This window comes from Boleophthalmus pectinirostris, unplaced genomic scaffold, assembly GCF_026225935.1.
Source record: "Boleophthalmus pectinirostris isolate CB_2022bp ecotype Guang Dong unplaced genomic scaffold, ASM2622593v1 HiC_scaffold_21, whole genome shotgun sequence".
Lineage (NCBI taxonomy): Eukaryota > Metazoa > Chordata > Actinopteri > Gobiiformes > Gobiidae > Boleophthalmus > Boleophthalmus pectinirostris.
The window spans coordinates 11,758,484-11,830,572 of record NW_026571175.1 but is presented as its reverse complement, the minus strand read 5'-3'; the positions used below and the strand labels follow the sequence as shown (position 1 = coordinate 11,830,572).

The following is a 72,089-nucleotide window of genomic DNA, read 5'->3' as shown; positions in this document are numbered from 1 at the left end:
TTCTCATGCAGAGCCGATTAGCTGCTGCAGAGGAGAGAGAGCAGGTGTGTGGAGGTGTTAAGAACAGACAAAACATGTACCCAGGTAATTGACATCCACTGGCCCCTTGTCACTACTGTTAATACTTCACCAATCAAGTCCCTGACGCTGCATCCTGATCATTTCTTCCTTTTGCATTAGTTTAATCAATATATTGGTCAGCAAAGTGCAACAAGCCAGATTGTCCAGATTAGTTGCTTGTGCTATGATGTGGTGGACTAATAAACAATCTGCATTCAAGTCATGTAAGCAAAACAATATATAATTCGCACAGATACAGAAGTTTTGGGGTGCAAAGATACTGTTCCAACTCCATCTGAAGCAGTTATTAACTATATAAAAGTGATAACAATACAGTATGCACAGAACTAAAAAAAAATCTATCTATTCATTTTAGTTTCATCCATTATAAGCAAACATTTTGAGGAAGTTTTTCCATTCCAAATAAATAATATTCTCTTTGAAAATAGTTTTACTCACTTTGTTCACCTATTTTATTTTCTTCCTCGGTGATACACACAAGATTTGGAAAAAAAATAAAATTATAATAATAAAGAAACGCTGCTTGTTAGCGTGATCTATAGATGGGTTTCCTGTTTACAAACAGGATGCACATTCAGCCGAGGAGCAAGAGATGCTAAGTGGCAGAGTGGTTAACATCACAGGTCCTATTGGAGCTCTGAATGATTAAAACTGTTTTTTTTTAGTCGGCTGGATATTGTAGATTTTTGCTTGGTTTGTGTACTCTTGCTGTCCCTATAGAATAACATCATGTCGTGTTTAGATCTTAATTGTTGAATCTACTCTCATGATTATATGATGTAGCCGCAGGGAGGCTAGCCACTTACGTCTCAGGCTGCACCAGCACCTTGTTTTATCAAAGTCACTGTTGTTTATTCACCCGGTCAAAATTATCCACTCATACAGAGTTTAATAATATTTTGTCTCTGAGTTTTTTGTCTGCTTTTCATTTGCATCATTGTAGCAGCTTGACCTAATGAGCCTATGCTAGCTGGTGATCAATCGGTTCATCAACAGAATTATCAAATGTGTGAACAGAAAAGTTCAAAACCAATGAGCTATCTGAATGGTTAACACTTTATAGGAAGCTGACATCAAGTCTAACTAATTTGTGAAAACTGCAGTGCAGTAGTATGTTTTTATTGAGCTTCTTTGTCATCTTATTAACATGAGCTGGTAAAGAAGCTAAAATATTTATAACTTAATTTACGACCTGTCATAATTGGCTACTGTACTGTCCTGTACTGTACTGTACTGTACTGTACTGTACTGTCCTGTACTGTCTGTACTGTACTGTACTGTACTGTACTGTACTGTACTGTACTGTACTGTACTGTACTGTACTGTACTGTACTGTACTGTACTGTACTGTACTGTACTGTACTGTCCTGTACTGTACTGTACTGTACTGTCCTGTACTGTACTGTACTGTACTGTACTGTACTGTCTGTACTGTACTGTACTGTACTGTACTGTACTGTCCTGTACTGTCCTGTACTGTCCTGTACTTTACTGTACTGTACTGTACTGTCCTGTACTGTCCTGTACTGTACTGTACTGTACTGTACTGTCCTGTACTGTCCTGTACTGTCCTGTACTTTACTGTACTGTACTGTACTGTCCTGTACTGTCCTGTACTGTCCTGTCCTGTACTGTACTGTCCTGTACTAGTCTAAACGTTCTATGATTATACTGTACACAGTACAAGAGGCTAGGTTTGCTTCTTTAGGATGACTAACATCACAACAAATTACAAAGAAACCCTGAATAGTTCCGATCGTGCCAGCTACCTAACTAAATTGGTCCTCAGCAGTGGGCACCAGTTGCTTGATCCATGTGCCATTCTCACTTCTGTTTGTGCAATTAACAAAACAACAATTTCTCATTGGAACCTGGGGAATGCTGCTGTGTGTATCTGTCTGTGTTTCTGTCTGTGTATCTTTTGCTCCTCAGCTGCCTGCTCATTTTGTCTGTGATGTCGCTCAGAAATCCACCTATAGATGTGGCTGAAACCATGCAGCACCTTTTGCTGTGATGACGTTTGTGGCAACGTGCAATAAAGGGGCAAGCAAGAATTGGCTTCTAATGCCTCACTGGGCACTGCAGTATTCCAACCTGACAGTTAGACCTTTTTCTTTTATCAAGTAATATTAAATCAATATTTAAAGAAAATATAACATCCAAAATATCCAAAATATAACAATGATCCATGGATGTCACAGATTATAACTATATCACAGACAAAAGAATAATATGTTTTCTCTAAACCGTGGGGGTACTCATCCTGAGCTTTTCCTCACTCAAACTGTGTCAAGTATAAACAGAAGTATGTTAGTATGCTGGCCATGTTACTAAATCAGTGTTTTCATTTGTTTTTTATTGTTCATTCCCACGTCTGCATCCCTCACATATTAAACAGTGTCTATTATCTCCCTTCAAAGCTACTAAAACGGACCCCCACTTTACACCAGAAAACTTGTCTATATTTAAATTCTCCTGAGAAACTTTATGGAAGATAACTTTCATTGCCCTTAAAGCGACTGTAGCTATAAGACTACTAATAGAGTGGCTTTAGATGCTCATAGGACAAGAAGCTATAAACAAGTGCCCTTATAAACCTTAATACAAGTTCACCTTTCATGTCTTCTGTATTGTTGTCCACTAACTAACTATCTGGTGTATGTAAGAACAACTCACTGTCGAGCATTTGTTTTCATGAGGTGAACTCTTTGTTCCCATATGTTTTGGGTAGTAAGTAGGGTTATGATTATGGTTTTATGAGCTTGTAGCTTTGTTGCAATGATGTTCCCTTATTGTTATTTTACACAGAGTTGTGTTTTGATTGATTTATGCATGTTTACGTAATCCTGTATTGTTCTGCTTCTGTGACTTCAGGGGGTAGAAAATGTCTGTTACCCACCCTTTATAATAGATCAAAACATGGAGTAATGTAGACCATTTATGATTATGAAATTATGTTTAAAGGTGCATTGTGTAACGTTTCTGGTAGAGGCTCTGTCAACTGCTTGTTTCTATGGAAATTACATTTTTGCCTGCTTTGTCTGGAATGTTCCACAGTATGACATTAAACAGCTCTACCTTACATTTCCTCAGTCACAGGTGGTGTTATTGCTCAAAAATACCTCGAAAACAGGCATTCCAACTGGGAGCTGGTTACCTCTCCACAGATCTGGCCTGTAAACTTGGTGTGTTTTAGTCTCCATGAAAATAGAAAGGTTTAATGACATGTGATATATTCCAGACAAAGCAATAACATTTCCATGGATAAAAGTGTTTGACGGTAGCCAGGCTGGTGCCACCTAGTGCCTCTGCTCAATTTCATTTCTCTCCAGCAACTAGTCACGAATCAGAATACACTAGACGAGAACCCTGGAAGTGTGAGTCTGGGCACCAGCCAATCAACAAAGAGACATACATTCTCTGTTGGCAATGATTCCTGAGATGGAGGATTTAAAGCTGGAACAAAGAGAATGTTTGGTGAATTTTACCAAGGGGAAAGACGTTATTGCCCTTCTTCCTACGGGATTTTGGAAACGCTTAATATACCAGTTAGCGCCGTTAGTGGTGCATTACATACGCCACGACCAAATTGCAGAGATTGGTTAAATAAAAAAAAGTACCCACCTACTGTCGAGCAAATGAATTGTAATGCTACGTGGTCAGGTGGTTTCCACTAAGTGAAACCAGTTGATGAATCAGGCTAGTAAAATCCATGGCAAAAGGAGAAATTCTATTTGTCAACTGGACAAAAGTTAGCCCCATTAGCGGCGCATTACATATATCACAGATAAATAGCAGCGATTGGTTAAATAAAAAAAAAAGTCCGCCTACCATCGAGTGAATGAATTCTAATGCTGCGATGAATCAGGCTAATTTGACGGACCCTCCACCAAAAAAGTTACACAATACACCTTTAAGGTTAGGGCTTGGATGAGGCAGGATATTTTGGGTTTACTGAAGAAATAAACTCTTTTAAATGTAAGAAAAGAGGCCTGAGGGAACAAAGAACTCCTGGTAAATACGTACGCTCCTCCTTTTCATTTTAGTTCATTTCATTTAACACCTAATGTAAAACAGAAGGCACCGGGCTCTCCACTTCATTAGCAGAAAGTCCCTGTCATTATCGTGAATCGGCGAAAAGCAGGCGGAAAGGATTCAAAGCCTTTTCATCTTGCAGCAGCCGGTATGCTAAAAGGAATTTCAAACCGTATTGGACAACGCCGTTTATCCCCACTTACTGCACACAAAAAAATCAGCAATGTCTTCTAATGGGCAGTTGTCGAAAGCACCACGCTGTATTAAAGGGATTTGTAAGTAGCTAGATGGATTCAGTGAGCCGTTTAAACTGCAGATGTACAGTGAGGCCAGAGATAATGGAAAAATGCTATTCTTTTGCCAGTAATTGCGTGACGATCCGACTCCCCCAAGCTAACTCTCCTGGTCTGTTTAAAATCGCATCAACCACGCATTGATTTTTCGGCAACTTGGCGCAAAATAGTCTTCCATTAATCTTCCGATGAGGTATGATAAACAAAGGAGTTGTATAGCGAAGAGAGAAGCCATTTGGGGCTGGAGTTTTGCATGGTTGGTGATTCAGCAATAGTGTTTGAGCATAATGAAACTATCACAGCGTAAGGATACCCACGGGAGTTGTCAAGAAGGCTGTAAGGTTCATTTGCTGTGAACATAGAAATATTATGTGGATATTGCCTTGGTGTGTGAGGGCTCTTGTGTAGTAGAGAACTGTGAGGGGTAAGAGGTGATTGTTTTACCAGCGGGAGTCCAATCTGAACTCCACGTGCTCTCTTGTGTTGTTCTTTTGCTCCCATAGGGCTGAGAGATAGCTTCATCGTAACCAAGCAACTGTAAATTGCATAATGCCATAATGATTCTCAAAGTTTTGAACCAACAATATGAGTCTAGTTTAGAATTTCCTTAAAGACAGAGTATCTGATTTTCAAACCATGAAAAGATAAAGGTTCCATGTTATATTATTTTCTCACCTGTTACACTGTTATTTTCTTACCAAAAACATACAAACAATCACACATGTTTAACACACAGACTCTGCACAGGCTCTTCTTCTACCAAACAGAAAACACTCCATTCCACCTTGTGATGTCATGTTTTAATACTGGAAGTGCAGCATTGTGTTTTAAAGGGCCCATCTCATGCAAAATCAACTTTTCAGAGCTTTCTACCTTCTAAGAGTGATTTGTGGGCCTTGTATATGTAGCCGAAGTGGTTTTTAGATTGATTTGGTGTTTTTTTTTTTTAACAAATTGCAGCGTATTTCTGCCACCCTCTCACGTGACAACGAACTAAAGCCTGCTACAACGATGACGTGGCCAGCTATACCTATGACGCATTTGACATAGCAGAAAGCGCTTCGCACCCGCCTCCCTCCCCTGCTCCACTGCCTCTGCCCCGCCTCCACCCCACATCGGCTGACAATTCCCTCATGAACACCTAAACAAATGCAACAGCATAAGCTAATTGTTCTACACTGCAGTGTACACGATATAATAAGTTTATCTATTAGTGTTTATTAATACTTTACCAATCAGTAATGTTCAGCTGATGCCGACGCAGTGCTTTGGCTTTGTGCACCTCAAAGTCCTCATCCGATTCTGAGTCCAACGTGACTAAAAGCTCACATAAGTCAACTTTGCGTAATACATGACCTTTAATTCTATCTAACTAGTTTCAGAAGTGAAAATGGGTTTGACTGCAAATGCACAACCAATCAGCACTCATAGTGACACACAATATGTTGCTTGAACAATATAAAAGAGGTGGAAACAAATGCACTTATTTACAAGAGCAAAGCGGAGTAATGAACCAGACAAGTGCCAGAAGATATGGATTATTATAATGGTAAATGTTCATATTTCAAATAGCACTTTCCCTCCTTCAGGGCACTCATAGTGCTTTAAATCAAGGAACCATTCAACTATACACACTCATACACCAATGTACGCAGACACTGGGGGCGAAATGGGTTAAGTGTCTTCCCCAAGGTCACAGTGACACTATCCATCTGTAGGAGCTGGAATCGCATCATCAACCTGAGTCAGACAATCAGCGGACAAACACTCTGCCAACCGAGCTACTGTCTATCTAACATTAGCCTAGTTAATTGTGCTAAATCAGACTGATGAGCTCTGGCGAAGCTCTTGTGTTTCTGCATTAGGACGTCAGCTCTCAGCTGAGAGGGACCCCAATGCAGAAATATAAGGAAGAAAAGGAAGATGTCATTGGGGTTCATTTTAATGTAGCAGAAAAATACTGCAGAGAGACAAAGACATACTGCAGTCTCTGTGCAGCTGTAGATCACCATGAGCTCACTTTTTAGTTTTTATTTCCAAATCAATGGATGAAAATCACTTAAAACAAGGAGCTGGGCATGGGGAGATGTGTCCTTAAAGTGCAGGAAAAGGTTAGGATCAATGAGCACAAATGCAGCCAGGAGTCAAGCTTTTTCAAAGTGGACATCTGACTGCTCCATCATAATATCACAGCACTGGGTGTCTCAATTCGTGTCAAGTGGTCGCTGTATTACGAGTGTACCTGTATTGCCACAGCCCTGTGTTCCTTAACCACACTCTCAAAACTAAGCCCTAACCTTAACCACTACCCTACAACCCAGCAAATGTGGGAGCATGAAGCTGTGTGTCTGTGATCCAGTTTTGTAAATGTACAAAATATCAACATGCATTAGGGCAGTAGGAAAAAAGATCAAAAGAATAGAATTGTGGAAAGCAAAGCAGAGCTCATGAGCTTGCTGTGTTACCACACTGGAAAACATTGTCTTAAATTACTGTGTTGCTCAAAGAACTGTAGTTCTAGATGAACAGGCTTGCTGCATTATTAAACTGAACTTGTGGGCATAACAGTGGACAAAGAGCAGGTGTGGAAATGTCTCCTTTAGTCTCACCTGCAAGCCAGAAGACACATCTCTCATTAGAGCAACCCCACCATATGTTTGTGCAATCGGTTTTTCCAATCCCTCTGCCGTCCTGTTCATTAACAGATAAAAAGGCAAAAATCACTCCACCACAGCACACTTGTTTGTTTGTTTGTTTGATGTATCTGAGCACATACAAATGCAATGTGACTGACAGGGATGGGGGTGTTGATATGGAATACAAATGTGAGTATGGATACTGCAAAAATCAATATTAATTACCATGCAAATTTTAAGGTTTGACAAAAGTTTTACATATGTTAGTTCATTTCATTCATGTCAAAACAGCTCCAGCAGCAGTATTTTGGACTGACCTATCTGTCAGGTGTTCTGTTTTCTAGCAACTAGTGATCTGCTAATTGGCTGTCCATAAAGGAGATAATAAGGTGATAGTCCAGAAACAAGAAACACATCCTGCTGAAGCAGAGACACAGATCATCAGACCCCTTCAGGGATAGTTCATGTGAACACAGAATTTATATATTTTCTCATAAATTCATTGTGTCTTTGCACTCCATCTCCATGCCCCTCGTCATTCTGGTAATGATTACTTTGTCCAATGTGGTTATACAACTAAGAGCAAAACATACAAACACCCTCATAATGGAAAAAAACACTTAAGATACATGGTGTTATCACTTGTAACACTCCATTTGTTGTTTATTTGATCAGATGTCCCTGTGGTCTTGCTTATGTTGAATGCACGTCCTCTGCACATCACGATCAGCGAAAACAGAAGTAACATCAGGTGCAGTGATGAATGCAACCTCGTGGTGGCACATTTCAAAAAGGCTGGCCATAATCTTTGCTACTTTCAATACACTGGTATAGAAAAAGTAGACAAACCCCCTAAAGGCGGTAATCACAAACGTTTATTACTGCAGCGTGTAACTTCAACTTAAACAAAGAGTTAGATATAAAACAATTTTTGTAGATTTATATTTCTTGATATGGTCTTTGATACCTATGTCATGATTGTATATTCTTGTCAGTGGACTCTCTTCAAGCTCATAATGTTTCCTTGTGATGTATAATCTTTACTGAACAAGTGTATGATAGTCTTTTAGTCAAATAGGTTTTTACTACTCCTGACTGTTTGGTTTTTTGTAGATAATGTTTGGATAAAGATGCCCCCTTGTGCCCACTTGTATTATCCCCCATTCACGTGTGACCCCCCCTCCATATATACACCCCACCCCCTACACCTGTTCTTCATTGCACTCTGATGAAGGACTTGTAGACCAAAATGTTGTGCTAATAAATTTCACTTTAGCGTTGAAACAGTGTGCGGACCTTTATTATTTCTGTTTTATCTAATCTTGTTGGTCTTGTTGGTTTGAGTGCTTACTTTGCAAACATTGATCGTTTTACCAGTTCTCAATGTGAGTGCATTAATGTCTAGTTATTACTATTTTTTATCCTTTATCCTTTGTTGAGTCCAAGCCTCACAAAAAGCAGCAAGCAAGTAAACAAGAAAGTGATTTTTTATCTACACTTGCGGATAGACTGTCTTGTCTTTCAAACTGAGAATGTACTGTTTTTATTTGGACATTTTTGGTGGTCCACCTAGCCCACTAGCCATCCCTGTGCAGTATAAAAAAGTTATACTGCTGGAGCTGATGACATCCTCAGGACAATTCATGCAATGGTTTTGTTTGCAGTTGCTTCACTAAAACCTTTATCTTATTTCTATTCTGCTCAGGATTTCAGAATTTATACCCTCTGTGACAATGGGGGCCATTCAGTGTTTGTTAACGCTCCATTTGCATATGGACCATGAGTCTGCAGGCAAAGGAAAACAAATGTGTCCATGCATGTGGCATAAGCCGGCCATATGTGGCCAGTAGCTATATGTGCTGTGCTCCCCATGTGCTCCTGTGAGGGGATGATAAGGAAGTGCTGCTGTAAGCTCCAGGTAAGCCCCTTCTCATGCACACATCTATCTACATTAGATCCACAGCTCCTGGATTAAAGCCATCTCTACTTCTCTCCTCACTGATGGAGTCTTCTGTAGTTCTGACAGTCAAAGCCGATTCCAGGTGCAAGTATGTACCGATAAAGATGGTATGTCCTTACGTATGCCGTATGAAGAGGTGCTTGCTGGGATTTTTATGCCCACCTGTAAATGAATCCATGGGTTTCAAACGCGAGTCAAGGCTCAGACCAAAAACATGTGATAACCTGTATTAGCATAAACCACTTCAGCTCCAGCATCCATGCGGCCTTGATTGGTTTGGAAGATAATCACTCACATTTCACAATCTTTTGTCCACCGATATGCAACCATCTGAGCAGCTCATACAAAAAATTAAGCATTTCTTGCTGCCTTGCTTGTCGACCACCTCCTCTCTGTCATGTGTGATCAAAGGTGTTAGCCAAAATGCTAGAACTGAAACATTTCTGACATAAACATGCTGACATACCCATGAATACTAGCTTTTCAAAAAAATTCCTACAAATATAATAATTTGTGGTTAAAGGTCATACAAACAAGTTAGCATCTTTTCCTAACAAAATCGTTTCAGGAAACCATTCTAAAATAACAGCAGTTCAGTAGCTGACAGTATAAACAATCTCACCTCACAGCACAGAGGTCACATGTTTGACTTCCAGGAACACGAGGCTTTTTTGATTCGTTTCTTATCGATAGTGTCCTCTGATTTACTCGCTCTACTTGCAGAATAATCCACCATCTAGGAACTCTGGATCAAAGTCATTTCTCAGAAGTTCTTGTTCCAACTGTTCCAGAGACAATTTTAGTGTCTTTAAACATAACAGATTTTTACCACCAGTCCAAATAAATGATTCTCTTTCCTTTAACATGCTTATTATAACTCTTTAATTCTGGGCTTGGAATGGATAAAAACACTTTATTAACCCTCAGGGGTCCTTTTAAAAAAGTCACTTTCAGGACCCTATAGGATAGGATATAAATGTCCACTGACTAAAACATCTGTAAAATCATCATAAATTAACATTTTTTTTCTTTATCTTTCTTTCTTGCTTTATCTAGGGGTAATAATGGACTCAAACTTGAACTTTAACAGCCACATCAAATCAATAACATCTGCAGCCTTTTACCATCTAAAAAACATGGCAAAAATCAAAGGTTTACTGTCTAAAGCAGACTTGGAGAAACTTATCCATGCATTTGTCTCCAGTAGGTTAGACTACTGTAATGGTCTGCTTACTGGTCTCTCCAAAAGAGCTGTGAGACGCTGCAGTACATCCAGAATGCTGCAGCTCAGGTCCTGACTCGAACTAGGATGTATGAGCACATAAGTCCTGTGCTCAGGTCTCTGCACTGGCTTCTTGTGGCTCAGAGAATAGACTTTAAAGCAGCTCTGCTTGTGTACAAGTCTCTCCATGGCCGAGCACCAAAGTACATATGAGACATGTTAGTGACATATGAACCATCTCACACTCTGAGGACCTCACGGACCGGCCTCCTGCTGGTGCCCAGAGTCACGACTAAACACAGGGAGTCAGCGTTTCAGATTCATGCAGCTAAAACCTGGAACAGTTTTCCTGTGAGACAGACTCTACTTTAACACTGTTTAAACCCAGGCTCAAAACAGTTCTGTTTAAATGTGCGTATGACTGAAAGATTTTTATTCTGCAGTCTTCACTCTCTCTCTTTTTTTAAATTTTAATCTTTAATTTTAGGATAATTATTTATGTTTTGATTAGTTTTTATTGTGATTTTAATGTATTTCTTATTCTGTAAAGCACTTTGAATTACTTTGTGTACGAATTGTGCTATACAAATAAACTTGCCTTGCCTTTATTTATTTATGTATTTATTTATTTATTAAAGCAGGGATAGATCTTTGGATTTATCTGAGAGTATGAAACTAAATTAATCTATGATGATTTGTAAGTTAGTTTGTTTGTAAGTGGACCTTTATGTCCTTAGGGTCCTAAGTGTGAAACTGATTGTGTTCTCATTGTTCTCAGACTGAAAGTTTTTGGAAGGTAATGCTTACTTTGTGTGATGTCTTAAGCATGAACCAAATGGAAATAATGGGCCAAATAAGTTTGAAAAAATGGCAAAATAGACAAAAATGTCCATAGGGAAGACTGAGGCTTAATGTGTGTGTGGTCTCACACACATTTTACTCTTATCTTGTATCTTGTTGGTGTTGAGTTTGCCATCAGCAATCCTGCTCATTGAGTCAGCACTTCCACCATGTTACTGATGATTTCCCTGTAGATTTATTTGGCATTAAAGAGGGTTTTTTATGCTAAATCAACCACTATGTTTAAACGTTATTCTCTCATTGATCATAGACATGCCTGGACTGATTTTATATGTCATCCATGCATGTTTGAGTAATATTGTGATCTCTCCTGGGCACTATTTGAACCTGCTTATGGTTACCTACATCACCCACTCTCCCACATTGCAATTTCTCATAAATATACAAAGCATGATACAAAACAATACATTACAACTTCACAAACCTGATGTGATGTGCAGTAGTTTCATTAGGGGAATGCACGCCGATTGTGTTGTGATTGCACTCTGAAGGGGAAGTGAGCACAGAGAGCTAAAGGAGGGGGTACTCAGAGTGTCAAGAAAACAAAACTGAAACTTAAACATGTTAATATGTTGTTTTCAGCGAATACAGCATTTCCAAAACGATAAAAGCTAAAATGGCGATGTGTTTGTGTATTTTTGAAGTAATTTGGTTTGGAGGAAAAATAAGGACTCAAAACTTAGCTCTCAACATTCATTGCCATCGTTATTGCTATATATGTCAGCATTCATTCTATGAGATCTAACCATCGCATCACAACTACTATTTAAATACATATAGGAGGCAATATGAAGGAGGCTATATGAGCAGCCATTTTCTTATTCTATGCACACACCACACATTCAACATGTTTTATTCATTACCTTTACCCTCCCTAATCCTCCACCATTCTATTCTTACATACTTATCTTTCTTCTCTGTCCTCCCCTTTATAATTCCTAATACACCCTGTAGGAACATGACCCATTTGCACCACACCGTATTGATCTCTGTTGACAATAGAAGCACATGTTATTGTCTGCAGGGTCATACCAGCTAGCTCCAGTAGCTAATGCTTCTGAAAGCCATTTAAACTCACGGTCGCTCTTTTCTCGCCTCGTTCCGTTAACCGCCTCTGCTGACATTTTTGTCCTACTCCAATTTCAGACAATATGCCAGTGGCCGATTGACTCGCGGCAATCTCTTCAGCCATTCGGAAAGCATTTAGGATTTAAGGAGCAGGGAACGGACAAAGTGGACACTAAAAAGGCCTATGTGATCGGACTTATTGTTGAGATCATTACAGTGAAATGGATTATAGGGCTACAGCTGTTTTAAAGTGGAACTAAACACTAAATGAACTTGTTTTTACTCCTAAAATGTACAAATGTTTTAATAGCCTTATATTTACTAGTCATTTAACTTAAGTACAAACCAGGTCAATTTGCTTGCCTGACCAGTCTGTCTGTTCTTCATTCTGTTCAAATCCAGAAAGGACTGGACCAAAGAGCATGAAAAACCTCTGTCCTAACTTGAGACGGTCCAACCACAGCTGCTAATTTGTATCACGTCTCTCAAATGCAGAAAACATCTCCTCTTGTATCATATATACGTATACGTATATTTTCTTAGATAAGATTTAGTTTGGTGCTTTAATTGTTGTTTCTGAGAAAATTCATGCTGTTTCTCAGTCCTTTTTCTTCCCTTACAGTATAATAATTTATATGTGTAATTTACATGTTAGCAGCCATGTTTGGTTTAGCTGGAGAAATGTTTTTAAAGGGACAGGAATTTTGGACATAGGGCCTCCTTTCCTAGTGACCCAGAGCACTGGAGACGTGTGGAGACACTTAAAATATTCCTTCCAGTCCTTGTATTTGGAGAGGTTGCTGGTGCTAGGCTAGTGCATGTCAATGGCCATAGTTAGCCTGCCACTAAAAACAGTCTTACCCACTCCACAAAACACCCGAAGCAAATCTATTATTACGCCAGACTGTCGATGTGAATATATGTGCCAATAGAATAATTTTAGAAATAAAACAAACCTTGTATTTGAAGGATTTATGTCTGAGCAGCAGCAGCGAGTTGTACTTCCTGATTGAAAGCTTACCGGCAAAGTAAAATTCCTTGAGATGCAAGGTTAGTTTTATTTCAAACATTATTCTACCAGCACAGACATTTATGTCGACAGTCTGGTTTAATAATACATTTGTTTTGGGTGGTTTGTGGAGTGGGTAAAACGTTTTTAGTGGCAGGCTAAATAGCCATTGACATGCACTAGCCTAGCACCAGCGACCTCTGCAAATACAAGGACTGGATGGAATATTTAAAAAAAGGCTCTCCAACACTCTGGCTCACTAGGAAATGAGGTACAAAATTCCAGACTGTCAATTTAATTAAATACCCATATATGAAAAACTATTTTTAAAAAAGAGAAATCTAAAATAACAATGTGCAATATCAGTTTATTAAATGTATCCAGTTGTAAATAGTGCAATAATAGGTTTTGTCATTTTTCTTTTTCATTATTTGACTCCTCGGATGCTACGGCGTTCGTGGGCTAAGAGGCCAAGTTACATCTATAATCTTACATGAAGTAAACAGAGCATGTGTGTCTTATTGGTTTATCGTCAATCATGCCCTGTGAAATCTGGGAGGCAGGATACAGCTACAGATCCACTCATCTTTGTCAAGTTTTGTCAGTTTTTTGCTTTTTAGTCAAAAATCCAGTAGTTGGTGACATCACGTAAGACTGCACTGATTATATCCATTAGACCTGTTAGACCAAATACACTGTTCCTTATATGTCCAGACCGTGCTCTCCTTCCCCCTCACTCTCTTCGTTTGTCCTCCAGGCCCTGCCAAATTTAGCAGCTCTATTTGAAATGTGGTTGAAATCTAATCAAAATAAACTAATTAGACGATTAATATCAGTTCTGGTTGACTAAGACACTATTGACTGATTAATAGACGAAATGACTGCAACCCTAATGGATAGAGTTTTGGACGGAAAAAAGCAGAAAGAAATCTAAGAAAAATGTCCAATTTTGCCTCTGGTTGATTAGGCGAAAGTGGCTAAAGTGTTTACTTACCAAGCAGACTCCAGACCAGAGATGAGGCTTTATCGATTGAAACTCTGCTTCAAATGCGAACTCCAGGGCAAATTGACCTTGTTCATTACCTTGTTCACTGGCTGGTTGATGACTGGGGATCTGTCAGAACACTGTGTGGTTGACTGTGGCACTGTGATTAAAAAATGTAGTTCAAGTCCCTGTACCAAATTTTTGTGTATTTAATGTATTTAAGCAAACTAGGTCTTTCCCCAGTACATTACAGTACACTGTATTAGCCCTTGAGGACAAAATGTGCCTGCTGCGTGCTTTCTGCATCTAATTATAGTATATTAAGTGTTTTATTGTCCTATAAATCAAGAGTTACACATTAGCATGCTAGTTGCTAGCTTAGTCTCTGAAAATGTTTTACTGTTCAGTCATCAAGAATTGTGAGGTATGCATGCTTATATAGCTTTACTGTCACTGCAAAACTCTGCAATGGCCCCTGAAAGTTGTGAAAAGTGCTGATGAGGTAAGTAAGGAACAACTTCGGACCACTGCAAACATGTTTTTAAAGGGACAGTCCGGAATTTTGGACATAGGATCTCCTAGTGATCCAGAGTGTTGGAGATGTGTGGAGACACTTTTTAAAATATTCCATCCAGTCCTTGTATTTACAGAGGTCACTGGTGCTAGGCTAGTGCATGTCAATGGCCATAGTTAGCCTGTCACTAAAGACACCCACTTACACTTACCCACACCACAAAGCACCTGAAGCAAATCTATTATTACACCAGACTGTCGATGTAAATGTCTGTGTTGATAGAATAATGTTTGAAATAAAACTAACCTTGCATCCCATGAATCGTCGCATGTTGAGGGACTATTTTCTTAGCAGCAGTGAAATTTTACTTTGCTGGTAAGGTAGGTGGTAGGTGATATCAGTCCGCCGCTGCCAAGTTTTTACAACAAGTACAACTTGCTGCTGCTGTGCAGCAGGTTGGTGCAAGGTTGGTTTTACTTCTAAAATTATTCTATTGACACAGACATTCACATCGATAGTCTGGAGTAATAACAGTTTTGCTTCGGGTGTTTTGTGGAGTGGGTAAGACTGTTTTTAGTGGCAGGCTAACTATGGCCATTGACATGTGCTAGCCTAGCACCAGTGACCTCTGCAAATACAAGGACTGAATGGAGTATTTTAAAAAGTGTCTCCACACATCTCCTACACTCTGGCGAACTAGGAAATGAGGTCCTATGTTCAAAATTCCAAACTGTCCCTTCAAGAAACCAAAATCAGGTACAGTGCCTTTAAAGATGCACTATTTAACTTCTCTAGCTGAGGATCCTCCATCTGCCTTGTCTTTGTGAAGATGTTACTTTGCCTGGAATGTTCCAGAGTGACACTGAAATGGTCTTTCTTCATGGACACAAGCAAGGCAGAGACAGATGGGTCAAGCAATTCTATGTGGAAGAAAACTGATTCATTTTCAAAGTATAATTAAATATGTGACACGATGTAGGCTATAAAAAGACAAAAGTTGATCCTCATAAAGTAATATGAGCAGAACTGTTGAACATCTGACTGGAGTAAAGTACGAGTTATATTGGCCAGCCTGGTTCATTAGCGGCCTGGCTTTTCTGTTGTTGTGAACTGAGCAATCGGGATAATTGATAAGTGGCTGCTGGAGAGGCTTCCTAATTAAACCTAACTTCTTCAGCTTGTCGTCGGAGTAATCGCCATCTTGCGGTGTTGCTTGTCTCCATGGCGACAGTCGGATGCAGTCGTGTGAATTTGCAGAGGACTTGCTTGTTTAATTTTCTGATGTTGGTGGATAGCACTGAGACTGCCTTGGGACATCACTTGTGTGGTTATGAGTTCGTCTCTGTTAAATGGCACCGCGCAGTCCGATGTCACGACCAATCCTGACGCGCCGCACTCCAAAACCAAATTATTCGGCTATGAAGATGGATGGTCCCATTACGAGACCAATCATTTTCAAAAGCAAAAAAAAAAAAAATACTTGAACATTACGTTTTGCTGTTTCCTAGTAACCAAAGAGAGCAAAGATGTATAAAGAGAGGTTGAAATCCAGCAGCCATTTCCATTAAAACGTTAATTATTTAATTGTTTTCAATCTAATATTATGCCATTTCAGTAATTTGAAACAGTTACTCATGTTTTTTTTGTTTTTTTTTATGCGGAAACCTAACGTAATTTCAGAAGTAGCCAAAAATGTGCTCAATTAAAGTGGCTTTAACAGATTATGTTCGTGTGTAGTTTTACACAACTACTACTTTTAAGGTAGAAATGAGGCTGTGTGCTGTTGGCGTCTAATTATGAAGTGTTTCATGAAGTGTTAGCATGCTATTTGGCATGACTAATTTGAATGCTAGAACAACTTGGACCTCTACAAACTGTTTTTAATGAACTAGTTGTGTTTTTCACACTTTTCCAGTAAAAATCAGACAGTTCCTGCAAAATAGTATTGCTTGAGTAAAAAAGTAATTATTAAAGAGTAAAAAAGTATTTGGGGACACTACTATTCAAGTAAGACTAATTAACTGATTGAAAGTAAGATACAAAAAACACAAAAGCTAAAAACATAATATGTAATTCACTTGAAGCTTTTGCCATTTGTAGGCTGGGATATTACTCGAGTAGGAGTGAAGGTCTAGTCTCTGACAAGTATTGAAAGAAATACAACTTAATCAAAAAGTTGTACATGTAAATGTTAAAAGTGTTTCATTTTAACTGCCCACGTCTGTATCCTGTAGTATAAATTTGCATAATGTGACCTAAATATTTTGGCAGTAGCTATGCCTTCTCCTGTGAATTTAATCCCAAACAGTGCAGTGACAGTCAGACCAAACAGCTCAAAATAAATAGTACAAATGACATCAAGGTTATGCAAAAATAGCTACAATCTCAAAATTGATTTAACTTATAATTTCAATTGCTAGCAAAAGGTCACCGCAATATGAAAGTGTGAGAAGACTAAAGCGAAGTGAATGAGTGCAGTAATCAGAGATGGTACGTGCTGTGTGCCTGTCTGTAATCAATAGGATGTGTGTTGGGTGAACGTGAGCTCTCATTTAAAGGGTAATCTACACAGGGCATCCTCACATGATCATTACTAACTTGAAACATTTGTTACTGTCAGACCACCTAAGAATCCTGCTGACGCACCAATGCACAGCTGAGCTGCTTTTGTTCTGCCTTGTACATATGATATCATGCATCTCTGTTTCTGTATTAGAAAGGAAGTGAGAACCACAAAGTCGTTTTCTGAACTGTGACTCTACTGCCTGCATGCAACAACAGTCTCGGTAACTCAGGCGTTTTTATACACTGGTGGTTGACAACAGGTATAAGGCAGCATAACATAACAGCATATGGTCTATTGGGCTCCACCAACATAAATCTTTAACATGAGGCTTGCTTGTCCTTCAGCTAACACAAAATAGAGGCTATCAGCAGAATACAAAGTCATGCCAAACATAGTGTAGATCCCAGGTTCTGAATCATCTCTCATTGTACAATTATGTGTTTAGTGGTGGACCAAAGAAAGGTTTTAGGTACACGTAAAAGACACATAGCTGAATTTGAACCATGAGTGAAGAACATGTTTCAGAAGCCCGGCCCATGCAGTCCCTTTTTCCACTCTTATGTTGAACTATGACAGGGAAAGAACTGTAGGGAAGAGTCCATTAGTAACCTGGCTCATGACAGCTTGATATATGTACATCAATCTGGGTTGGCTCTTGCTGAAAACTGAAAAGGACAAATGACAAGGATTCTGATTGGTCAACCCACCACAGCAGTGGAACAAACAAAGAAATCAATCTTTAGTTTAATCCAGTTGAGAGAAAAGTACTGACATCTTTCCCATCCACAAGTGCACAAAGTGCTTTCTTCTGCATGTTTTTCACAAACAAAGTAGTCTGTATTTCTCCTACAATAGGCTCGAGTACATCCATCTGCAGCTCTATGTTTGTTTTAGTTTGTGTGGGAGCTTTGCCTTTGACTTCTACCAAATGCACACTGCTGCTCTGTGATTGGACTGAACTTTTCGTTGACTGTGCACACAACAATGGGAGCCAGGCCAGGTGGATTCTTGGGAGTTTGTGAACTCACAAATATCACAAGAATTCATCTCGCTGGCCATTGATTCTTTCCTAATTATTTCCTGCCCATATTGGGGATGGGGAAGATGGAAATGAAATAGTTGATAGCTACAAACTCTCTGGACGTGTAAGAGGAAATAAGCAAATCAGAAACTAATCCTATTGTAAAGAGTTCTGTTAGCAAACTTTGGCAGCATTATTGGAATATTGAAAATTGTGATACTGCTCTGCATTTCTACCAGACACAAAGTCATATTGTTTTTTACAGATCCCTGAGTAGGAACGCAAGGGAAGGGGGGGCTGCTCCCAGAATAGGTCACACAGGACTCCATGATTCATAACAGAGAATAACCAAACACCCTACTGTTTTATGCAATCACTGTCTAGAGCCTGAAACTGTTGTGCATATATTCATGAAAGAGAGAACTGAGCTAGTTTTATGGTTTTGAAATAAAGAGGAATGTACTTTAACAGATCTTGAAGACTCACCACAAAATTCACGTCACCTCACTGCTATTTTTTATTTTTATTAAATGGATTAATTAAGGTTGTATGATCAGAATAATAATTTTTGTGTACCACTACTCTTCCTGTCCACACTCCAGGGTTTTTGAGATCTGAGGAAGAGTTATGCTTCTGTGCTGCTCTTCCAATTCTATATAAATATATTTCCTTGCTGCAGTGTCGTAGTATATTACTCTTCAAGGTAATCTTTTTCACAGTCAGTTCTGTTAAAGACAAGACAAGTTTGGCTTTTTCTAACTCCAAATGTTCCAGAATCATTAGACAAATACAGATGGTAAAAAACTGAATTGAAATTGAAAAATGTCTGAATGTCTAAAAAAGTAATGGATAAAACAGATTTGAAATTCAGACTCACATGCTACAACAACATTCATTTTTCTCCAATCACACCTTTTGTCACTGCTGATTTAAGGGCTCATTATTATGTTAAAACTAAGTCCCTCTCAGTTCTTTGAACAAGTTATCTTGATTTTGATTATGAAGTAAATCAATAATGCACTGTAAAATATTTAGATCACCAAGTTGTTACCTTTTATTGTAACTATTTATTAAAATGTTAAATGAGTTTCAATTTAGTTTTTGGTGCTCTGAATCTCTCCTTTTGCTCCCTGACACTATCATTTCTGAGCTCTATCACAAGACAGTCAACATGCATTTTACTAATGAAATCACTGCTCATTGCATTTGGTTTGAGATTGGGGTTGAATGTACAGTATGAATGAACAGGATTTGAATAGTGCCCAGGACAGATCACAAGATTACTCAAACATGCATAGATGACATATAAAACCACATCAGGCATGTTTCTGATTAGGGAACAACACTATCACATGGTAGAAAGCTCCAAAAAGTACATTTTGCATAATATCCCCCTTTTAAGTTAAATTATGTTAACTTTATTTTAGTGCTAACTTGTTATTTGCACTTTTAAATATCTTGAAGACTATATTTAAAGACCTACCACTATTTTACATCCTTATTTCTTATGTTAGTTTAAACTCTTTCCTTCTGTGCCTCTGTAGTTCTGATAGAAAACCACCTGTTCTTGTACATGATGCAATGTGACATTTAGGCTCCGTCGTGGAAGAGCTGTGAAGCGTGCTGCCAGAGTCGATGTATTTTGTCTGATGATCGGGGAGGCAGGTCGGACATGACGATTTGTTCTGGATAAGATGAGTGCAGATCACTGAGGGCTTCACAGTGAGTTGGATTTGTGAGTCTCTGGGGGAAGGGGGACACAGGTTTGTTCGGCAAAGTCCCTGCAGCAGCCATTAGCAGGATGTCAGTGCACAACCAGCATTTGTCAGTCACACTTCAATGGATCAGTCACTTCAGAAACGAGCTGGAGATAGATTACCCACTGCTCCATTCAACCACAACAGGATTTACTGAAGGAATTGCATTGCTGATGGAAAATTGCTTCTGTCGTTTGGAATATGTTAAATAGTCTGAATTAATTGCAGGCCGCGGTACTGTGAAATCGTCACATCAGTACTCATTACTCACTGTTACTGTTAATATTTTGATAAATGAATCTATGTAAAATCTGTATCTTAATCATGAAATAAATACATTTAAAAAAGACTGAAGAACATGGATAAATAGTTGCCTTGATTATTATTATTATTATTATTATTATTATTATTATTATTATTATTACTATTTTTTTATTATTGGAACAAGCATATAATATTTGGTGCTACTTCATTATACACAATTTTTTTGCCCCAGTATGTACTGTACATACTGAATACGTAACTTTGGAGCTCAGAATAAGTTTGCTGTGTGCTGTCTGCAATCAATTATAAAGCATTTTAAACTCAGTAAGTGCCATTAGCATGCCATTTGTTGTTATGGCAATACACTGCAGTGATCTTTGAGAGTTGTGAAAAGTGGTTGTAAATTAGGATGCTCTGAATGCATGTAAGTGAAGAATATCTTTGTGCCACTGCAAACCATTTAAAACAAACTACTTCTGTTTTTGTATGTTTTTAAGACAGTAAAAATCAGTGCCTTTAATTTAGGGGGTAAGTGTTAAGTAGTCATTAAAGGGATAGTCTGAAATTTTGGACATAGGACCTCATTTCCTAGTTAGCCAGAGTGTTGGAGACACTTTCTTTTAAATATTCCATCCAGTCCTTGTATTTGCAGAGGTCACTGGTGCTAGGTTAGCGCACGTCAATGGCCATAGTTATCCTGCCACTAAAAACAGTCTTACCCACTTCAATTTATTATTACGACATAAATCCTTCAAATGCAAGGTTGGTTTTACTTCTAAAATTATTCTATCAACACAGACATTTACATAGAAAGTCTGGCGTAATAACAGATTTGCTTCGGGTGTTTTGTGGAGTTGGTAAGACTGTTTTTAGTGGCAGGCTAACTATGGCCATTGACATGCACTAGCCCAGCACCAGCGAAATACAAAGACTGGGTGGAATATTTTAAAAAGTGTCTCCACACATCTCCAACACTCTGGCTCACTAGGAAATGAAGTCCTATGTCCAAAACTCGGAAATGTCCCTTTAAATCATCATTCTTAATGGTTTAATTCTTTAAGTCTTTATGCCTGCTTTACTAAGGCTGATTAAGGTGTAGTTATAATAAAGTTTTGCAAATTATTTAAAATGCAAAATTCACTCATACTGCAATGTTTCATACTCACTGAAATGTTTCTATAACTCTGTATTGTTGTTTTGTTAGTTCTGTTCACAGTAGAAATGTATGCATGAAACAGTAAAGAAACCAGCCAAAATACAGTTTTGCTTTATTCCACAAATTTTTAGAAAAGTATGTATTATATACTGTACATTAAAGGTGCACTGAGTCACATTTCTGATAGTGGATACGCCACCTGGTTGTCTCCATAAAGATGTTATTGCTTTGCTTTAAATGTTCCACAGTATTGTATTAAACATAATTATCTAGTATTTAATTAAATACTGCTCAAAATTACCTTGAAAAACATGGATTTTTACAGTGAACTGGGTCACCTCTCAACCTGCATGAGCCATGAGAGTGCCATCATTTTGCTATATGATGGAACATTCTAGTAAAGTAATAATATCTCCATGGAGACGAGCAGACGGCATGCCCTCAAACAGAAAAGTTACACATTGTGCCTTTAAATGTATACCTTTTAATGCAATGTATATCCTTACAGCCAAATCCATATATATTTTCTATTACACATGCTTGTTTGTAAAAATATTAATAATGAAATAGACCTACACCGGTAAATCAGAGTAATCAAACTGTCAATATACTATAGTGGTATGAACTATGGCACATCACTACAATGGTAAAGCAACACTATGCAACTTTAGAGTAAAAAATATTCAATTACACCTTGTGACATCGAGTAATCAAGAAATTCCTAATTGTCCTCTATACATGTACATGGGTTTGATTTGTAAAACATATAATGCTACAGCTAAAATGTCCAATAAGAACTTAAAATAAAAACACAGGATCGATTTAGGAGAACTGAGATGTTTTCCGGTGGGGTGCTTCATGTAAGTGTGCTTATTTGTGTTTCACCCCAATGCTGCCAGCATATGTGTAAAACTTATGTCAAAGTTATACATTATTTGTCATGTGATTTCTCATTCGAGCTATAAAGTGTGCATTGTGTTGCTTTTTCCTGTGGATCCTGAATGACTACAAAAGCGAAAGCCAAATTTACATATAAAGCATGTAGCTACCTGTAGCTAGCCATAGAGAATACACGATACAGTACGTTTTAAATAACAACTGCTGCCGTCGAAAAGAAAGGCGAACATTTTCTGTGACTTTAGGATACACACATTGTATATTCATCAATGTATATTTTCCAGAAAATAATCAAGACACAAATCCATTTTAAGTGTCCAAATGTTCTTGGTTGTCAAAGTACGACATTGGAAAAGTCTTAATACACAGGCACGCCATGAAATCTTTGCATCTATAAAAATGCAAATCTTCTTTATATTTGCAAAAGCTGTATATTCTTTAACTGTACAATATACATTCATGTAAACAATCCATCATACCTTCAAAGTTTCAAGGTTTTTTTTCTCGCTTTCCGACTCAATTCAATTCAACAAGATCAAAACTTTCATTTTTGAAGTGACATCAACACGTATTTGGTCGTCATCACCTTGCGTGCTTTCTGAGATTCGTCAGATCCGGTATGCAAAGTTCGAATGGTCACTATTTCAGTCCAGGAATCGATGTCCTCCATTGGATTTTCGTCAACATCTGTTACAGTTAATCAATGACTTAACATGAAAGTCCTGCAGGTTTTTTTCATTCTCCTTTGAAACGCAGATCAATACTGTCCTTGGAGTGTTTGTATGTTTTGTATCTAGACAAAGATTTATTACGTTGTTAAGTTCAGAAGGTTTGGCAATTTGTCTTACAAGGTGCCAACATGTGTGAGAAACCTATGTGACAAGAAAACAATGAAATCCAATATGCAATGCTCTCCGTGTGACGCTTGATGCTTTTTTTCACTCTAAAGGTTTTCTGAGGGTTTCTTTCAGTTATTTGCAGAATCCATCCTTGAGCTCACAATTGGAGAACGTCACTATCTTTCTTTCAACTTGAGCGTGGGTGAGACAACAGTAAGTCCTTTATCATTGGCTGTCGGTGAGACGGTTGTGAGGTTTAGCTGTGTAAGGCATATTTTTTCCATACAAAGCACATGGATTATATGAGATACTGCAATGCGATGTCTTTTTGAAGACGTGGTGAATATGAAATCAGTGTTTTACCTTTACTGCATTTCTCAACTCTTAGGGGCCTCTAACTGCAACATGGTGGATTTTCCTCTTCGCAGTCTTCTGGACCTTTATCATAATCTTTCCCTCAGGATCAATAAAATATCTGTCTCTCTCTTTTAAATTTTTTGGGTGACAGTTCAGATATTTCATTTTCACCTTAATAGTAAGAGCGTTTTCAGAAAATACTGTGTAGTTAAGATCAGTTTCCAAGATCCCAAGTCCTAGTCATGTCAGCTTCCTCCCTGATTCTAATATTTGCAAATGTCTTTTGAGCATATGCTGTGGAAATGAAAAGTAATTATCTTACATCAAAACTTCAGCTCCTTGAAAGTTTCACAACATCATCCATCCGTTTTTTTTTTTTTAGTTTTGTTAAAGTTCAGTTCTTGTTTTGAAATTTCGAAAGGTTCTAACTTCTCCTATTTGGCAAAAAGTACGCAGTCCTCTTAATGGCTAAAACTCTGTGGTGGAAATTTGTGTGATTTCCGATTGTAAATCTTGCTGGATCCTCCGAGACCTTGAACCACGGGGGACCTTATCCAGGCCTAGTCATGCCGGCTTTCTCCCCGCTTCTGTTGGACCGCACACGGACACTGGCTCCCTGGTGGTATTCCTTGTCCTGTTCAGACTATTCTCATCCCCGCGAGTTCGGCACGGAAGGCAGAAATCCCGGAAGCAGCGTTTGAAGTTCTCATCCAGGAAGGCATAGAGAACCGGGTTGAGGCTGCTGTTGGTGTACCCCAGGGCGATGCAGAGGTGCCAGCTAGCGATCACGAAGGGGTTCGTTTTCTCAATCTTCACCATGGTTTTGACGATGATGAAGATGTGGATGGGGGTCCAGCAGATGATGAAGGCAGCAACCACCACCAGGACCATGCGGGTGATGCGCCTCATGTTGCGGTCCTTCTCCTTAGAGCCGGAGAGCAGACGGACACTTCGCAGGCGCAGGATCATCAGGCCATAGCAGATCGTGATGACCATGACTGGGACCACGAAAGCAAAGATGAAAACGCAGATCTTGGTGACAGTGTCCCAGTACCAGTGTGGATCAGGGAACTTCAGCATGCACAATGTTCGACCTGGAAAACAAAGCAATGAAAGTGTTTTTAGAACATTTTTGTGAACCATTTTTGTCTCCATGATAATTAAATGAGATGTGTGGTGTCTCTTTCTCTCTGCATCTCTTTCATTGCAGTAGCTGAACCAAAACAACACGCTAGATTCAGCATTATCTGTTGCCAGAAATATATTTTTACTGTTACAAAGAGAGCGAAACAAAGGTCAAAATGCCAAAGGAACAAAATAGATTTGTCGTCTTAGCTTACCTGGTTCAACCTGGAAAGCAGAAGTAGAAAAGTGTATTTTCACTTAAAAATGTCACGTTTTTAGGACATTTTATGAGATAGACTGATGGGATGATAACTTTTTAATGCATATATTAATTATGCAAAAAGGGCACAAGATTTGCACTGCTCTCTTACAGGTTTGTAGCAAAACAGGGCTGTGGGTGTCCAAAAAGGATTCCAATAGCTAAAGTTTTTACTTATTAGACTGTTGCTATAGTTTGTAGCTATAGTTTGTAGTTTGTGGTAATTTCAAATCAAGTATTAGGCAGTACTGGCATCATTAAAACTCATATCGGTCAATCTAACATTTTTATGAACCAGTTTTGTTCTTATAAAGATTAAATGAGCTGAGACGTTATCTTCTATTACTCATTTTGGATCAAAACAACACATTAGACATACTATTTGTATCCAGAAATACATTTGTACTGTAACAAAGAGGAGGAAACAAAAGTAAAAATGGCAAGAGATACATGACAAATTGCAGAGTGTCACCATACGTTATGCTACTAGGTAATTTATTTGAGTGTTTTATAGTCTGATAATCAGGAAGTGCACGAAAGTCCTCTGGTTTCTGAAAGTGTGAAAAGTTCTGGTGAATAATTATGACTTTCAGAATATATAAGGTGAGTGAGGACCCCTGCAAACTGTTCACGTTTTTGAGACAGTAGAATTAAGAGACAGCACCTTTGAATTCCAACATTAAAGATTCTCCAACCTTTTGTGTTTAAAAATACAATACAGCTGAGCAGGATCAGTGGTTACAGTGCTGTGTGCATGTTTGGGGTAAAATGAGGGGGAGTTCTGGATATAGAAATCTTGTTGGATGCCAAAAAACACAGGATTAGTCAAACAAACGTGAATGAAAAAAAGCTCTAGCCGGAGACAGCGTACATTTTAACTAGTGATGGGACTTTTGGCTCTTTTATGGGATCCAAATCTTTTGCATCTGTTAATTTCAAAGAGCTGTTCCAAAGACTGGCTCTTTTATTATTTATTTATGTGACAGACGTCGAAGTCATTTTAATAACAAACTAATCACAGAAAAAAATAACCAAGGCCAAGATTAAAATGGTTCAAACTGAGAGTGGGACTGTGTCTGATGCAAATCTAAATAAAACATTGCACTACAATAATAACAATAATAATAATAATAATTCAAAACCTATTTATTATGATGTCAAATATGTTTACTGTCTGGACAAAGCTCCCACTTGCATTGTCTACTCTCCTTTTGTGATATTTATTGTGTTGGTTAAGTGTTAATCAGTATAAAAATGCATAAAAATTTGAAAGAAAAAGATTCAGGTCTTTAAATAAATGAGATTCACATCAAGGAACTGTTCAGAAGATCCCACTTGTTCACAAATGCCACTAATAAAAACTCACCTTGCCTATTTCCTGGTTGGTATGCAGTTTTTTCTAATACTGATAAATTTAACTCAAAATGACAGTTGAACATTTCTTTTAGCAAAATTAATCTAGACATATTCTAGCTGAGTTTGTAGATTCTCATGATGCTCCATCTCGAGAAGTGAACAGCAGATGCAGTACCTGTTTAGCCGTTTGACTGTCCACTGCATCCATGTGCGTCAGCAAGGCAATCCTGTTGATTTATGGGAAATCTCACAGGAAAAATCGTTTCAGTAGTCTAATCATATCTCTCTCACACAAATTATCAGGGAAAGCACTGAAAAATGACAAACCAGTATTTCTCTAATGTTGATAGTAATAGGGTTGCCAAAAGCGTTGAAAATCAGACATTAATTGATACTAAAACTAATACTGAAACTAGATACTCATTTGAGCTAGTAGCAGTACTAAAGAACACATTCACAGGACAGAAATGAACCTTTCCTCAGTAGTTTTAGAATGATTTTGAGCTGTATCAGAACCTGGACGACTGAGGGATGACACAGATATAAGGTAACATGGCAATATAAAAGAAAGTACTACAGTTTAAAACATTATATTCTTTGTTTTTATTATCTGTGGTATCAGAATCACAGTATAATGTCCATTCCATAGTATAGAAATCGTGTTTGAAATTTTTGTTTTGTGACAACACTAGGTACTACTGGGATTGTTTGTGGCCTTAGTGGTCTATTGCAATTCCAGTCGATTTTCGTGACTTTTTTATAATCCATGTTTTATAGTCTGGCACTGAATTTGGAGATCGTAATATGGAAGAGCAGATTAGAACAGGCTTCACGGTGAGTCGGATTTGTGAGTCTCCAGAGGGAGGAGGACACACGCTTGTTCAGCAAAGTCCCAGCAGCAGCCATTAGCAAGACGTCAGTGCACGACCAGCATTCGTCAGTCGCACTTTAATGGATCAGTCACTTCAGAAACGAGCTGAAGATAGATTACCCACTGCTCCATTCAACCACAAAAGACCGAGGAATTTACATTGCTGATAGATGATTTTGTTCTTCACTAACATCACAATTGCTCATGTGTTGAAATATGCCAGTTTTAATTAATTGAAGAGGATGGAACTGTGACATAGTCTGTTGTACATAGAATAATAATGACATATACTGTTACTCTGTTTGCACACTTTTGGAATAAAATATTTTCATACATGTTTAAAGCTATCATCTGTAATTAGACTGACCGAACTGCCCCAGTTGCTTTCTCACATATCACCACTAGATGATATCTATGTTGCTACAGTCTGATAATATCCCAGCTTTGGCCTGACAGAAGAAGATCTAAGAGCAGAGGTAAGTCTGAACAAACACCAGGGGAAGGAGTAGGGGAGAATAGGCTTCACATCTGTCATCTACAGGTGCAGATGGTAGCTTTAAAGGGACAGTTGGGAATTTTCATTTCCCAGTGAGCTAGAGTGTTGGAGACGTGTGGAGACACTTTTTAAAATATTCCATCCAGTCCTTGTATTTGCAGAGGTCGCTGGGGCTAGGCTAGTGCAGGTCAATGGGCATAGTTAGCCTGCCACTAAAAAAGTCTTACCCACTCCACAAAACACCCAAGGCAAAACAATTATAACGCCAGACTGAATGTCTGTGTCGATAGAATAATTTTAGAAGTAAAGCCAACCTTGCATTTGAAGGATTTATGTGTGAGCAGCAACAGCGAGTTGTACTTCTGATAGAACGATTAGCAGCGACAAACTGATATATGAGAAAATAGTCCCTGAACATGCAACAATTCATGTGATGCAAGGTTAGTTTTATTTCAAACATTATTCTATCAACACATTTACATCGACAGTCTGGCGTAATTTACTTTGGGTGCTTTGTGGAGTGGGTTAGACTGTTTTTAGTGGCAGACTAACTATGGTCATTGACATGAAAACACAAGGACTGGATGGAATTTTTAAAAAAGTGTCTCCAACACTCTGGCTCACTAGGAAATGAGGTCCTATGTCCAAAATTCCAAACTGTCCCTTTAAAGACCTGTGTCTGGCATTCATTTCTTATAGTTCAGGGAATTGCTACAGTACAGTGAATAGTAAAGCATTTATATGGAATATATTGCTTGTACATTTAAAACACATTTTTTGATGAGAACCATGAACTATGAACTATACACATTCCAAATCCCATTTACCATTTTGGCTTCCCCCAGTACAGATATATTGTATAAGCAGTCCTCAAGGTCAAAATAAGTTTGCTGTGTACTGTTTGCATCTAATTATGAGCTTTTTAATGTACAATAATCAAGAAGTGCACGCTAGCATGCTAGTTGTTGTTAGTTTACTCTCTGAGAGCTGTAAAAAGCATTTACAGTATAAACTCATTGCAGACAATAATTCAGATGTTTGGAACATGTAATGTAAGTGAGGAATAATTTTGGATCGCTGCAAACCATTTAAAATGAAGTAATTTAGTTTGACACGTGTTTAAAAATGAGGAGCAGTGTCTTCAAAAGTTTACTTATATTTTTCAGGTTTTCAAGACAGGAAAAGTCAGCTACAACACCATGATGAGAGAAAAAATCAAACGGGTGGGCTCATTCAGTTCATTCTGGAACATGTGATTCAATCATGGTTTGGAATTAGGTACACGCCTGGAACTTTTGACCCAAACTATTTCATTTGGAAAACAAATGAAGTGGGAACTATTGTGAATCACTGAAAATCACTGGTGCAAATTATCCTGCTGCTGCTCCTGTGCTGTCCCCACTCGAACCTGAAGCCTTTATGTGACAGTAACAACACATTTTACATTCAAAGTGCTTTTAAAATTGCGAGAACAATCTAACAACAATGAGGCCGACCTTATTTTAATAGAAGTAGAAGCAAACCAGGCCCTGCATTGTGTTCCCTTACTGTGCTTTGATTGTGTTTAAAAGAAGTATTTGTAGACTCATGATAGCGGAGGGTCTGTCAGGGTCAAAGTAATGATTAAAGCCACTCCACAGCGATCCTTGTAAGCTGCTGTGTAAGCGGTGAGAGTGAAGCATTGAACAGATCAAAGAGGCTCCCAGATCTCGCATTTGTGTGATCTAGCATTAGTACAGAGAAAATGTGCTGACCATTTGTATTGCGCCAGTGTCATATTGAGTTAGTGTATTACAAGATTGTGGAGTGGATTCTTAATCTGCAAGGAAGATGTTAAATTCTGCATAGTCTTGTCAAACGTGATATACCTTGCATTCATTTCAGATTTAAAGCAACACTATGCAACTTTGTGGAGGTGGTACGTCAACTGCATGATTCTATGGAAAAAGAAAGTTAAATCCATACTTCCGAATGTTTTCCATGGAGATTGATATGTTTTGTTTGCCTGATTCATCAGCCGGTCTCACTTCATAGAAACTGTATGACCTCGCAGCGTTAGGATTCGTTCGATCGACGGTAGGCGGGTACTTTTATTATTTAACCAATCTCTGCTATTTGGTCGTGACGTATGTAATGCGCCACAAATGTGGTTAACTGGTATATTAAGCTTTTCCAAATCCTGTAGGAAGAAGGGCAATAACGTCATTCCCTTTGATAAAATTCACCGGACATTCTCTTTGTTCCGGCTTTAAATCCTTGATCTCAGGAATCGTTGACAAAACAGAATGTATGGCTCTTTGTTGATTGACCAGTGCCCGAACTCGCACTTCCAGCGTTTTTGCAAACCGTCTACTCTAGTGTATTCCGATTCCTGACCTAGTCGCAGGAGAGAAATTAAATCAAGAAGAGGCACTAGGTGGGGCCAGCCTAGCTAATGTTTTCTTCCACGGAAACAAGTGGGAAGTCAAGTTTTCAGTGCAATAAAAGCTACCAAAATACCTTTATTTTACTAATTTTCTGTCTACTTTTTATCGAAAAAAGTTATGTACTGGACCTTGTTCTACATAACCTAAATGACCTAATCTAATGAGTTGTATTTTCATTTTTGCAGGGAACATGTAACGAGTAATTGGACAACCGAAGAAAAGGTTATATCGAAGTAATTACAATTTAATCTCAAGTCATGAAAAAAAAAAAAAAACTCCTCTCAATACATGGCACTTTTTGTAATCTGTTTATACTCCAGATTACATTAACACCTCATTGACATTTCAACAGTGCCCTAAGGAACCTTCTCAGAAATATTACAGAGGTGGCATAGGCAAGACTAGTAAAACCCCACTATGCAAGATTTAAGTTGAATAGAGAAGCCATCCAGGGAAATATACTAATTCCACAAAAGACACAAAAAACACCCACCACTGCTATTCACTTCGGTCACCGCCATCACCATTATGGGCACTCCAATGGCTGAAGACAACACCCATATGAGAACGTTGATCATTTTGGCCTTCACCGGTGTTCTGAACTCCAGAGCCCTGACTGGATGGCACACGGCGATGTAGCGGTCCACACTCATCATGGTGAGGGTGAAGATACTGGTGAACATGTTATAGTAGTCGATGGCGATGATGACCTTGCACAGGATTTCTCCAAATGCCCAGGTACTCATCAGGTAATTGGCACTTTGGAAAGGCAGTGTACTTGTGGCCAGGGCATCCGCTAAAGCCAGGTTGAAGATGTAGATGTTAGTTGCTGTCTTCATCTTGGTGTATCTAAAAGGAGCATAGGAAAAACAGATTAGTCACATTTTAGGCACAATTTGTATTTTTTATCATGATTCATGTGCTTAAGTCTGCCATAGCCACACAATAAAAAAGTTTTTAGAAAATGTGTTACACTGTGTGAAGCACAGACCACAGACTGAAGAAGTAGGGCTGCAAGACTAATCACAATATAACTGAAATTACACTTTGAATGGGCCCAATTAGCAAACTGCAGCACTATAATTTACTCCACAAAATCGTTTTCTGCATAAAAACTGCTAACCCTTAGTTAAGATTTGTCAAAACATGTTCTGAAATGTGTCTCTTTTGTCAATTCTTCAGGACGTGTCTGAAAAACACAATCGCAATGCTTTGTCAAAAAAAAACTAAATGAGATCTTTTTCTCATGTCATTCAGTCCTAATAGGAAAATTTACAAGATTTAAAATCTCTGAGCACAAAGATTACAGAGAAAAAAGGGAGCACTATAAGATCAAATTTGTGAGATAACAAAGTTAGCACATTCAGCTGTTTCCTGGCGCTTTGAGAACCACAAAGCTCAAAACGTTCAGAGCATTGTACTAGTTTAGAAGCAAGTGAAAATCTATAGCTATCATTTATGAAATGTGGTCCAATAGTGCAGTTCCATGTTACAGAAAACAGGCATTAGGCTGCACAGAGTGTTATGTTCACTCTCTAATATGCAACAGCTTCACTAATCCTCACATCTTGGATTTATATAAACATGGCACACAAGTATCCAAGTATCGCATCACATATTTATTTATTTTTTTTAATCTTTTTGAAAACTGCTTTAGACTGCAGGAATAGTGTTGACATGAGGACTGGTCCTCATTATTTGCAGAGAAAAAAAGACTAATGCCTCCCCAAAATCAGAAGAAGTAAATCGTAGCCTAAAACAACAGTATTCTGTAGTCTGTAGTGGCATGTATGTCACCTTAAGACATAACTAAAGTATCCGCTTCTTCTGACCCTCCACACTTCACCTTGATTGGTTAATACGCCTGTCAGTCAATGAAAGCAAAGTGGAGGCCAATAAGATGAGTGGGTGGGGCAAAATCTAGGACATGAAAATCTCCGAGCATACCTCCATGTTAAACAGCAAAGTCCAGGTGTTCAACATTTTTGAAAACACTGAAATATTAATATCAGCACAGATGAAATAATAAAAGCCATTTCATGTTAATTCCCCTATGCATTTGCACGTGTGTGAGCCTGTTAATGTAATGTGTGAGTCATACTCTCCATAGTTTAGATTAGAAGATTACAAGATGCTTCCGCTGAAATGAATGATTTAACATAATGGTTCCAATTGCCTTCTGGGCCTCACTGATAAAACAGCCTACTTACAGTTAAAGCGTATGGCGCTGCAAAGAGGAAGCTACATGCAAACTTTCAGTACATATATATTATACATATGTTTCTCTCAGCTCTCAGCGTGGGATTTGCATGTAACTTTGAGGCGACAAGATGCCATTGCACATGTTAAATTAAAAATAATGGCCCTGCTGATGCTATGGCTGTGGCTGATTCAGGTCAGAACATTTCTTGTGGGGTTTTCATGTTTACGGTACGATGCAACTGTCATCTGGAGTCTTTCCTTGTTAAATCCATAGTCGCTTTCAAAACACAAGGCCAGAGTACAATTTCACATTAATATATTGATTGTGTGCTTTTTTTTCAGACATTAGAGGCTGCCAGGCTATGTGGCGAATTGTTACGCAACAAGAAAAAAAATGATGTTTATTTTGCCTGAGGCTACTTAACATATACTCTGTGGAGCTACTACCCATTGATCTGGTACAGCAGTGTTTATGCTAGTGTGTCCTACATTCCAGTCAACAAAGTAGTATGTCATTAACTTGTGGAGGAAAAATAGATTCATATTTTTTTTATTTATTTGTTTTTCTTAGATTCTCTGTTGAATTCTGAATGTCATTATCCTCAGCACAGTTCAATTAGGGTAGAATGGCTCTTTTATTGCACCTATTAACCAAATGACAACAATAAAAATTTGTCATAATTGTATATAAATAAATGTCTATTCTCATAAAAAAAAATATAGCAGTAGAAAATAATCCATGTAAATGACAGTGGTTGACAGTTTTATAATTACTTATGGTCAATGTTCATTTCCAACAACAGCGTAATTAACTGGAACTAAATTTCGAAAAAGCAAATTGAATTATTTTAAATGGAATATGAAACAGCGCACATGCAATTAGTGGATAACAATGAGGAGTGTAAAGAACCTCTCTGAACCCTTTTGAAGCCCATTGCCCTTTGTAGCATAATCACTAATTAATATGTACTGTACAGGAAAAAATCTAAATACTCATTTATGTTTTTTAATCACCACTATTGAATATCAAGTAGAGAGGTCCTCACAGCTGACTGAACTAAAAGGCACAAATGCAAATTGAGTGTTTCATAAAGCCTACTTATGTAACATTAATATAAAAATTCATATATGAAATTAAATGTCAACCTTAATCATTAAAACACACTTAAAAAAACAAAACAAAAAACAACTACTGAAAATACAAATTGACCACACAATCCCATCAGCTGCAATTAACCATTTTGTAATTTGTTTAGTTTTATATACACATACTTGGAGAATATGAAAAGTGAAAAAAGCTAAAAAAAAAAAAAAAAAAAAGGGTCTTAAAATTATTTGAATTCCTTTTAATAAATGTATTTTATATAGCTCTGTGTCATGGGTCTTTCAGTGTCTTTAAAAATTAACCAATGAATTGCCAAAGAGTCTTGAATGTATTTACCCATCTTGTTTTTCTTTGCCTTTCTCTAAAACCACAGTATCAAACTTTTTTATCAAAAATTTTTCAAACTTTAAATTTTCAATTCGATTCACAAACCAAATTCGTGTTTGGCCTGGAGGAAATCTTGTTTCCATGGCCTGCAATCTTCCACAGTATGACTAACTTTCTATTTCCATGGAAATCATGCTAGAGATGTGCAACCTCTACTGTAGAATGTTCTGTGTATTTAAATGTCTTAAAGGTCCTATATTACACAAAATTGACAATTAAGAGCTTTAAGTCATGTTACAAGTGTTGTTACCTCCTAAAAACATACCTGGAGTTGTGTTTTGTTTCATTCACACGTATTGAGTAACCCTTTATTAATAGTCTATCTACATCTCCCAAACTCAATATGCTCTGTTCCACCTTGTGATGTCATGAAGTGGTAGTTTTCAAGTTAACAGCTACCTTTTACCTTGATGTTAGTTGTATGACGGTTACACAGTGGAGCACTTCCTGTATTACCACATGACGTCACAAGATGAAGAGAGAAAAATTCAGCCTAATTAATTGTGTGGGAACGAAACAAAGCACAACTCCAGGTATGTTTGTGATGAAGAAACAACATTATAACACAAATCAGAAAATAGTGTAATATTGACCCTTTAAAGACTTTGACACTGCAGGAACCTCTTCAGTGCTTATTGGCAATGCTGTGGTCTACCTGCTCAGCATTTGTCAGGGGTCACGCTTCTTAATGCCTGTTGAAAAGGTCATTTTCTAGCACCACGGCGGCTGTCACTTTGAATTGGTGCCCTTGACTTAAAAATGACAGGCCACATGTTGCCCAGTTGCTTGATAGTGGATCGATCACAAGTTGGCAGGCTAATGGAAATGTCTTGTCTAAATTGGTTTGTGGAGAATGTCATGGTCAAGTGAAGTAATCGATTTTTGATAAACCTCCTGGGATACAAATCATTCTCTTTGTCGCCAACTGTTGGATTTAACATTTATATCTGTGACAGAGTGCAGCCAATTAACATCTATATCAAAGTAATGGACGTTAGCAGCTCAGTAAAAGATGTGTAAGGAAAAGGCGGGTTGTACAGAATGGAATGGGCAAAATGGTGTAAAAGTTACAGATGATCATTAGTAGAGTTGTCAAGAAAGCTGCGATATCAATTTCAGTCAAATAAAAAAAAATCAAAATGGATACAATTCGTAAAAGTAAGCTTTTTTTTTTTTTGACCATCAATTTTTGCACAAAAAAAAAAAAGTCCTGTATTATTCTACATTAAAAAAAAACTGCTAACCCTGTAGTTTAGTTCTGTACAAACATGTTCTGAAATGTAATTCTTGTATCAGTTCATATTTCAGTCTTTGTAAATTCTTTAACACTATCCTATTATTAAAACATTAAAAACAACTCTAATCATAGTGTTAGAAAAATCGACATTGGATATTTAGATTATTTTTTACAAATCATTTCAGATAGAGCTGTCATCTTGTAAAAAACATGTAGCTGACAGTTCCAGTGCAACTCTATCTTGTCTATACTGCAATTGTATCATAGGGCAAGACACTTTGCCTGCCTTAAACTACTACTATATAAGTTTTCTGGTGAATGTATACAATGTACTGAATGCACTTGAGTTAAATATGTTTAATACCATATTGTGGAATATAGCAGGCAAAGCAATAACATATCCACAGAGACCAGCACACTGTGGACCCTGAACCAGAAAAAGTGCATTTCCATCTGTATGAATGTGTTAGCATGTTTGCTAGTAATTGGTGGTGGGTAAACAAAATGAGTAAATGTGACATCACATTATAAAAAAAAAAAAAGACTAATTAAATACCTTGGCTCATGCAATGTGTTTCAGGGCATAGGGTGTTTTAAAAATGATTTTTTCTTTTTTCATGTGGTTGTAAAAAGCATTAATATAAAACTAGTTGAGAGGCAGATGGCCTCTTGATCATTTCATCCAATGGCTGTGTTTGTTTTCACCAAGGGAGTCCTCTTAGATGTCCTTGTTATATAAGAGGCCCTATGGAAAAGGGCCACAGTAATAATGTTGTTTTCAAAGGAGGCAGCTGTGTAACTTAGATTAGAAACTAAAGATGAAAATTTAGCAAGAAATACCATTAACAAACATGCTGTTTAATGGCTCTAGTGATAAAATTCTCTCTTAGAATATGTACTTTGGTAACTTGGTTTGTAACTTTTGTCCTCAAGAAGTTTGAGTGAGACTGAGTCCGTGTTCAATAGCTGAAAAAGACGAATGTCAATAGGCTTCAATTTTAAGAAATTCTAATTTGCATTTGAATTTTTAAGGAAATAACCAACCACTAACTAAAGGAATTCTTTTAACACATTTGGTTTTATAACACATCTTGTGCTAGTTTATTGATATACTGAATAGCAAAAATCAAGAAAACAACTGGGGAGTTATGGAAACAGGTCAGACCAACTGGGAATCAAACCAAAAGGGCTATGGCACTTGGTAAGCTTTTGAGTGTCCAAAATACCTTGAGATTGTATTTGTGAAAGGAATGAATGGTGAAAGCAATTAAATAAACATGAATGGCCCAAGGATTGGTCCTTGAGGAACACTGCACAAAACAGGACTGTCAAGTCCACAAGATTCTGCAGTTGTCTTCTATAATGTAAACAAACAAACAAAGAAAAAAATTAAAGCAAATTTTACTATTTCTGTTTTAACTGTTTGTTTTTAAGAAAATGGTGCTATTTTACTCTTTTACTCTATGTGGCTTTCTTTTTGACTGCACATCTTTTAGTGCGTAACACCCAAGACTTGCAGTGATAGATGGGATATCCTGGTACTTTTCCTCCAAAATAAATGGTGATTTATTGTGGGCGTAGGTGGACATTGAGCTGCTGACCTCTGCTACTTGTACCTACGTTAATTTAAATGGGTTCAGTTGCCTTGTCAGTTGAAGCCGGAATAGAATTGATCTTAAGTCTTTCACTACTACTTTATTATTCAGCTGGCCACAAATCAATACATGCATATGTCCTATGTATGCATATGTAAATCAGTGCATTCTGGGTACGCTAGCTGTTGTGGCCATTCAAACACAGCAAACGTCAACAATATTTGTCATGTATTCAAACAGGCTGCAAGCATTACCAAAAATTAATTCTAAAACATGATGGATTGCATAAGAGACCACTTAAAAGGCCTATCAGTCTTGAATATTTACACTCCTCTCCATCCAGCCATTTAAAGCCCCATTATTACATGGTGGTGAGACCCCTCTATACAAAGTAATGGCATTTTAATTTTTGACTTATGTTAATGGGAGTAGGAAAGGAAAATCAATAATTTGCTTATCTCTCTGTACTCTACAGCCAAGGTAGTGTCTTCACCAAAGATACCGTAGCAGCATGCATAGACTAGCCTGATTCATCAGTCAGTTTCCACGAAGTGACCTCGCAGCATTAGGATTCGTTCGCTCAACAGTAGGCGGGTATTTTTTTAATTTAACCAATCACTGCTATTTGGTCGTGATGTATGTAATGCGCCGCTAACGGGGCTAACTGGTATATTAAGCTTTTCCCAAATCCCATAGGAAGAAAAGCAATAACATCTTTCTTTGATAAAATTCACCATTTTACATTCTTTTTGTTCCAGCTTTAAATCCTCGATCTTGGGAATCGTTGCCAACACAGAATGTATGGTTTCATCTACATCCATCGGGGTGTTGTTGTTGTGATGTGGCAGGTAAAAGGCTGTGGTCAGCTCTGGTATCTGGCAAAAATGAACTCCCAAAGGAAAGAATCCAGAGAGCTGTGGTACCTCTGCCGACAGTGGATTACATGGCGTGCTTTAAATGATTGTGAATTCATGCAGGTGCTGTTCTGGAGCTGCAGTGGGTGCAGTCTGAGCCCGGGGTTCTTTGGCAAGTTAGATACTGCGAGGTTTAGTTAAAACTCACTTATCTAACTCTAAGAGATCTGTTTGGGTCTGAAATGTTCATTGTTATTTTCAAAGTGTTTAATTCAACTCCTTCTTGAACCGTCACCTTATCGTGGTGAAGGGGTTTGAGTAGGGGTGGGCGATATATCGATATTTTAAATATATCGAGATAGTTTTTAAACTCGATATGAATTCTGACATATCGTATATATCGATATAATGCTTATATTCAATTCTGATTTCACCGCTTCGCTTGTTTAGCTTCTCTCTCGTCGCCTCCGCGCGCTCCCGCCTCCCTGAGTTTGTTCGCTCGTGTCTCATTCACTCCTCATTGTCGCCGTGAACGCCGAAAGTTGGTGCCAGTGAAAAACTTCAAGCACCACGAACCTTTTCCACCATTTACAGACAAGAACATCAGCAGCACATCCTCATATTCCACCGAGTCGCGTCCTTTAGCCCGAAAGAAGCTAAACGAGCTGAGCTGCATGAGAAGTGTGCTGTTTATGCAAATGAGCCATGATCTTAAGTTTCGTTTCTGTAAAATGTAAACACACATGCGCAAAACTGCATTAAACACATTATTATTGATGATGTGGCTCTAGAGTCGTTATGCTTTATATATTGTAAAGTTTAGCAATGTAAAAGTTTATTTATGCAGAATATTTTAATTAATAATCTGCTGCAGTGTCACTTGTACAATAGTGTTTGGAAACGTTTGATTTGATCTGCAGTGGATTGTGGGATTAAACCTCAGAGCTCCTTACTGCTGGATAGGAACATGGATCTATTGAAATAAGGAACATCCTGAGCTTCTTCTGCTAAATGAGCTCATGGTTATGATTATGGTCTGGATAACAGAGTTAATGCAAAGATGAACTTGTGTTGAGTTGTTTTATTTATGAATGAAAAGAAGAAAATATGTATTATTTCTTTTATTTTACAGTTAAATTATTATTTATGTAATTAGGGTTTTTTGTAATCTTAAATGTTCCTATATGAACTGCTGACTTCTTACACTTCAATTTTAAAAAAAAAGGACCTTGTGGAATTTGGCAGATTTGTTTTTGCAGTTTTCAGTTTTAGGGGGTTATTTTTTCTTGAACATATATCGAGATATATATCGTATATCGAGATATAGCAAAATATATCGAGATATATTTTTTGACCCATATCGCCCAGCCCTAGGTTTGAGTGCCCGAATGATCCTGGGAGCTATGTTGTCGGGGGCTTCATGCCCCTGGTAGGGTCACCCAAGGCAAACAGGTCCGGGGGGACGGGCCAGATGAAGAACGGTTCAGAAGCCCTATATGATGAGTACACCAGCAAGGCCAGTTACGTCGCCCGGATTGGCGTCACCGGGACCTCACCCTGGAGCCAGGCCTGGGGTGGGTGCTCGCCAGCGAGCGCCTGGTGGCCGAGCCTCCCCCCACGGGGCCCGGCCGGGCTCAGCCCGAAGGAGCGACGTGGGGCCGTCCTCACGTGGGCCCACCACCCGCGGGAGGATCCATATGGGGCCGGTGCAGAGAGATCTGGGCAGCAGTCGAAGGCGGGGGCCTCGGCGACCGGATCTCCGGACATGGAGACTAGCTCTGTGGACATGGAATGTCACCTCACTGGGGGGGGAAGGAGCCTGAGCTTGTGCGGGAGGTTGAGCGTTACCGACTAGATATAATCGGCCTCACCTCCAGCACAGTTTGGGCTCTGGAACCTCAACTCCTTAAGAGGGGCTGGACTCTCCATTTCTCTGGCGTTGGCGCGGGGAGCGGCGGCGGGCTGGTGTGGGCCTGCTCATTGCCCCACAGCTTAGCCGCTGTTTGTTGGAGTTCACCCCGGTGAACGAGAGGGTCGCGTCCCTGCGCCTTCGGGTTGGGGACAGGTCTCTCACAGTGGTGTCGGCCTACGGGCCGAACAGCAGTGCAGAGTACCCGGCCTTCTTGGAGTCCTTGGGAGGGGTACTAGACAGTGCACCTACTGGGGACTCCGTTGTTCTCCATGGGGGACTTAAACGCCCACGTGTGGGCAACGACAGTGACACTTGGAGAGGGGTGATTGGGAGGAACGGCCTCCCTGATCTGAACCCGAGCGGTGTTTTGTTATTGGACTTCTGTGCTACTCACGGTTTGTCCATAACGAACACCATGTTCGAGCACAAGGGTGTCCATAAGTGCACGTGGCACCAGGAAACCCTAGGCCGGAGGTTGATGATCGACTTTGTAGTCGTGTCATCTGATCTCTGGCTGCGTGTCTTGGACACTCGGGTGAAGAAAGGGGCTGAGCTGTCAACTGATCACCACCTGGTTGTGAGTTGGGTTCGCTGGCGGAGGAGGAAGCCGGAAAGACCTGGCAGGCCCAAGCGTGTAGTGAGGGTCTGTTGGGAACGTCTGGCGGAGCCCTCTGTCAGAGGGACTTTCAACTCGCACCTCCGGGAGGACTTCTCCCGGATTCCAGGGGAGGCTGGAGATATGGAGTCTGAGTGGGCTTCATTCTCGGCCTCTATTGTCGATGCGGCTGCTCGTAGCTGTGGGCGTAAAGTCTGTGGTGCCTGTCGCGGCGGCAACCCCAGAACCCGGTGGTGGACACCGGAAGTAAGGGATGCTGTCAAGCTGAAGAAGGAGTCCTATCGGGCCTTGCTGGCTCAGGGGACTCCTGAAGGCAGCTGACGGGTACCGGCGGGCCAAGCGTGCTGCAGCCCCGTGTGGTCGCGGAGGCAAAAACTCTGAGCTGGGAGGAGTTCGGGGAGGCCATGGAGAAGGACTATCGGACGGCCTCAAAGAGATTCTGGCAAACCGTCCGGCGCCTCAGGAGGGGAAAGCAGTTCTTCACCAACACTGTTTACAGTGCGGGGGGAGGGCTGCTGACCTCGACTGGGGACGTTGTCCGGCGGTGGAAGGAGTACTTTGAGGATCTCCTCAATCCCACCGTCACGTCTTCCGAGGAGGAGGCCGAGGCTGGGGACTCGGAGGCGGACTCATCCATCACCCTGGCCGAAGTCACTGAGGTGGTTGGCAAGCTCCTTGGTGGCAAGGCTCCGGGGTTGGATGAGATCCGTCCTGAGTACCTTAAGTCTCTGGATGTTGTGGGGCTGTCTTGGCTGACACGCCTCTTCAACATCGTGTGGCAGTCGGGAACAGTACCTCTGGACTGGCAAACTGGGGTGGTGGTCCCTCTGTATAAGAAGGGGGACCGGAGGGTGTGCTCCAACTCTAGGGGGATCACACTCCTCAGCCGTCCCGGTAAGGTCTATGCCAGGGTACTGGAGAGGAGAATCCGGCCGATAGTCGAACCTCAGATCCAGGAAGAGCAATGTGGTTTTCGTCCTGGCCGTGGAACACTGGACCAGCTCTACACTCTCCATAGGGTGGTCGAGGGTTCATGGGAGTTTGCCCAACCAGTCCACATGTGTTTTGTGGATCTGGAGAAGGCATTCGACCGTGTCCCTCGTGGTGTCCTGTGGGGGGTGCTCTGGGAGTATGGGGTCCGGGGCCCTTTGCTAAGGGCTGTCCGGTCCCTGTATGACCGGAGCAGGAGCTGTGTTCGCATTGCCGGCAGTAAGTCAGACCTGTTCCCAGTGCATGTTGGACTCCGCCAGGGCTGCCCTTTGTCACCGGTTCTGTTCATTGTATTTATGGACAGAATTTCTAGGCGCAGTCAGGGGCCGGAGGGGGTCCGGTTTGGGGACCACAGGATTTCATCTCTGCTGTTTGCGGACGATGTTGTTCTGTTGGCTTCATCGAACCAGGACCTACAATGTGCACTACGGCGGTTTGCAGCCGAGTGTGAAGCGGCTGGGATGAAGATCAGCTCTTCTAAGTCCGAGGCCATGGTTCTTCGACCGGAAAAAGGTGGCTTGCCCTCTCCGGGTGGGTGGGGAGTCTTTGCCTCAAGTGGAGGAGTTCAAGTATCTCGGGGTCTTGTTCACGAGTGAGGGAAGGACGGAGCGTGAGATTGACAGGCGGATCGGTGCAGCTTCGGCAGTGATGCGGTCGCTGTATCGGACCGTTGTGGTGAAGAGGGAGCTGAGTCGAAAGGCGAAGCTCTCGATTTACCGGTCAGTCTTCGTTCCTACTCTCACCTATGGTCATGAGCTCTGGGTAGTGACTGAAAGGACGAGATCGCGGATACAAGCGCTCGAAATGAGTTTTCCTCCGCAGGGTGGCTGGGCGCTCCCTTAGAGATAGGGTGAGGAGCTCAGTCACACGGGAGGAGCTCGGAGTAGAGCCGCTGCTCCTTCATGTCGAGAGGAGCAGTTGAGGTGGCTCGGGCATCTGTTCCGGATGCCTCCTGGGCGCCTCCCTCGGGAGGTGTTCCGGGCATGTCCCACCGGGAGGAGGCCACGGGGAAGACCCAGGACACGCTGGAGGGACTATGTCTCTCGGCTGGCCTGGGAACGCCTCGGGGTCCCACCGGAGGAGCTGGAGGACGTGTCTGGGGTGAAGGAAGTCTGGGAGTCCCTGCTTAGGCTGCTGCCCCCGCGACCCGTCCCCGGATAAGCGGACGAAAATGGATGGATGGATAATTCAACTTTGGTGATAGAATAGCTTGAAGTTACCAGACTTTGCAAATAACCAATCAATGGAAAAAACTGCATTCTTCATTTGTCATTCTTGTGCACTGTTGTATACTCACCTTGATTTTCTGCATTTATTTGTTTTTCCCTCAAGGAGATGAGACTGAAATCAGCATGCACTGCACATATTTGATAAAGCAACAGAATGCATCTATTAAATCACCGGTGAGAAACTTTGCAGACAATATCAATAGAATTTCTTTTTAATGATTCGCCTTGGGAAACTCTGCTGCAATACTTTGTTCTGACCCAATGTTTTGAAATGAAACCTGTGTTTTCTTGAGGTCATTTGAATTGTATTTGGATAAAAGCAACTACAATGGCCATGTAAAGGGCTAGATGCTGCACATGACCTACAGGCTTTAAATATACATGTATATTTGGAGTACAATACAAATTAGGCTCCGGTATCACGTGCACGAGTATTTTTTTTAAAACAGAGACATTTCCCTTCATTTGTACCGATCTTTTACACGCAAACAGCAAATTTGCTTCTGAAAACAAATCTTTCTAAAAACTCCGGCTAGAGTGGAGTTTCTGGAAAACTACGGTTTCGCATTTGCGTGTAAAGTGAGAGTTTTAGGAGCTGACACGCCAAAAGTGCGACCTGTGTTTACCTTTTGCTCAGTCGCATTTCTTCTGGTGCAAACACTTTTCATGTGTTTACATTTACACACACAGCTGATGTATCATATCGATGACCAGTGACGAATCAGGGCTCGGAGGTCAGAAATTTCTTCACCTCTTTAACATATCTCTGGAGAGGCAACCCTGCTCAGTAATGCACGTTTTTCAAGGTATTTTTGAGCAATACTTAATGAAACTGTAATGAAATCTCGGGTCGAGATTGTAACGGTGAATGCACTCTCTGTCCGCCCTCCTCATGAGAAAACGATTCTATTCTCTTGTCTTTCTTCTTGTTTTTACAATGTTTAGGTGGGTTTAAACCTGACAATGCTCCAAGTTTGAATCTAATCCAGGTGCCACCATAAGCTTGGCGTAGTATTGTGTATTCACTCGGGGTGATGAAACGAAAACTTTTTTTGAAAACGATACTATGTGCACGATGTTATTTTGGAAAACGGAGGGAAATATTTGTTTCTCAACATAGTCGGCTATGTGTAAACGTAAATGGTCACATTTTTCTATAGCGCTTTTCCACCTTCAAGGCACTCAAAGCGCTTTACAACAAGGAACCATTCACCCATTCACTCGCACATTCATACACCAGTGTACACAGACACTGTGGGCAAGGTGGGTTAAGTGTCTTGCCCAAGGACACAATGACAGCATTCATCTGTGGGAGCTGGAATCACACCAGCCAACCTGTGGGTCAGTGGATCTGACCACTCAACCTGTGATGTTTATGTTGAGAGCTGGATTCAAACCGCCAACCTTTAGATCAGTGGGCAAATGCTCTACCAACTGAGCTACTGCTTTATTTATTGCTTTGCCTGGATTTATCCACAGTAAACCCATAAAACTTGTATCTCCCTGGAAACAAGTTGTCCAAGTTACAGGTCATATCTGTAGAAAAGCAACTCACGTCAGAAAGTATGATTTTCTGCGTATTTCTCTAGTAATAAAAAATGTATGTTGAAGAATGTCAAGGTAGGTGAATGCCATACTGGGGAACATTCCAGGCAAAGCAATTACATCTCCATGGAGACAAGCACATGGCACCATGAAAGTTACATGATGCATCTTTAAATCTGCAATAACTCAAATAATTAAGATCGAAAAGAGAATAGATTTTACAAACTTTACTGTGTGCTGTAATCCAACACCTTGCAGTCACATTATCTTTTGTCTTAAATAAACCATAAATGGATATTAGATGCAAGACCAAGGCAATCCATTTCAGTAGAAGAGAATTCACAATGGATTTTGAATGAAAATCTTCAGCTGTAGAGAGCTTTCTGATTTTGCGTGGAAGCCCTTTTGATAATACATGGAAAACGCAGCAGAGGCAGAACTAATCTCAGGTGTAGCAGAATGGAAGATATGAGGAAGGCAAGTTCTGAGATAAAACAAAAACACAACCACGGTCAAAACGAGACCTACTATAATCGTCAATGTCACCTTAGCCGTCGTAATAACACGCATTTTAAATTTGGAGGCCCAGATGGAAGCAGCCAGGCATAAAATAATGGGGGGGGGGAGGGAAACATTCAAATTGTATGAGTTTTGCTATTTTTAAGATGCTTTCAAAGACTTGGCAGGAGGAGCAGGAAGAAGGAACACAAATGTATCTGCAGTGTTGGGAAGGTTACTTTTAAAATGTATTTCCCTACAGATTACAGATTACATAGCCCAAAATGTAGTTTGTAACGTAATCCATTAATTTACTTAAAGCGAGTAACGTAATCTGAATACTGGATTACTTGATATTGTCATGCTTTTTAAAACGACATGAATATAGCGACCACATCCTGCAAATTATTGTTTGTTCTCTTCAAATTGGATGTTGAGACCAAGTCTCCATGAACAGTCAGTTGTTTGCTGTAGAGAAGCAAAGACTAGGATATCTTAACATAAGATTTTTTTGACTGCTAAAAGACAGTAAAAAGCCCAGTCTTTCCTTAACCACATTAAAAAGATTATTGATAGAGAAATGCTTTTTATATGAGATCACTACTGCCTTAAATTATGTCCACCCTACTGTTAGGTGTCATATTGTTTATTTAAAACAAACAAACAAACAAACAAAAACAAAAAACAACCTCACTTTCAATACAAACATAAAGGTGCCAGCCCAGTAAAAATCAATAATATTGGGTGTCTTTTACTCAAAATGATGCGGAATCAGATTATTAACAACAATTATTAATGACATCATCCATTGTGTGACTGATGCCACCAACATTAACAAGACCTTTACGTAGCTCTTCTGTTTGGGTTTCCGGCAATGAGTGGAATTACCTAAATAAAATAGCCCAAAATGTAAAAACAGGAAAGTACTGCTATGTAATCCATTTATTTCCACAAAGTAACTGTAATCCAATTACCACTCACTGAACCAGTAACTGTAACCGAATACAGTTACTCATAATTTGTATTCTGATTATGTAACGCCGGTACATGTAATCTGTTACTCCCCAACACAAATATATCTGTACTCGTGCAAGATTTTGCTCATATACATGGTAAAAATAACTATTAAACTTGACTTGATTAAGCTTGACAACTTGACAAACATTCTTGCAACTTCTAGGATTTTGTGTCTGTTGTTATTGTAGAAATGGACAATATCTCCTATGCCCTTTCTGTATGTTCTGCTTTAATAGGTCTACAGAGCATGTTATGTTTCCTGTAAGCTACGCTGAGGTTTATCGCCTGGGCCTGTTGTATATAGCCTGGGTTTTATAAGGTCTATACTGTGAACTGTTTCAGCAGCTTAAAGGATAGAGAAGATTGCTAACAGCAGACATGCTCTTTCTGACACAGGTCACACTTGAATAGTTGTGTTTTTATGCTATTGCTTATCACAAAGAAGGCAGCACTGCACTTGTTAGCAGCTATAGACTGAAAAATGTTTATTCATGACCACAGTGGAGAATAAGGAAAAGTAGGGTCATAGTTTGTATTCCTTTGCAGAGATTTGTTAAAGGGCCTGATTTCAAACCATGCGTCAGGAATATATTTTAGTTTGAACTTTAGCCCCACCTACTGTTTATTTATGCTAATGTGATACTCAACCACGACATAAAAGCAACTGCTCTAATCTCTGCCTGCTGTTTGTGTTTTTCTCACTCTTGAAAATCCGTCATGACAGAAGTTTTTTCTTATAAACAATGTGTCTGAGGATGAAAAACGACAATCTTCTGCATAAATTATGATCACTACATTCCAAATAGATCTAAAAACTGGGCATTGCCTTTGGACTAAAGAGGTGAGTAAGGAAGAGGTGTGTTTTTTTTGTTTGTTTTTTTGAGATACAAGGAACACTGTGATTGGCATCTACACTCCACACTTCAATCTCCACCCCTGCAGACTTTCATAGGGGCAGTCTTTTGTGATGTCACCAACTACAAGCAGTTGCGTTGCTGGAGACAACGTTAAATCTAAACCCCTGCTAACCTTTAGACCTGTCAGAAATACTTTTAATCTTTTCAGACCTATTTTGAATCTCTGCAAATATCTCTTGAATGCATAGGATTCCTGTGTGGTTTAGTTCATATTTCAATTTTTCTCTGGGCATGTTTAAATATGCATTCTTTTCTGACTCATTTGAAACCCGAATTGATTGAATTGACTGAAATAGGCTCTGTTCACACTTACCAGAAAACGTTTGGAAACATGCAGATGGCCACTTCCGATGTAGTTACTGACACCGGGCAAGTGATAAAACCATGGATTTAGCAGCAGCAGTGGTCTTCACAACCTGTCAAAGCTATTCATGGATGACATGACTCTTATCACATCTTCAGTGTCACTTATAGGCAGCTGATTGTAACTGCTGAACATAATGGAACACTACGATGGCATCTTCATTAGATGAAGAACACTGGGCCATTTTCTCAGTTTTCCCAGATTTGGTCAGAGTTTCTATCGCCAACAGAGCCTAAAGGAAGATGTCATCTGCATGTTTACAAATGTCTGCCAGTTTTGTGAGTAAGAATAATACTTGTAGGGGAAAAAAGATCACTAACCACTATCACAAAGCGACAAAGAATAAATGGACTCCTCCATGTATGTTTTTGACATTTCTTCAACATTGCACAGAGTACATTTAGCATGTCAAGTTTCCACAGAGCTGCTGTTTTCTGGTTTCTGGTAACTCTGCTGGAAAAATGGCTTTTGATGAGGCTTCATTACACTGCAGTTCTGGTAATCCTCTGAGACACAAAATGTATTCCACTCCAAATGAAAGAAATCCACTTTAGCCATTATAGCTGATTGGTAATAATGATTATTTTTTTTCAATGGAAGTTCTTGCCAGTGGAAGATAAAATATATTCAATAGGCACATAATTGAAAAACAAACAAGAAAAAGACAAAGATACAGATCAAAGTTAAAGTAGGGTTTTCAAAACATTAAGGCTGCAAATAATGATTATTTTAGTAGTCGACTAGTCAACAATTCATTTTTCCAGTCAGTCAACTGGTCAAATTATTATTTCTGCTGTACAATGAGACCTTAAAATGTAAAATCAGAAATCCATTTTCTTCCACTTATTCGGGGGCCGGGTCGCGGGGGCAGAAGTCTAAGCAGGGACTCCCAGACTTCCTTCACCCCAGACATGTCCTCCAGCTCTTCCGGGGGAACCCCAAGGCGTTCCCAGGCCAGCCGAGAGACATAGTCCCTCCAGTGTGGGGGTCCTGGGTCTTTCCCGGGGCCTCCTCCCAGTGGGAAATGCCTGGAACACCTCCTGGGGGTAGCGCCCAGGAGGCATCCTGAGCCACCTCAGCTGGCTCCTCTCAACGTGAAGGAGCAGCAGCTCTACTCCGAGCTCCTCCTGTGTGACTGAGCTCCTCACCCTATCTCTAAGGGAGCGCCCAGCCACCCTGCGGAGGAAACTCATTTCGACCGCTTGTATCCGCGATCTCGTCCTTTCGGTCATTACCCAGAGCTCATGACCATAGGTGAAATCAGAAAGTTTTTTTTTGAAATTTGGATTTAATAATGCCACTGTGTTTGGAATATAAAGCGCTTTTTGTATGTGTTGTAGAGTCTGTATAGTCTAGATAATGATTAAATGATCGAAATATTAATAGCCAAGCAATTGTTGTGCAGCCCTACAAAACATCCACCGTACTAATCATTACTAACTATGAATGAAACTAGTCATTTGAGTAAGTACACAACAAAAACTATACTGAACTTTTTTTCGTAATATGACCACAAGTTAAAAAAATACATACAATACAATACAATATGTTAATTAGGGTATCAGAATCTGGACTGACTATTTATTTATTTATTTATATACAAAACATTTGCAGTCACTTAGTACAATTTACTCCCTTAAGGCTCATACACAGCCCATACACAGTAACAAAATACAACAATACAAATTCTACAATACAAATTTTCAACATGCAATTACCATCTAGGACTGAACAATTTTGTGAAACTAATTGTTAGCTGTTATTTTTCTGACAAGCATTGTGATTAGATTTGTGATTTATGTTTTAATAATGGGACTCAAATATGAACTGACAAACAAAAAAAAATAAATCACATTTCAGAACATGTTTGATCTAGCAGTTTTTTAGAATTAGACCGGATATTTTGAGGTTTATGCACTAAACAACCAGTCAAGCTGGTGCCACCTAGTGCCTCTGCTCAATTTAATTTCTCTCCAGCGACTAGGTCAGGAATCAGAATACACCAGAAGGTTTGCAAAAAACCCAGAAGTGCAAGTTTGGGCACCAGCCTATCAGTGAAGAGCCATATATTCAGTGTTCCCGAGATTTAAAAAAAATTAAAGCCAGAACAAAGAGAATGTTTGATGAATTTCATCAAGGGGAAAGACGTTATTGCCCTTCTTGCGCATTACATACAACACGACCAAATAGCAGCGATTGGTTAAATCATAAAAAGTACCCGCCTACTGTCTATTCTAACACTGCAAGGTCAGACGGTTTCTATGAAGTGGAATGAAGTGAAACCAGCCAATGAATCAGGTTACTAAACAACTGCAGCCTTTGCGAATTGCTAATTGTGTCCATTTAAAGGTGCACTGTGTAAATTTTAACTTGCTTGTTTCTATGGAGATTAGCCTATAATGTGGCCACAGTATCACCATAAACTTAAAAATCTTTATGGAGACTTGCAAGCCAAATTACAGGTTAGATTTATGCTCACTGTAAGAATTCATGTTTTTAAAGATATTTTTGAGCAATAAATAACACCTGTAGTTGAATAAATATAAGACAAATAAGTTCAAAATAACATACTGTGGACAATTCAGACCAGTGTTCATGGAGATATTGTTTTGTCTGGAATGTTTCACAGTATTAAACCTTTCTATCTACCTCTACCTCTTCTATTATGGAGACCAACCCAGACCAAGTTACAGGTCAGATCTGTGGAGAGGCGACCAGTCAGAATGTCTGTTTTTCTGGGTATTTTTAAGCCATAAAACCATCTGTAATTGAATAAATGCAACATACAACTACTTAATGTCATATTGTGGAACATTCAAGGCAAAACAATGACATATCCATGGAGACAACTCTGACCAAGTTGCAGGTCAGATCTGTGGAGAGGCACCCACGCGCACAGTCAGAATACCTGTTTTTCTGGGTATTTCTGAGCCATAAAACCACCTGTAATTGAATAAATGTAACGTACAACTATTTAATGTGGAACATTCTGGGCAGAACAATGACATATCCATGGAAACAAGCAGGTGACGGACCCAAAATGTTACCAAAATCGTGCCAACCCATACCAGACTTCTCCCTCTGAATCAAAACTGAACTTGAAATTTGTAGTATCATGACATAAGCCAGTGTTCTGAAAAAACAACAAAAAAAACAAAACAAACGTTATCGACCTTTCTCTTTGACAGTGGGAGATGGGCTCCAGCTGTCGCGAGTTGCGGTGCTGTGCTTTGACAGGCGTGTTAATGGCTTTAGTTCCTGTCTTCTCCTTTAAACCTGCCAGCCCCTCCCACAACAACACTGGACAGATCACTGCTCTCTCTTTGATTCACTACACCTCTCCAGTGTGTGATCCATCTTGTTTTGTCTGCCCCTAACCCCACTGCCTCTAATCGCATGTACTGCCCCGGCCAATCGCCTCTAATGAAAATTGTGGGCTGCTGGTGAACAAGCATTGTGAATTATTTGTTAGACAGTGGACTGAGATTGCTGCTAGAGTCCTGGCAATAGTATAAATAATTCCACCGAGCAGCTTCAAGGCTTGAGAATCGTCTTATGTAGGGCCTTAATGGTAGCGATGTGGTAGTGAGTCGGTTCTTTTGAACGGTTCCTTAATGTGAGTGGTTGGAATAGAATCACAATTAAATTAAACAAATATATTTCATTGTAATTTTTATGCATTTTATATTGATGAACTCTGAACCGATGCAAGAATCACTATGCAGAAACAGTGTAGGCAATACCGAGTGTGAGCTCATATCTGGCATCATAATGAGGCTTTCAGTCACGTGATCACGATGATGGGTGAATTTCAGGTGGAGGGCAGGATGGGTGAATTTCAGGTGGAGGGCAGGAACTGAGGACAAACATGACAAACGCGGCTCTGGAGAACACAGATATGGAGAAGAGTTCTTATTGTAAGGATTTAGAGCCAGTAGCAAGGCAAAAGTACGAGCAGTAAGTCGACAAATATATTGGGCGTGACCCCATCTTATTGAAAATGAGAGAATTTTCAACCAAAGTAAAAGATTTCCCGACAATCGAGGCAGAGGAGATCATGAACTATCTAGTTCTTCAGACATCGTTCTACACTAGACAACAGATGAAGGTGTACAAAAGTTTGGACGCATAGAACTTTTTTTGTCAGTGGATGGGTCCTCAACCTTGGTGCAAAACGCCTAAATGATGATTATCGTTTGGTCTTCGCCAGAGTGAGTGCTGTTATGTGTATAGACTGTTATGGGAAAAACTGCAGTGTATCAGCAGTAACCTCTATCTGAACTATTTAATGTCAACAAACGTCGTTAGCCGTTAGTCGTAAATGATTCGTTTATGTTTATGTAAACCACAAAAAACAATTTAGCTTTGTAACAAACCTTTGTTGAAGTGGTCACTGCAGACACGAGCATTAGCGGATTCTGATCCTCCCGACCGCAAACAGGTTTGTAATCCAGTTTTTACGGCGTTGTTCTGTCAGCTTTTCCCATTTCTGACCTTTGTGGACGACTATATTCGGTACTCTAAAAAAATCGCTTTTCCTTCTCTTGGTTAGAACAATTGGCACAGCCGTAAACTACACAACACATCGGCATTTTCCTCCAGTCAGTTCACTTCCTGCCCTCCATCTGATTTTCCGTGCTGACAAACGTAGCCCTGTGACGTTACGTGAAACCCAACTATTATTTTAAATGACGATTGTTGCAGTATGAATAATTTCAAAGAGTTAACGCACTGCCACTCTCAGTGTGAAACATTCAAACAAATCTGAGCCTCAGTCATTCCTCTCTGTGATAAGTTTGTAGATAAAATCTGTTTTCAAATTTGTTTCTGTCATTTACATAAATTAGGATGAGATAACATCTCTTTGAAATGAATAGATCCAAAAGATTTGAATACCATAAAAGAGCTGAAAGTCCTATCACTACTTAATAGTGAAGGGTTAATTCAAACATGGATTAGTTTAGTCATGAACTGCAGTACATATCTGTTGGTTATTCATGATAAGAAGTGTAAATACAGGGGTTTACCTCTGGCTTCAGTGACCATATTGACTGTCTTTGTCTTAATGAATGCAACGATACATATCATCAGTCAGACCTAATGTGATTTCAATATTCCTTTATTCAAGCAGTATAAACAAGTCCTCTCAGCCCCTGGTCATAACCAAATGGCAATTTTAATGGAGAAAAATAGCAAATCACAAAGGCTAGAATTTTAATAATATCTTATTCTGCAATTTGCTGATAAAAACTGCTATCTCTGTAGTATAGATCTGTACAACAAGTGTTCCGAAATATGATCATTGTATTAGTTTGTCTATTCATACATCATATGTCATATTTTGACTCCTGAGTGACTCTATGGGTGTAGACAGTTCAAGCAATAGTTAAAGCAATAGTTCATAAAGTAATTCTCAATGGAGACTGATTAATGAGATTTCTCCCAAAATACCACCAGATGGCATGAGACCAACATCTGCCACCACATTGGTACAGGAACAGCTGGTACCAGGCACTGACATAAAGACATTGTCTGATATCACAGTCATTTGAATAACCATAGATTACATCACTGAATTCTCCTAAAAATGTGGTTTTGTTTGTATTTACTAACCAGTCTCTCATAAAACAATGGAAATGCCCAAATGATGAGTTGATGTATATATATATATATATATATATATATATATATATATATATATATATATATATAATGTATTGTATTTCTTCAACAAAGAATGAATGGAGAGAGATAAATTCAATGTCTTACTGAGACACATTCCAGACAAAGTAATAAAAAGTAACAGACAGGCAGGTAGCTGACACAGTTACATCCTGTGGGCAGCTGATGTGATAAAATGTTAATATATGGTTGTCATGGCTGATTGTTCTTCCATGTTTGATCTGGAAAAAATGATTATAGGATTAGCAGAGTGCAGCACATTAGATTAAACAAACACATGGGAGGAGGTATGGTAAATGTCTTTTGTTAATCTGCAGATTTTGTGGTTGGTAAAATATTGCAGGAATAATGGACACTATATAAATGATCAGATGTACATATACTAGAGGTGAAGGATAAAGTCTTTATATAATACCAAAATTAGAGCATTGAAGATATTGTTACCAGTTTTTGCGAACCAACAAAAAATGTCAAAAAGTACATAAAAAGTATACACACTTTTCCCCACAAAAGAAGACAACAATACAGCAATACGATAACTGAGAGAGATAGCAAAAATAAATTTGACAAAAAATAAATCTAGTATATTACCCATACCAGCACCGGTGCATTCAACAGACCCACCTAAATGTTCCTGAAACCCAGCATTTATCTAGAAGCACTTCTAAAAACTGGAGACCTATAAACAAGAACCTTCTGTAGCTTAACGTTGTGAATCCTGAGGGCCCCATTGATGTTTATGGACCAATAAGAGCGCAGAGTTTGAACATAAACTAGATTTACAGCCCATAAGTGCACAGATTAGCTCAGAGAAAACCTATGTTACGTTATTGTACTGTGTTGTCCACTAAAGATATCAAGAGAATTGGGAAATAGATAGAACAAAATATTTCATTTTTGTAAGCAGCAGTGGGAACTATTTTGAGCTGTTAATGTTCTATCAAAACCACTTTGATCTGAGTTGCCTCTCTCCTTCAAACAGCTCAAGTATCAGACGTTCTACACAGAGTTGGGTAATGGACCTGTACCTCCTCTGCTCCTGCCGAGGGTGCCGCGGAGTCAGACTGGGCTCAGACAGTTTTCACTTCTCCACACTGCTCCAGGTGCATGGAACCAGAGCGGAGCGAATACAGCAACCTGCTTGTATTTTGGGAAACTGGATGGGAAACGTTTCAGAGGATACTGGCATTCTGTTTATACAAGAATGAACTGTATATCTGTAGTGTTATTTCTCCTTATACTTTTTGTGATGAACTTAATGAGCACATATGATGAATTATTTTTAGTGCTGCTTGGCCTGTTTTAGAAATTGCAATAATCGCTTTGTACAGAACTACGCTTTATTTTCCAGACTTGGTGCTTCCCATACTGGAATATGCTGTACAGCTCCATCTACTGGCAGCAGAGGGATTTATCATGAGGAAAAAGCTTACCAAACATGCCAAAGACGTGGTAATGTACACATGTTGTAGTAATAAGCATAGTTTCACTGTACAGTTGCTTCATACGATCACTTATGGACTTAAAATTTCAGTGTTTTGAGACAACTTGTGACAACTTCAGGTATGTGTTTAATGAAGGAACAATGTTATAACATGGTCAAAAGCTCAAAAATGCATCCTTTGAAGTCATCATCCATTTCTGATATTTTAAAAATTATATTCAAATAAAGCCTGGTGGTGTTTTGTTTCATTTGTGCATTTGCAGAGCTACTTGGGTCAATACAAAACTGTTTTGGTGCTTATTTGGCACATAGTTTGTTTACTCTATCCAACATCCTCAAATAACAAAATTATAGCTTCAGCTGATTACAAATGTTGTCTGCTTCTCACGATCCAAATGATCCCTGATATAAAACTCTCACGTTTAACAAGCCCCCAAATGATAAATAAAAAACTGTTCATCATTTAACGAAAATGAATATTGTCAGAACAAACCTCTGAACATACATCTGCACTTACATACACACTTCATAATCCTGTTTTGTTTACATAGTGTTGACCTTTTGGGGCACAGAGGTCTCAGTCAATCACAGGAGAAAAGGAAATGCCTATGACAGCTGCTCGACCAGTGATGCAGAACACTAAACATAGAAGATAAGGGCGACTGTTTACAAAATCCCTTTTACTACTACACTTTTAAAGGGCCAGTGTCCAGGTTTTCAATTATGTATGGAAGAGTAAAAGCTCCCAAAATACTTTTTCTTTGAACAACTCACTGTAAATTATTAAGTTTGTCCATTATTATTGAACTTCCTTGATGAAAAAAAAAGCCAAGTTAAGACATGCTTTTTCTGACTGATGATTGTCTCTCAACATCTTGATTCATAAAACCCCAAACATATAATTGACAATTAGACATGAATAGCGATCATTCAATTATTTGCCCAGCCCTAGCCCCACGAAGCTAAGAACCACCTAATCTGAACAAAATCCTAAAATTGACCATCATGGCTGCAAATCGATTGACGCTATTGCCCAATCTCACCTCAAGACAATCCAGGGTTCGATTTCCTTTTTGTGTGGCTTGCAGTTTCTTTACATGTCTGGATACCCCTCATCAGTCCAAAACATGCACAGTAGGCTAACCCTGCATTCGATTATCCTTCCGAATTGGTTTTCCGAGGAAGTTGCCTAGTGACGCGCACGACACACCCCTTTTCCTAGGACGGCCCGACTCGAAACTCGGTGGCAGAAAAAGTAGACCGTGCAAGGATTCCGAAAAGAATCCAAGATGGCTCTGCCCACTGTGACGTGTAAACATGAACTGTTTTCATTGTGTTTGGACACTTCGGTGGTTTAAATGACAATTTCAGTCACTCGTATTATTGCAAAACCACAGCTGTATCACCGCCTATGGGTCTGGTGGTCGGTGTTGTGGTGAAGCTACATGCTACTCTCTGAGACCAACATGAGAAAAATAATAATACACTTCAAGCTCGGACGTGACATCAAATCCGAGGTCCAAGTGGAGGTCGGAAGATAATTGAATGCAGGGTAATTATCCAGACAGGTACCCCATGATGGAGACAAGATTTTTCTGATGCAGTGATGAGTAAAGAATGGGTCAAATGCAGTGGGCAAAACTGTTAGAAGTAAAACTGGTGATAACTACTAAAACAGGTCTAAACCAGGGCTCTCTGGAAATACTGGATAAATAAGACCAAAATAGGGCATCTACACCAAACCAAGTATGTATCATGACTAAACCAAGATGAGTGAATGCACCCTGTCAATACTAAATCAAACCAGGACAAAAAAAAAAAACAAAAAAACATTAAAGGTGCACCATGTAACATTTTTGATAGAGTTAACACTGCAATGTCTTTCATTTTAGACAAATAAAAATACCTGTAATTGAAGAAAATACAAAATACAGCATATAAAGCCACATTTTCTCTATGGAAACAAACCCAAAAATGACAGAATGCAACTTAACAGCATATAACTCGACTAGACCATCTCCAGGATCCAGGCACAATACAGAACACATTACAAACATTTATTCCGGTCTCAGTTATAGTGCGGCCCATATAAAATGAAGAGTGGGCCTTCTGCTGAACCCAGTGGCAGATTAAACGCACCATAACAGCCCTTTGTATTGTATTCTAGGGACATTCTGACTTTGAAGTGAGCCTAGCTTTTGCACGCCCCAGTGAGGAGAGACAGCGCAGCCAGGAAGAGCGCATATAGAAAAGATCTAGGAGGACCATATTGTCACTGAATGAATGTTAAGATGACATTAAAGAGGGGCTATTTTACTTCTGTGGGGTATTAACTGCATCCCCTTGCGTTGCTCTCCACGCTTAGTCACTCAACCTTGACAGTGGCATTACAACACAATCAGCATACATCAGACTAATGAAACTACACATCGCGTCGGGTTTGTGAAGTTGTTGTGTACAGTTATGCACGTTTTTGTATATTTATGGGGAATTGTCAGGTGGAAACATGGATGATGTAGGCTTGTAGGCTGAGAACTGAACAGAATCTTACAGTTAAATGTGAAGAAGATTCAAATAAGGCCTGGGAGAGATTACTCAAACAAGCAGGGTTGACATCTAAAACCTCTTAAGGCAACATAAAAAAACCAACAACAACAAAAAAACAAACAAAAAAAAACATAATACCTCCTCTTTAAACCAGAACTAAAAATGTATTGTTTTTGTTTTGTTAGAATGCAACAACTCACTCTCTAATGGTAAAATATGGTTATGAATGTGATTGTACCATATCCTTTTTTTTAGTGACAAGGTCAAGGTCAGAAACGACCTATTGTACAGATCAGCAAAAGCTATTTTATTTGCATAAAAAAAAAAAAAAAAAAAAAAAAAAAAATATAATATATATATATATATATATATATATATATATATATATATATATATATATATATATATATATATATATATATATATATTATACATAGATGGACCCACAATCTAGTGTTGAACAGAGTATGAAAACATTTAAAGAGGAAAAGGATCATTTTAATGATCATTTAAAACAAAAGCAGAACGAGAGAGGCGGTGAGAGAAGACAAAATGTTTAACAAAAGGGTCTGGTTGGCAGTTGCCCTCTACTGGCATTGTCTGCATACTGTTATTGAACCCCAAAGCAAGACACTTCTCACATCAGTGACTGAATATGTGGGCTCTGCGTCCATTAATCTTATGACTGGGACGCTGCTACTTGCCGTACACTGCCAAAACAAACAAACAAAAAAAAAAAACATCATGAAACCAAAGCACACAAGACTATGCTGTGTAACAACAGAAATAAACTCTGGCTTAAAGATGCACTGTGCAAGGTTTCTGGTGGAGGGTCCTCCACCTGCTTGTCTCCATGGAGATGTTACCCTGTTATCCATCATAATGGAGACAAGCATGTTCCCACGCTGTTACAGGTGAGTGATGTGGGGAGGCAAGCCTGCTGTTTCTCAATTAAAACAGCGGTAATTTACTATACTCTCTATACGTGTAATGCCATACTGTGGAATATTCTTCGTGGCGTGACTTCCACCAGAAAAGTTACATAGTACACCTTTAAACTCGGGCTAAACAAGTTTTCTATTTATAAAAATATATATATCACTTGAAGTAACTCTAGACGCACACTTTTCCAAACCATAATTAAACCAGAGTTGATTGCCACCGCTACAGAAAAGATAGAGCATTCTCCAACAAAACCTGGACTTAAGATCTTACCTGACCACTCCGTACATGACCAGGATGTTCCCCAGCAGTCCCACCACGCAGATGACCGAGTAGAGCGCAGTGATGGAGATGGCGATCACCATGTCTCCAGCGCTGCGCACCGGTCTGCCGCGCTCTGCCTCTCCGCTCTCATTACGCAGCGCCTCGGAAAAGTCACCGTCCGGGAACGTGGTGTTGAAGGGGATTACCGAGTACAGGTCCGAGTAGGAGAGAGGTGCTCCGGCCGCCGTGTACGACTCCATACTTGGGGGACGACCTTTGCGCGCTTTACCAGAACGACTCCGTTGTAGAAGTCAAGACAAAGTGCAGTCAAAAGAGTGGAAGCATGAAGAGACTGTGTCCAAATGGAGTGGAAACGCTAGGTTGGCTTTAGTATGTGTCCAGGCGTAATGGGGGTCTACACCATCAGCAGCCGCTCGCGCTCTGTGCCTTGTGCTCTCGCGCTGTGTGTGCTCTGGACTCGTGCGCGCTCTTATAGCCGCGCGTGCATCGACGTCAAGGCTGTGGCGCACACTCCGGCACAGACGCACAAGCAGACGCGAGGCACTGTGGGAGCTCGGAGCCCGCACATGCACATTTGACTCCTGTAAACCATTACCCCGCACTTATCAGGTCACGGAGCCGTGCGCTTGGAGACGGGTGGCAACTCCTCATCACATGTTATCTGTTGAAGCCTAGGTTCATTATAAATTAGGCCATAGGCTACTTATCTTGATCATATTTATAACTCACGCTTTTAAATAAGGTTTAGTGAGGTGTGAGAGAACGCGGGGGATACGCAATACAACGCAATGGAGGTGATGGATGTGAACTAAATTTATGCAAGGTCAAACCACTGACAGAAAACTTGATGAATTAGATAATTAAACCTAAACCTTAAAGCCGCTGTACCTGATTGTTACTGTCTTAAAAATGTGAAAAAACAGAACAAGTAAATTTTTGTGATAAAACCAACAAAATCTAGCATACTAACACACACTTCCTGATTATCTAGTTAGGTGCAGACAATCCACAGTTGATGCATTTTCACCTCAAAAGCTGCTTATATAATATATCTGTAGCGCACGCAAAAATCCACACTCTCTATAATCACTTTAATTACAGGTTTACTGAAGATTTTGCTTAAGGAATCCAGCACCTGCTTCTCTTATTGTCTGTCTGGCTCATCTCTGTGGCGTAGTTATTGCTTTGTCTGAAATATTCGACAGGGACAAGCAGGTGATGCCACTAAACCAAGCTACAAGTCAGATCTGTGAGGAGGCAACCAATTTTTGTAGTGATAAAAATATCTGTAGTTGAATAAATGCAAGATAAATCATTTTAATGCTATGCCAAGGCACGTTCTAGAAAAGGCAGTGCAATTTCAAGGAATCACGGAGGTTTCAGAGTCCAAAATGTTACATAATACACCACAGGAGCTATTTGCCAAATTTTGGTTTATTCTAAGATTTAGTTATTTCTTTTTTGTTTGTGTTTGTTTGTTTTGGCATATTGATGTTGATTTCCATACACCTCTAGATGATTTAGTGGTCTAGAGCAGGTAAGGCAGAGTGGACCTGAGTGGACCTATGCTTTTTACCACTTGGCTGTGTTAATGACATAGGCAGATGTCTTCTGTTTACAGCTACTTCCTATATTTTTCCCCCCTCAAACTGCCCCTTAACTGATGTAAACCTATGACAAATATTTACCACAGGTCCTATTCCACCAAACCGAGTAGAAGTAGAGTAGATAAAACTGCTATGCACTTAAAATTGTGTACCACATTGTGTTGTATATTCCTTTCTATTCAAAAACAAAGAGCTTTGTTGTTGCAGATGTGACAGTTTTACTCTGTTCTGTATTAAAGACCGCCGACTGTTGTTTGATGCATATGACATTTGCATAATAATGAGGAAAAGATGATAAAAGTGAAACTTTTATGGGCTTATGTTCTGCCTATAAAATGATTCTAAACTGGTCTAACTGCGCCACTACATTCAGTCCCCGTTTGGTTTCTTCAATTCATGTCTCACTTGTTGAATATTTATTAATCTGGTTGTTTCAGGATTATTTAATAGTTTGAAATTTAGGACAAACGATCTATGGGATAAATAAAAATGTTTGCAAAGCCCAGCGATATTGAGCTATACAAAATTAGCAAATACAAAATGATATATTTGCCTGGGATCCACAATACACACTACTTCAGTGTTTCAAAGATGTATCACTGGTCACTGGTGGATCTCCTCCCATTTTCAAATGGGTGTGATTGACAGGTGGATTAGCTGATGTTTGGCTTGAGACACAACAGAGGGAGTGCTGACCAGACTGGTATCAATCTGTTTAAAAAATACAAAGAGATATCCTGTATTTGTCAGGCAATAATGATATATCTCTGTATTTTATAAAGAGAGATATCTGTCTGGTCTCGTGCACTTAGTTCTCGAGCCCAACCAAAGCTCAGTGGTTTTTGTCTTCCTCTGTTCATTTTGCAGAAATCTGTGGATGACACGACAATCCTGGGCCTCATCAGGAAGGGGGACGAGTCAGGGTACAGGAACACTGTGAGGGACATTGTGGTCTATAGAAAAGAGAATGACTTCAAACTCAGCATAGACAAAACTAAAGAAATAATCATGGATTTCTGGAGGAGCCCTTGACCTTTTCAGTATCTGGTCATCAAGGAGACAGAGGTGGAGAGGGCTGACAGCTACAAGTTCCTGTGCCTGCAGGTAACATTTGACCTGAGCTGGGCACAGAACACTGCTGCGACTGTGAGGAGAGCCCAGCAGCAGCTCTACTTCAATAGGCGGCTCAGAAAATCTAGCCCCCCTCACATAGGCCTATGGGGGACTCGTGTAGAGCATCCTCTGAACAGTTATCACTGTGTGGTTCGGGAACACCACACTTTTTTTCTTTCTTTTTTTTTTTTCTTGTCGCAATATGTGCTCTGTTTTGAAGGTAAGGCTAGAGGAAACCAAGGCTGATACTAATAGATCCAACTTGAATATTGTCAGGATTATCAAAGTTGAGCTGATGCACATTTTTGTTGTAAAACCAGGCTTACAGCACCACATATGCATACCTGCAGATCATAGTAAATAGTGGATTTACAAAAAACAAAAAAAATAACTTTTTAATTTGAGGCAAAATGTCTACATGCACAACAAAAATAAATAAATACAATTTCAGAATAGTGGATGTGTAGAAAGGAAAAGCTGTTAAAAACAAACAAACATTTCTCATAATTCATCTTTTTGAAAAATCCACAATATGGCATCATGTGTCTTGTGTACATCCAGGAGAGTGTTGAGTCGTCCGAAGGCATGGATCGATCCCTGGCATGTCTCCATGTCTCTCACTGCTCACAGTTTATCTGATGCCTCTGATGGGGCCCGGGGGAAATATATGACCGGTTCTTGGGTTCACACTGCTCTTTGGACACTGCTCATCCATCTGCCCTCAGCTCAAAGCATGTCTGTCTCCCATCACGCTCCAACCTCCATCTACACACAGCAGCAAAAAGTGGAGCTAGGGGGAAAAAAAAGGTATACACATTTGATGATCCATGTTAGTTACAAGAGGGTGTGATGATGTGCAAAAAAAACTAACAAAAAAACAAAGTAAAACCTCAAATGTGAAGCTGATCTCTGCCTCTATTTTACATCTGAATGAAAAAAGTGTAATTTTGTGATTGCAAGGCTTTCATTTTATACTGGAATAATTGACCAACATAATTTGCTGTGCACAGTGCGCTGTATAACTTTTCCAGGGGAGAGTTTGTCACTTGCTTGTCTCCATGGAGATACGCTGAATGTGACATAGGTTGACAGTCTCTCAGTTTGTAGAGATCTCATCTTGGCACAAACCATCTCTTGGACTAAACCTCATTGGTAGATGATCCACTAACCCAAAGTTTAGCGGAGTGGTCCCTGCTCCCACAGATGAATATTGCAATGGTGTCCTTGGGCAAGACACTTGACCCACCTTGCCCCCGGTGTCAGTGTACTCTGTGTAATGAGTGTGTGTGTGTGAGTGGTTCTTTGATGTAAAGTGCTTTGAGTGCCCTGAGGGATGAAAAGCCCTATATAAATGTGACCATTTACCATATAAAATCTGGAAATGTACACATAATTTTTTAATATGTGGCCATACCAGCTGTCAAAGCCTGATCCTGTCAGATCTCAGAAGTTCAGCAAGGCCGGGTCAGGTTAGTACTCGGATGGGAGACCACTGGGAAAATCAGTGGGGCGCCAGGGGCATCGTTGTGTCCTTACGCAAGACACTTTACCCACATTGCCTAGTATAAAAGTGGCCTGTGCGTGAGTGATGGTGGTGGTCGGAGGGGCCTCGCTTCCATCAGTCTACCCCAGGGCAGCTGTGGCTACAATAGTAGCTTACCACCACCACCAAGTGTAGAGTGAATGAACAATGAACTGTAAAGCACCTTAAGTATCTTGAAAAGTTCTATATAAATGCAATGATTAATTAATTAATTAAGGTGCATTAAATAGATTGAAATAAAATGTAATTAAATTGTTTTTTTTTAGTAACATTTTAAGAAAAAAAAAAAAAAAGTACTTTCTTACTTTGAGTTGGGTCAACTCACCACAGATCTGATCTGTAACGCATCTCCTGCATGTCATGAAAACAGGCACAATAGTGCATCTTTAACATAAACAATAATGGCTATTCCTAAATTTGGGCAAACTATTCCAAGTAAAGGACAACTATAGCTGAGCAATATGAACATGTTTGTATAAACATGAGGGACAGAGGAGCTCATTCTCCAGCTGGGTCCTACAGCTCCATTCAAACAGTGAGAGATACAGGACTACATTCATACCATACAGTAGTCCATACAACTGTACAACAACTCACACTTATGTAATGGATAACCTTATGTACTGTCAGTCATCATATTGTTGCTCTGTCTTCCTATGACCTCTTGTATAAAGCTGAGATTTTATATTTTATTACATCTTTCTATTTTATTTTGACATGTACATTTACATTTATATAATTATGTCTTATTTGAAACCTGTCTGTTATTTTTGTTTGTTATCTTTTTTGCTACTTATTTAGAATTTATTATTACCATTTATATTTTTGCTCTTTGTTTTTTTATTCATTTATTTATTTATTGAGCTACTGTGTCCAAATAATTTCTCTTGTGGATCAATAAAGTTTGTGTAAGTCTAAGTCTAAACCTTTTGCTGTGAAACCAAAGCTAACTACTTACAATGACTCACTAAGTATAACTAATAATCATAACTACGGAGTTCCACCTCAGCACGTTTTGAGCCCAGACATCGTTCCGTTACAACCACTCTCTGCCATTTGAATAATTGAACCACCTGCTCTTGGCATTTAATCACTGTTGACTTTCGCTCACATATTTTTCATTAGCGAATGCTTGGTACAGACCCCAAGTGTGTTGCAAGTGCACACCCCCACTCCCTTCTCCCTAATCTCTCTTCCCTTTTAATTACCTACAGCACTTATGCATCATCTGCACCTACACAGATATACAGACAGCTTCAACAACATGCCCGCCACACCAGACTAATGGTACAGGTGGCAGGCATTGTGTTTTAGTCTGCTTTATTTATGACACCCGTGGATCATTATGTTCTGTTTTGGACATTTTAAAATGCAATATTGAATTTAAACGACTTTAATTAAGAAAAAAAGCAAGTTCGCTGATTTCTGGGTTGGAAAATTGTAGTGCCCAAGGAGTAACAATGGGACAAGACCTTCTGAGACAAATTTCTACAAGATTGTGCGCACATGAGAAAAATGATCTTGTGCACAATAAAAAGAGGGTGTTATGTCGCTAGCTGTAGGAATTGAGCTTTAGTTTTGGTTTTTGCACTTTTCCTGAGGCTGCTTGTTCAAACTTGGTCCCTGTGTTAGTTAAAAATTGATGAAGTCCTTTGGTCAACTCACAACTGACCAGAGAAACAGCCTGAAGCGAAAGTGTTGTTGGTGAAAACCAGGAGGTAGAATGGTGTAAAGAGGAAGAAAAACAGAATTGAAAAAAATGAAAATCAGTGTTTGCAAGTGTGTGGTGGTTCCGGGCGCTGCACTATCAGGTTGTTACCTTGACAACATGGGTCTGCTTCCCGACTACAACTGAATGTCTCTACCCTTGTCTCTCCCTCTCTGGTGTATCGTACAGCTGTCCTGTTCAATCAAACTTTCTGGGGACACAAATTATTTTAAAAAGTACAAAAAATAACCTCTCAATTACAGGTCTAAATGTTCTTAATCCAATTGTCAATAATAACATGATACCCTTTAAAGGTTATAGGGAGGATTTTTTTTAAGTTTCAAATTGTCAGTGAAAGTTTAAAATACCATTACACCAGCCTTGTTATTATGTTGACCAAAAACAAAAAGAATGAAAATCTATCAACTGTGGATGTAGTGAGGCCAAATAAACATCAGCCAATAGATAACGAGGCTGCCTCATTTTCTATTGGCAGTTAGGTTGTCAATCAAACTCCCTAGTGTAACGGACTCGCAGGCGTGCGGGGATTATGTGGTTTATCTCAGAGGCTTTTTCAAACTGTAGCTTCCCCGCATTTCGCACAAAGTTTGTTGCGATGGCAGACGAGAATCCACGACCAGTTCGCCGCAAAAGAAAGTCAGTTTTTGAGGTCACTGAAAGAAGAAGAGAAGGTTAAAAGGAGCGAAGCCAAACTGAGGTGATTTTTGGAGATTCCTTCCAGCGATTGCGTGACTGAAGCAGACAAAACTGATGCATCGGTTGCTAAATTACTTCTAGACAGGTCACTTCAACAGTAATTCTGAATGAGCACTGGCTGTAAACAAGCGTGATTTCTAGAGTAAAGAGGCGGGAGGAGATGTTTCTACTGAGGGAGCTGTGGAGGAGGAAGGTCGTATGCACAAGGACTGTCGCTGTATTTCTCTTCCCTTAAAAAATCCTCTATACATCCTTTAATTGTCTCTTTTTTAAGGTGCACTTTGGAAGTCCCCTCTGAAGGCATGGCACCTGCGTTTCTGCTTCGATATTATTGTTACTTTTCCTGGAATGCTCCACAATATGGCAAATCAACTTGAACATGCTGGGAAGATGTCAGGAAATAATACACAAACAGTGTAGAATTAAACAGTATCAATCTCCAGTAACCTCCAACTGACTGTGGATTAGATCACCTGGGTCAGAACAATCAGTGCTCGAGACTTGTCAAAGTTTTACGTGTACACGGGGTCAACGTGTGAGCCTTCACACTCCAACCGCTACTGTGGCTGGATTGAGCAGTCTCCCACTCGTGCGACCTCGGCACAACCTTTTTATTATCCACACTAGGGGTGGGCGATATATCGATATTTTAAATATATCGAGATAGTTTTTAAACTCGATATGAATTCTGACATATCGTATATATCGATATAATGCTTATATTAAATTTTGATTTCGCCGCTTCGCTTGTTTAGCTTCTCTCTCGTCGCCTCCGCCTCCCTGAGTTTGTTCGCTCGTGTCTCCTTCACTCCTCACTGTCGCCCTGAACGCCGAAAGTTGGTGCCAGTGAAAAGCTTCAAGCACCACGAACCTTTTCCACCATTTACAGACAAAACCACCAGCAGCAAATCCTCATATTCCACCGAGTCGCGTCCTTTAGCCCGAAAGAAGCTAAACGAGCTGAGCTGCATGAGAAGTGCACTGTTTATGCAAAAGAGCCATGCGCTTAAGTTTCGTTTCTGTAAAATGTAAACACACGTGCGCAAAACTGCATTAAACACATTATTATCTCAAACGAGCTGATGTGGCTCTGGAGTCGTTATGCTTTATATGTGGTTAAGTTTATTTATGCAGAAGATTTTAATTAATAATCTGCTGCAGTGTCACTTGTACAATAGTGTTTGAAAACGTTGGGTTTGATCTGCAGTGGATTGTGGGATTAAACCTCAGAGCTCCTCACTGCTGGTGAGGAACATGGATCTGTTAAAATAAGGAACATCCTGAACTTCTTCTGCTAAATGAGCTCATGGTTCTGGTTCTAGTCTGGATAACAGAGTTAATGCAAAGATGAGCTTGTGTTCAGTTGTTTTATTTATGAATGAAAAGAAGAAAATATGTTTTATTTATTTTATTTTACAGTTAAATTATTATTTATGTAATTAGGGTTTTTTGTAATTTTAAATGTTCCTATATGAACTGCCGACCTCTTACACTTCAATTAAAAGAAAAAAGGACCTTGTGGAATTTGGCAGATTTGTTTTTGCAGTTTTCAGTTTTAGGGGGTTATTTTTATCGAGTTTTCTGGGACATTCATTTCCCGTACACTTCTCCATTTTGCACAAACAATGTATTCAATGCAGAAGTTACACAACATAGTTTTCATGGTTTCATGGCAAAACACTTTAACACATTTCGATAATGCAGAAGTTTCCATTGCTAGCCTATGTACATTTTAATAACTTTATTGCAACTTAAGCATTTCTCTAACAGAAGACAAAACTGTAAACTTGATTTTGACATTTAAAGAAAAACTAAAAGATGGAAAGGAAAGCAAATAATCAGGTCAAAACATCACCTAAATATCTACCATTTTTTATTTTTTATTTAACCAGGATAATCCAATTTAAGACAAACGTGTGTAGTAGTAAAGAAAACCCGAGCATGTGGAGTTAATCTACACAAACATGGGTAGAACATGCAAACTACTTGGGACCTTGTTACTGTGAGGTAGAACTGCTGACCGCTAAACAAAACTTAAATAGCACTAAATTAAAAGACACACTTAATTAAAAGTAAAACCCTTGTAATTACTTTCACAATAAAGATGGATGACTCACCAACACTTGTCGGGAGTATTAGGAGTTCCTTAATTACATTTATTAAACACCATATTCATTTACTCCACACAACTTCAAAAACTACAGTGATTAATTGAAAACACTGTATTAATTTTTGCAGCAGGCCCTCGGGGTATAAGTGTGTTTCTGTGTCTTGTTTTTGGCCATGGGAAATCGAACTGGCTCTCATACAAGGCCTCGTAGCCTCCAGCGACTGTGTCAATACAAACAACTCCTACCTCCACTAACAGTTGGAAGGTTTGTAGCTTGCATCAATTCAAATAGACTCAGCACGACTAAGATTTCAAAGGCAGTGAAGAGACTTGGTACATAAAGTTTTGAAACTGAAATTGAAAAAGACATTTATGCAAGAGAAACTTAAAGTCCACATACAGTTACAATGGACTTTATAGTTTAATATGTATTTTATATATTTGTCAAAATTTCTCTCACAGTAAGAATGTTTTCAATATATTTTTGAGCAATAAAAAACAAAATTTAAGTTAGCTTTGTAATTATTCTACATAGATGCATCTAGAATCTCGGATTTCCGGTCATCGCGTAGTGCATACTGGGAAGGATTCTTAGAAAAAGTGAGCATCAAACCGCCATGTTTGTTTTCCCAGTGCGTCTATTGACAAAGCCAGTCTTTTCTAGTCTTTTGAATTATATCACTTTTGTTTCTGGTTCTAATATTGTCATATTTTAGTTCTGGGATTTGGACATCATAATTGTGTGGTTGTTGAATGTCCTAACAGCGGAAAATGGCAAAAGAAATTTGTTTGCAAACTCCATAAATGCAAAAGGGAATCAGATGTGTGTGACTGCAAACCTCTGTTCAAACTGTTTCCCTTCCCAGCGGAATTGAAAAATAGTGAAAAGCGAAGGCAGTGGGCAGTATTGATACACACAGATCTGATTCCCTTTTGCATTTATGGAGTTCGCAAACAAATTTCTCGAGCTGTTTTCCGCTGTTAGGATCCAACAACCACACAATTACGATGTCTGAATCCCAAAACTAAAATATAACAATATCAGAACCAGAAACAAAAGCGATATGGTTCAAAAGACTTGAAAAGACGGGCTTTGTCAATAGACGCATCCCACTGTAAAATCAAACATGGCGGTTTGATGCTCACTTTTTCGAAGAATCCTTCCCAGTATGCATTGCGCAATGACCGAAAGTCTGAGATTCTTGATGCATCTAGTAACCAATCATAGAAATGCATGGTCTGTGTGTCAAAACAAACATGGTGGTTTACAAGGGAAAAAATAATGTAGGCTCAGAACTGCAGATTTACGCAGTATCAACGAGGGACACACTACTTATATGCATCTGAGGTAAAATAAATTATATAGGCCTATTTTGTTTTTGAATGATACGACAATGTTTAGAAAAGGAGATATCTTCCACATTTGAGAGACACATCACAGGTCAGGGCGGTGGTTTGTCACGCTCTGTGGTCTGATTCATGGACTGCCTGGTCAGCGAGTCTTCTTTAGACGATACTCGTATGTTTTTAAAGTCCACATTACCTTGACCATTTTAGTGCTTAAGCATACAAACCCAGCTAATTTCAAGGGCTGCAAAACACTATTGTTTCCCTAAGAGAGGCCAAAAAAGAGTGAATGGATTCAACACACACAAGAATGAAAATGAGATGGTAAGCAATTATGAAGCCAAAGGAAGACGGGCATGTCACAGAAGCAGCAAGGACTAACAAGAAATCCTCCTTTATTTTTGTATAACTTTTTCAAAATATGGCAATATAAAACTAATATTTAGCTCTAAATTGTTATTATTGTTATTACTCTTATTAGACAATGCAGATAAGGGGTCTTGCCTAAGGACACAATGACAGAACTTGGATCAAGCGGGAATCAACCCTATGACCTTCAGGTTGGGAGACTCTTCGAACTACTGAGCCACTATCGCCCCTTTAGTACATCATAGGTTTATTAGATCTCTGCAAATGAAACACTTCATTTTTAAAACCTGATTCACTGGGGATGGAAAATATACATGGCAATTTATCACCAAGCATCAAACAACACAAGATGAGGTCAATTAAAAACACATTTGTAAGTGAATGTTATAATCATTTTGTGCAAACGTTTACATTTGATGCTATTTGTAAATGAACGTTAAGTGCTAACATTTGAATTGATTATGGTGCCATTTTAATTGTGACTCATTAAGCATAACTCCAAATCCTCCACATATATATAGCTGGTATTTCAGAATGATGAAAAATGATGATTGTTGCCGTAGCGATTAACAATTTAAAAAGTGTCTGGAACCATATCTGTGATTGACAGGCGTATTAATCAGTTAGAGGAAGACATGGTTTGTTTGTGTGACAATAAACATGGCGGCGTACATGTAAAAACAACAACAACAATAACTGAGAAACAGCACAGAATCAACAAGCAAAACACTACACTGTTATTTGTCTCAGGAAAAATAAATGATTGTGTTTTCTTTGTTTGTAATGATATGAGCATTTTTGAGAGGAGATGTCTTCCACATCTGAGAGACATGTTACAAATTGGCAACTGTAAAATACATTCAAATAAATGAAATAAACAGAGGACCACACAACTCACAGTGTTAAAAGAAGCCAGAGAAATAATAGTTTGAAGACGAGACTTAAAACACTGCACTGAGGAATGGAATGTTTGTACACAGAAATTAGAAGAGCTTTTACAAATTAGTACAAAAATTCTAACCATAAAACCAACATGGCTGTTCTCTCCTCTTTGGGATTCCTTGAGGACATCTCCAAATGTTTGGCCTCAGAGTCCGGGGATTTGCATACACATTTGGCAAAGGGTTTATGCCACATGCTGCTCTCTGATCGAACCCGCTCAACCTTCAAATAACCCTTACTGGGCTCCTTGTATAGATTTAAAGATGCCCTTTTGCAGCTTTTTGGTTGGGGGTCCGCCACCTGCTTGTTTCTATGGATATGTCATTGCTCTGCCTGGAATGTTCCACAGTATATTAAACAGCTGTACCTTACATGTATTCAATTAGAGGTGGGTTTATAGCTCAAAAACACCTAGAAAAACAGACATTTTGACTGTGAACGTGTCACCTGTCCACAGATTTGAACTGTAACTTGGTCTGGTTTGGTGTGTATAAAGACAGAAAGGTTAAATGCCATACTGTGGAACATTCCAGGCAAAGCAATAACATCTCCATGAAGAAATGCATTTGACAGATCCTCCACAATAAAAGTGGACATGCACCTTTAAGGTAACCAGGCTGGTGCCACCTAGTGTCTTCGTTCAATTTCAATTCTCTCCAGCGACTAGGTCAGAAATCGAAATACACTAGATGGTTTGCAAGAACCCCGGAAGTTGTTGACTGAGCACCGGCCAATCAGTGAAGAGCTGTGAAGCCATGATGTCAAACTCAGGCGCCTGTCTGGGTCCCTTTTGTGGTTCAACACAACAGTAAACAAAGCGGTCGAGATGGATGTAGATGAAAGCCTACATTCTGTGTTGGCAATGATTCCCGACATTGAGGATTTAAAGCCGGAAAAAAGAGAATGTTCTGTGATTTTTATCAGTTATTGTCCTTCTTCCTACCCAACTATCGTTGAGCGAAGGAATCCTAATGCTGCGAGATCAGACAATTTCCACAAAGTCAACCCCATTGAAGTGAATCACATTACCTGATTTTTACTGTCTTTACTGGTTTGCCGTGGTCTTACGTTATCCCTCACTTACCTTATGCATTTTGAGAATCCTAATTATTCAGCACAATTAGTTAATAAGTGCTTTCCTCAGCTCTGAGACGGTAATCACGGTAATGCTAACTATGTACCTCCTGATCAGACAAGAAAATGTATAACTGGATGTAGACAGAACACAGCAGACTTATTATGACCTCAAGAGCTGCTTATACACTAAATCTGTTGTGGGGAAAGACAGATTTAGCTAAAATATGTGAGAAAAATCAGATAGAGTTAGTTTTTTGTTTTTGGTTTTTTTTGCATTGCAGCGTTATATATGTCAATATTTTTGTCACCTTATCCAGGGTGACAGAATTGAGCCAAAACAGAAATTGAGTTTTTTTGTTTTTTGACCCGGCCACCTGGAGGTAATGGAGTTATTTATATCTTTCATTTCGGTGGACCAGCCTAATGGCAGACAGCTAAAGCGAGCACTCAGCAGCACAGTCCACATTCTGCTGCTAACTACAGATAATCATCAGTGCCCCTGGCTGGCTAACTCTGGAGACAACATCTAAAGCCATGCCTTAATGATACAACTTTTGTTATTGGAAAGTATTTAATCTGCAGAACATGAATCTGAGAGCTGTTTTCTGTGAGTTTTGGGTGATTGGATTTGTGCTTGGAGAGACAGTACTGGACCATATATGTAATAATAAGGTAATAATTATAGAGTGTGTATGTGTTTGTGTAGATTTCTATGGTACATTTTTTTCAGATTTACAGGAACATTTATGATTTTTAGTTGTTTAATGTTCATGTAAACAGCAGCTCACAGATTATAAAGGTCCTATATTGCGCAAAATTGACTCTTGTGAGCGATAAGTCATGTTACAATGTTATCTCCTCAGAAACATACCTGGAGCTGTGTTTTGTTCCATTCACACATTTTGGAGTAAACTTTTATTTAGGGGTGTCAAATTATCGCATTAATTGCGATTAATTAATTACAGTCATATTTAGCGCGTTATGTTTTTTAATCGCGTTAATCTCATTTTTAATCTCTAACTTTACTGTTTCTGTATGCGAGTTGCTTTATTATAAAACCTGTTTTTATGTGTTGTTGGGACAACAACACACACACACAAAAACCACATTTATACATTTTTTTATTTCGGTAATTCCACTCATTGCCGGAAACCACACAAAACGCGCGCAGTAAGAGCGATGTGAACGTCATGTTAAAGTTGGCGGCGTCAGGCACAATGGACGAGGTCGTAGAGCCAGTAGAACAGAGCAGCAGTGCACAGGGAAAAACACATTCGTGTCTTGGAAATTATTCTCCCGACGTGAAATATAAAAGAAAATAACTAATATAATATCGCCTACAACTTGTCACTGGTGAAAACAACCTGCATAGACTCATGATGTCTGCACTACTGTCCTATAGTGACCTGCCACATGAGGGGACACGCACACAAACACACACAAACACAAACACACACCTTCATCATCGTCATTAACCTGAGAACGTGCGGACCACGTTTCCTTCCGTAGACACTGCGCGAACACCGCTGTCCTCCCATGAGCCGCGTGTGGATCGTGTTTTCTCGCTACGCTGCGTAAACTGCGCTTCCTCCTGTGCGCCTCTAAACCAGAACTAACACCAAGACTAAAACCAGGACTTATCCAGTCCAGGACTAAACCAGGTCTAAACCAGGACTAAACAAGGACTAAACCAGAACTAAAACTAGAACTAAAACCAGGTATAAACCAGGACTAAACCAGAACTAAAACCAGAACTAAAACCAGGTCTAAACCAGGACTAAACCAGGACCAAACCAGAACTAACACCAGGACTAAAACCAGGATTAATCCATTCCAGGACTAAACTAGGACTAAAGTAGGACTAAAGCAGGTCTAAACCAGGACTAAAACCAGGACTAAAACCAGTGATCTCATATATAAAGCATTTCTCTATCAATAATATTTTTAATATGGTTAAGGAAAGACTGGACTTTTTATTGTCTTTAAGTCGACAAAAGTTATTATGTTCAGATTTCCTCGTCTTTGCTACTTTACAGCAAACAGTGTCTTATTCATGGAGACTTGGGCTCAACAGCCAATTTGGAGAGATTTGTTCAACAATAAATGACTTTATAAAGTCACTTTTTTTGTTCTA

At 39.3% G+C, this 72,089-nt stretch overlaps 1 protein-coding gene across 1 annotated transcript; it reads right to left on the bottom strand.

Annotated features, from left to right (window-relative positions):
* Positions 1-24,085: 24,085 nt before the first annotated feature.
* On the bottom strand, positions 24,086-57,661 carry oprd1a (opioid receptor, delta 1a). The gene is made up of 3 exons (XM_020932645.2): positions 57,411-57,661; positions 30,548-30,903; positions 24,086-24,615 (listed from the first exon to the last, which is right to left on the bottom strand). The coding sequence occupies exons 1-3, from the start codon at positions 57,659-57,661 to the stop codon at positions 24,086-24,088; spliced, it is 1,137 nt and encodes a 378-aa protein (XP_020788304.1).
* Between the last annotated feature and the right edge of the window lie 14,428 nt (positions 57,662-72,089).

Bases quoted from the DNA above. Each gene is read 5' to 3' on its own strand.
- oprd1a (XM_020932645.2), bottom strand. From the start codon at position 57,661: ATGGAGTCGTACACGGCGGCCGGAGCACCTCTCTCCTACTCGGACCTG. The intron at 30,904-57,410 runs GTAAGATCTTAA...TGCTCCTTTTAG, and splicing joins GTCATGTACGGAGTGGTCAG to ATACACCAAGATGAAGACAG. The intron at 24,616-30,547 runs GTGGGTGTTTTT...TTTGTTTTCCAG, and splicing joins GACCGAAGTGAATAGCAGTG to GTCGAACATTGTGCATGCTG.